Source organism: Mercenaria mercenaria, chromosome 14, assembly GCF_021730395.1.
Source record: "Mercenaria mercenaria strain notata chromosome 14, MADL_Memer_1, whole genome shotgun sequence".
Lineage (NCBI taxonomy): Eukaryota > Metazoa > Mollusca > Bivalvia > Venerida > Veneridae > Mercenaria > Mercenaria mercenaria.
The window spans coordinates 71,085,965-71,158,053 of NC_069374.1; the positions used below are offsets into that span (position 1 = coordinate 71,085,965).

Sequence of the window (72,089 nt, forward strand, 5' to 3'; positions counted from 1 at the left end):
TACAAGCTTTCCTATGATTTGATCTAGTGACCTAGGTTTTTGCCCCACGTGACCCACATTCGAAATCATCCAATATTTTATACATCAATATAAACATTTTGACCAAATTTCATGAAAATATGGTCATAAACGTGGCCTCTAATATGTTATCAAGCTTTTCCTTTGATTTGACTGGATGACCTAGTTTTTGACCCAACATGACCCAGATTCAAACCTGACCTAGAAGTCATCAAGACAAACATTGTGATCAAATTTCATGAAGATCCAGTTTAAAATGCAGTCCCTATTGCATACACACGTTTTTCTTTGATTTGACCTTGCGACCTAGGTTTTGACCACAGAATACCCATATTCAAACTTGACCTAGAGTTTATCAAGGCAGCCATTCTGCCTAAAGTTTATGAATATCCAGTTTAAAATGTACCCTATTGCGTTCATAAGGTTTTCTTTTATTTGACCACGTGACCTAGTTTTTGACCCCAGATGACCTATATTCGAACTCGACCTAAATTTGATCAAGGCAATCATTCTGACTAAATTTAAAAATACAGCCTCTATCACATACATAATGTTTTTCTTTGATTTGTCCTAGCGACCTAGTTTTTGACCTCAGATAATAAATATTGAAACTTAACCTTAATGTCATCAGGACTATCATTCTGACCAAATTTAATGAAGATCAATTGAAAAGTACAGCCTCTATCGCATACACAAGGTTTTTCTTTGATTTAACCAAGTGACCTATTTTTTGACCCTAGATGACCCATATTCTAACATGACCTACATTTTATCAAGGCAATCATTCTGACTAAAGTTTATGAATATCCAGTGTAAAATGCAGCCCATATTGCGTACACAACGTTTTTCTTTAATTTGGCCGGGTGACCTAGTTTTTGACCCTAGATGTCCCATATTCAAACTCGACCTAGATTTTATCCAGAACTTGGCCTAGATTTCATCAAGGTAATCATTCTACAAAATTTCATGAAGATCAGTTGGAAAATACAGCCTTTGTCGCATACACAAGCTAAATGTTGACAGAAGACCGACAGACACAGACAGACGACGGATGCCGGACATCGAGTGATCACAAAAACTCACCTGAGCATACTAAAAAAGCGGAAAGTCGCCCAAAACGACATAAATGAAAATGTTGAAGGCTTGGTTTGATTGAGCCTGTTCGTGGACGGTAATGGAAATGCAAGCCACGCCCTCCAGCACCGGGTTGAGCAGAGCGCAACATCTGATACTGTTCATATCCGAGTTATATTCCCTAATATCAGGAATAGTCATGAGACGTCTTTTACGTTTTAATCATTATATATTATAACATAGCAGTGGAAAATTTGACTGTTAAGCTGTCAAAAGAGTTCAACTGAGATTTATATAAAATAATTCATATCTACAAATGTGTATCTGTTACAGATCATACATACTATTAGGTTATTTAACATTGTTCTGTACAATACGGAGATATATTTGGACGAGTACCCAGCTGAGAAAACCATATTGGACGAGCCGCTATGCGAGTTCAATATGGTTTTCTTAGCTGGGTACGAGTCCAAATATATCTCGTATTGTACAGTACAATGTTAAATTACCTTTTTATTCTATATCTATTTTATCTTATCATAATAACAGCCATTTGGCGATTTGGGTGGTAATAATACTTGGTTGAGATATTATGCCCACAAACATTGTCAGCAAGTTTGGTGAAGATCGGATGAAAACTGTTCGACTTAAAAGAGCGGACAAGGCTGAATTCCCCGTTTTTTTTTTTGAGTAATTAAAGGACTATAATCAAAGAGTGCCTGGTACAATGTGGCTGGTTATCGAAATTGGCCGAGATGTAATGCCCGCAAACATTGTCAGCAAGTTTGGTGAAGATCCGACGAAAAGTGAATTATAGTGCAGACATGTTTTGGATGCTGACCGCCCGTCCGTTGTCATTCATAATCTTCTCCAATTTGTTTCTTAACCGTTAAATGAAAACTGCTGAGTTAGCTATTCAGACAGTTAGGGCTGATACCAATTTCTAGGTTTCGTCCGGAACGGCTTCTTTAAGCGACTTTTCAAATATTCTAACATCTGATGATCCTTTTTATTGTATTTTTGAGTTTTTGATTATTAACGAACATATTAATATCTAAATCAGATAGCATTGTTATCCCTTGAATCGTTTTTGTGTGTTGTAAAAAAACCCCAAAAAAACCCTCAAATTAAATCCAGATTTCAAGACGCATAAACAAACTTTGTACATAGAGCGCCTACTTCATCCGATTAACATTCGGAACATTTTCACGCGTTTCGGGCTTATCGTATGTATTACAGGATTTTTCGTACGCGCGTGCGTCCAAATACAGAAAATACAGGAGTTTTGTACGCACGCGCATCCAAATACCGTAAAATATTGTACGGTCACGTGATGCAAATGAAAGTTCGCGATTGGATAGATAAAATAGGTATAGAATAAATGTAAACATCTGTATATTACTTGAAGAAAATTTTCTTTATTTTATTATGAAAAGAAAAAACAACTCGGCAAGTAATCCCATATTTACTGCCAGAATTTTTAAGTAACAAATATTAGATCCAGTAATAGAATATAATGAAACAAAACAAAAAAGCGAAACGCATTTTTCTTAAAAATATCTTAAATTTGCTATTTGATGATAACTTTACAAATATAATACTGCAAAACTGATATTTGTTTTCAACTAAACCCTAGCCAAACGACCCGTTTCGCACTATCCCTACATTGCTTCTCATCCCAGATTTCATTTGATATCTAAGCAATTTTGAAAATTGACATAGCGAACACATATTACCCTTAATTACATATCAAAAACACAACAAAATTACATTATGCTTTTTATTATACGAAAAACCGCATAAATTGTTATTGCGTTTAAATTAAAATATTGAAAGTGTACTCACGGATAGTCCGCAGTGGAACAATAAACGGCAAAGGTAACTGTCATGAAAACGGTATTCGACCGTTATTTTTAATTGCTGAAGAACCAAATGGAATCTGAGATGAGAGCAAATGTAATGATAGCGGTAAATGAGTCGCTTTGATACTATACAATGGTAAAAATGCATTATTTATGCAGTATCGTTTTGCCTGCTGCGAAGATATCGTATGTTCTGTTAAATGTCATATATCGTTTCTCCGGCAGATCGTTGGTTTCCCATGAAACAGAAATATAATGGCAAACACAGCGACATAACCCTGCTGGAAAATTTCTGAATTGATAAAAGGGGAACTATTTGAATAAACAATGATTCAACAGTCAAAGTACAATATAAAAATAAACTATAAGACCGCTTTGTTTCAAAAATGCTCAAATGGTTATTTAACGTGTGGATTCATAGTCTGACTTTCTTGAAATGTTCGCATCAAAATCAGACAAAAGACTTAACTATGCATGCTCACCCATAAACTGGAAGCATCAGCATTACATTTCTATTAAAACATTAAAACATATTAAGCAATACACAGATTATTCATCTTTCTTCTTCTTGCAATAAAAATATTAGGTAAAATAACATTCCTAATATTGCATCCACTCTACTTTCTTTCAGATTCGGTTAAACATAGTTACATAATTACACTGATTATGAAACATCATATTGTATTGTATTGTAAGATATTAAAGACAGTGGTCCCGCAATAGCATAAAATGCATTGTGGAGATATAATTTGATTTTACGTTCTCTAAAAACTAAAAGTCCTAATATGGGTAAATGTTTTCTTTCGTCTGGGAAGAAAATGCATTTATGTTGAAAATTAAAGATAGAACAATAAGATTTTCTAATAACACTGAGGTACAGTATAAGAGTAGAAATCAAACACTCATTAACATTGGACATCAGCATGCGAGAAAGTGACTGATTCTGTTGTGAATTTCAAACATTGACTCTCAACGTTATTTATGTCTACAGAATACCACTGAGTCTTTGACGAACATGTCTGAGATTGTTTTTAGTCTTATTTGTTTTCATTTTGTCACAATATGCCAGTGTCAATTACATGGTAAACTGCTGAGTATTGTCTAAAAGATTTTTGCCAGGTGATTTGTTAACTCAGCAGGCTGTTTGACAAAGCTTCAGAAATGTGATATTGTCTTTCAGAAATGCGTATCATTGTTTCTACTCTTCCTTACAGATCAAAACTGTTTAAAGGGGTGGAGTTAATGTAAATATTGAAACAATATACATGGTTTTAAGGCTAATATTGAAACTTATTAAATGATTAGGATCCACATATTGACACAGATATTAGAAAACAATAGGTAAAAGGAATATTCTCTTTGCCAATTTATACAGTTGTTTATCTTTATGTTATAACGACATTTAAATACGGGGTTTTTGAATTAAGGTACGTATATTAGTAAAGCCATAAGACATGACTTGGTTAAACAACATATTTATTATGATGAAAAAAGACGTTCTACAGTGATTTTTTTTTTATTTCTGTGTGTCCTTGTTTTGTTGACATGATTACAGCAAGTTTAAAGTCAATTAAATAAAAATACTAATAAAAGACATAATTAGACAAAAAACAAGGACAAATATCAAACAAGACTCGTTACAGTAACTGCTAAATAACTCAAAAGGGGAATTCAATTTTCCTGATTCAACTACCGCAAAAAAAGGGGGGTGGGGGAAGAATAAAAAACAACAGCAAACAAAAAAAAAAAAAAAAAAAAAAAAAACAAAGACGGAAAATCGGTGGAACTTGTTAGAGTTTGTTTCTTAAAGCTGCAACAAGGAACCTGCCAACTGCGTTTTTTTTCTAGTGAAAACTCTAAACAGAACATTTATTAAGATCAATCAACAAATCTGTCCGCTTCGTTATTGTTTTCGAAGAAGAACATGGCCAAACGTTATTACTTTTATTTGATTTTGGTTTGACAAGCATTCGGGATTATCCATTTCTATAGAAACCGAACTAATTTTCTGTTATTTATGTTGTTATAAATAATATAAGAGATTGAATTAGCATGGCATCAAGCATACTACAGTGTTGTATAATACAGTGAGGTGCTTTAAATAATTGTCCGTCGCGCCGTTGTCAAATTATCATAACCGTGAAAACAATATGCACCATTAATGGATTTTGATATATTCCGTAACAACAATAAATAAACGGATTTTACCACAATTTTGCAGTTAAAGAGAAACTAGATAAAGTAACAGAATAAGATATAAGACTATCATTTACTTTAAAAGCCACCGAAACAGAGAAATAAGGAAAATAATGGAATTACCGGTGATTCAGAAACCTTGGTTAGCTGTAACAAATGTATCGACAGACGAGATTATTGACCCGTTTGAGCTTTATAACATAAAATCGCAGCAAAGGAGATCGTCACAAAAAACATTAGCCTTACCCGAGAATCGAACTCACGACCCCGCGATCGGTAGATGGACGCTCTACCTATTGAGCTAAGCGGGCGGGTTCCATCATTATCTAACTGAAATATAGACAGATACTGAGATTGCGTGTATATTAATGTCGATATTTACTGCATTTTAAAAAAAAATGTATTCCTCAAATTTGTCTTTTTTCGAATTCACTTACCTTTTTTTTGGAGCTATTGTTGTTTTGCTCTTTCTAATCTCATATTTATTACGGTGCAGGATACTGTCATGTCCATTTATATGGTTTCAATTACATTGTAGGTCACCCATATGATCAGATAGAGCGTCAATTAGTTTTCTAGTATCGTTACATGTCAGTTATTTTGCATTAATGGCTTTAAAATCAGACGATTTGTTAACACTGTATTTTCTCAACTTGTTCTCCCCTTAAGAGTATTTTCCTGACAGATCGTGAAATAAGCGATGGCCTGGGAGCGCAATCTATCTCAAAAATGTCAAATACCTAAATGGCTATGTGTAAACCTACATTTTAATCTAAGTATCACTTTCGTCAGATTCTTTGCTAACTGTAGAAAATGATATTTGTTTTTATTTATCTTTAGCTTAAATATATTTATTCCCAGTAATACATGTACAAATTAAATACTTACACCATAGTTTGAACAAGATAAGTCGGAAAGCATAAGAATGAAAGACACATAGGCTTGTAGAATTCTTCTCCTTGTACAATTTGTCTTGGCCTTTACTATGACATACTTTGAACAGACTTTTGTGTTTCGCAGAAATGTTTGCCTCAGATAGACGGAGTGTTGTGTAAAAAACACAGGTCGTCTCTATCTAAAAAGTCAATATCACAAAATGGGTCAAATCAAGATATTTTCAAGATATAAAGGCAACAACTTTGACAAGCATTGAGCTGTCTGTTGGCAGAATCATTATCCTTAATGAAAAATAGTATTGTCAGAGAACCAATAGTCATTTCTCTAAAGTCAAGGACACTATACGGTCAAAACCCATGTCAGGTCTTGCAGGTGATGCTACTTTACTAGTATGGAGATTTTTCCTAAATTGACTGAATAGGTTTAGTCACTGAGGCGATGTTTCACCCAAAATATCGATGACCTTTATGCACCAACACCCCACTATGAAATTTTACAGCTGTAAAAGACATGTATCATTTTCAAAATTATAGTCAGGATTATTTCAAATTTACAGCTGTAAATTTTATTTAACAACATTGATTTTACAGCTGTATATTTCAATTTACAGCTGCAAAACGACTGTAGAACAGTTCGAAATATGCAAATGCGATACATCTGTAAAAATATTATATCGGTAGAAATGTTACAGGTGTTGAAAAAGATAGCATTATTTAAAGGGACAAAAATATTGATACAAAAGATTATAGGAATTGTAATTCTGTAGAAAGTGTAGCGATTACAGTAACTATAAAAATGGCAAAACAAATTATCTGGTAATTACGAACAATATGAAATATGTTTAAGAATAGAATACAAAGTAGAAATAATGCATCAGATATTCTTTATAAAACTTTCTTTGTCATGAAAAAATATGACAATCTTGAAATTATTTCTTTTTAACTTATCCGCAGCTTTAAAAATATTGTAAATAGTTAAAGTAAGTACGTATACATGTTCCACTACAACTAAATTAGATAATCAAACATTTGTACTTATACCAATAAGGTAAAAATTTCAGTATTTTAGAAAATGTGGTATCTGCGTGAATTTCAGTTTCATCCCGCCAAAATGCATTTAAGTTGGCTGACAATTCTCATGTGTCCCTCCAAAAGAGTTTCACCTGTAATTTTGAGACAAAACCATTGCACATCTGTAACTTTCAATCTGTAATTTTGACAGCTGTATTTTGAGACCTGCATGCTTTTCACCTGTAAATTTCAACTGTTTTGTTCTGGTCATTTTTCTCTTACAGGTCTTTTACAGCTCTAATTTCAAAGTACATATTTTTACAGACGTTTTACAGCTGCTGTAAAGCAGGTCCTATTTTCGTACAGGACTGTATTTTATTTATGCTATTATTTGGAATTACAGTATCATGAAGGATATAAAATAGAGAAAAGTGGAAGCTTCACAGGTCGCCCAACACGACAAAAACGAAAATGTTGCAGGCTCGGTTTGATTGAGCTTGTTCATGGACGGTAGTGGAAATGCATGCTACCGTCCACGCCCTCTAACCCCGGGTTGAGCAGAACTTAACATTCACATATGCTTAAAGTACAAATTTCAATTTTGAGACATTCGCAGATGTATTCGAACGCCGGTGAACATGGAACCTTCAATGATACACGTGTTGAGGCGTTTAATTCCATGAAGAGGATCTATTTATAGGTATCCAAACTTGGTGGTAACGAGACTCAAACCAAAGTAATCATCGAGCTGGAAATTACATCCTGAAACTACAAGCATTGACAAATCCTTATAATCTGCTTTGTTTTATGACGTTGTATGAGCAAGATATAAAGTGCACAGACTGCAAATTCTGAATGTCACCTACCAATAAGGTTGAATTGTGCTAAAACGATGATTAACCTGTCTTTATAATATAAAAAATCAAATCATGAAATATTTGTTTAAGTTTCTAGATTTAATGAGATCAATTAATATCGTTGAAGAGAGAGAGAGAGAGAGAGAGAGAGAGAGAGAGAGAGAGAGAGAGGGAGAGAGAGAGAGAGAGAGATTATATTCATGTTACATTGTTTAAACAATTGAGACGCGGACAATATTTGTATAACATCAAGAAAAAGTTAACAGTTTTATCAAGCATTCCATTGACCGAAAAATGTCAAACGGACAGTAAATGATGATGATGATGACGATTTGTGGAAAATGTATTTACCGTCGTGATAATCCCAAACGAGTTATCACAATTTCCGAACATTTTCATAATTATTCAAGAATATCGTGTATCGTAAACGTTTAAAGGACAGCGTGTCTTTAAATACCTTGGATAATTTGAACGCAATTCATTTCTACTTTGATCAGCCGTGCACTTGTATTGTCTAGTGGAACTGAATTTAATCGTTATACTCTGTAGCATAAGTCATCTTGATAATTGATGTACAAGATCATTTAAAGACATTTGCAGTCATATCAGGAACAATGGCTAACCCGCTTAGCTCAGGGGAGAGAGCAAAGTCCTACGAATGGTAGGGTCTTTATTTTCTTTCCTCGTGCGGGATGTATAATTCAATCAAATTTTAAAGTTGTTCCACATTACCACCAACATCATGTACCATTAGACCCGTAACACTTTCACCAAAATTTCAGACATTGTGGGGCCTCCGTGGTCGAGTGGTGAAGGTCGCTGACTTCAAATTACTTGCCTTTCACCGATATGAATTCAAGCTTTACTCGAGGCATTGAATTTTTCATGTGAGAAGCCATCGAGCTGGCTTACGGAAAGTTGGTGGTTCTACCCAGGTGTCTGTCCATGATTAAATAAACCCCCTAAAACAAACACATTCACGTAGTTTGTCCCCTCATTATGTAAATGTGCTGATCATTGTGATTCTCTTTCATTTTGTCTCTTTAATCACATTATGGATTCGTTTCAAATAAAACAAACAACAGTAAATTTATCATTACTTTCATAATATGATACAAGAACCATACTTCTGGTACCATTTTCATTGATTGTACCTGATTTTCCTTAGAATATCAGGTTAAAGTGGTGATGTACTTTTACCTTATCTTAATAATTTCTACATACATTTGACTTAAACTTGAAACAGTTGTTCCACATCATCAACCACAAGATACATTAATTTGACAGAAATATTCCAATTTACTCAGGCATTTCAGTTTATCTTTATAACATTCAACTTATCTCTGTTATTACTCAGTTTACTGAGATTTTACTCAAACTGTGGTCCACCATCACCTTTGACGTCTGAGACATTGATCACGCCAGTAATAGCTGTAATGTCCGAAATTATGCCAGGTTTGCACTATCTGACATTGAGATTGTCAAGCACGCTGTCTCCTCTGCCATCGCTTGTTTTGATAATAGTTAAGACTGTATCCAAAACTATTAGTAAATCTGAATTCTTCATATTACATGACCACAATAGTGCTTCGTCATGCTATATTGGTGATGTCCTTGTCAGAACCTAGATTTGGAATGATATTACTATACAAGCTATTTTGAATCATCTAAGAGAAGGCTGCCATAACTAAGAGCTCTGTACCAAAATTGTTACCAGTTTGATTCTTAACTGTACACTTCTTAATTATTAGGTCTACACTCGGTTCTTATCATTGCTTCTCATTTTGAATAATAAAGTCGATGAGACAAGTCTTTATTATTTACGGTCGTTTCTAAAAAAACGTTTTGCGCTATGTCTGTAATATTTTTGCACGCGTTAATTAAAGAAAAATGATTTCACTGAGCAAACTCTTGCATATCTGACATTTTGTATTATACCAGGGAAGAAGTTATGACTGCACCTAATCTGTGATCAAGAGATAAGAAGCATGAACAAATTACAATCAACATGTCTTTACAAGTAATGACCGATCTTGGCTTTGTAAAATTATAAACAAGGTAGAGACTCTCAATCAAGAGCATAGTAAAACTGAATCTGAAACGTGTCTCAAAAATATTTAACACTAACTGATCGACTCATCATTCTTCTTTCTTTTCGACCTAACCTTTAGCCAGCGCAATAAAATAGCCAGTGCACATGTATATATGTTTGAAATATTAGTCTGCTAGAATTATAATAATAATTAGGGAAAATACATTCCCGGTATGAAACACCAAGAGACTATAATTTCAATATTTAAAAATCATTCAGTAACGTGGGCATTAAATTTCATCGCCAAAATCGCTATTACATGGACCATGAACTTTAAGATTTAAACGTTAATTTTGCCTATTTATCGGGATTTCATTTCGAGAATTGACACCACTACGTAATCGTCGGAAATGAGTCCTCCATAAATATTTATGATATTATAATACATTAGTTCAATATGATATATGTCTACCAAAGTACTTGAAAGAAGATATTTTCCAATTTTAGAAACGTAACTATGTACAGAGTGAGGCGCTCCAGTCCCTGGCGACCACGCCGAGGCCATACGTCATTTGGTCAGTGCCAGATATGTTTTCACACGGACCGCCTATATCAAGTCTTAAACGGAGGGAGGATGATGAAAAGGTATCATTTCATATAAAGCCGTATAATGTACTTTCTTATTTAGATGGGAAAAGATAAATTTTACATATGAAAAATAGATGAGTGCACGAAACGATAATACCAACGTGTAACGTTTGCGTTACTACGAGCACTGCAAGACTCGCATGCCCTTTCGAAATAAGGCTTTTGTCATAGATAGCACCCTGTGTTATCGATAATGAATCAGTGTGAAAAGAAAAAGGTTATTTGTGGTCGAATTTTTAAGGTACCTGACTTAGAAGCACTTACTTCTTATCACTATGGTTTTGAAACCTTAGAGAGGAATCGTCAATATTTGTACAACTATAGAGCTGAGGCAAGACTTATATAGTTTGGGTAATTAGAAACAATATTACAGTGTGTTGAATGCATTCATTCGCGTCTTCCTAATTACGTTTAACAATAGTCGTTCTCTCGGTACAGACTGAAGCTGTACAGAAGCAAGACAATAATGAATACATTTACAACTGATCAAGATTCTTCATGTTTGCTTCCAATACGCCATGTTTAATTGTTTCTTCAACTGTATCTTCTTTTTTCTTCAGTATGACAAGGAACGACAACTGGACACATTAGGAGAAGCTGTTTACGATTACCATCCTCCAAGAGAGTACAATGGTAAAATGAATATTCAATTATTTTCATTTATATAGACAGAATCAAAATGAATATTCGGCCCTTTTCTAGAGATTTAGCTAACCTCCTAAATGAAATTGGTTAAAGATTTCGTTCAAAATAATATGAGCCGTGCCATGGGAAAACCAACATAGTGGGTATGCGACCAGCATGGATCCAGACCAGCCTGCGCATCCGCGCAGTCTGGTCAGGATCAATGCTGTTCGCTAACGGTTTCTCCAATTCCAATAGGCTTTAAAAGCGAACAGCATGGAGCCTGACCAGACGGCGCGGATGCGCAGCTGGTCTGGATCCATGCTGGTCACATACCCACTATGTTGGTTTTCTCATGGCACGGCTCATATATGGATACAATATTTTTTTTGTCATTTTGCAGTCATCGTTCAAGTTTTTTTCCAACCAATTATAATATATATGTATATTAATTTCATGTCGCATTAACATTCATAATTTCAATCATTACTTTCTAGAGTTTTTTTTTCTGATGAAAAGGACAACAGCAAGTCTGTTGATGCTGAAGGTTCAGTAAATGAAGACAAACGATCGTTTGACACACTTGGAAACATGCAAATACACGGGAATAAACGCGCTCTAGATACACCGGGTAATATGCAACTACACGGATACAAAAAGGGCTTTGATTCTTTAGGTGGTGTAAATTTACATGGGGGTTACAAGAAATTTATATCTTTACTAGGAGGAGCTAACCTTCACGGCTACAAAAGGGCAATGGACAATCTTGGTGGCAATTTTGTACATGCTTACAAGAGATATTTGTCCTCTCTTGGAGCAAGCAATATTCACGGCGGATACAAACGTAATATGGACAAGCGTTACCTATCTTCTTTAGGAGGCGGAAATATCTACAAACGCAAATTTGATAGTCTCTGTGGAGTTAATCTACATGGTGGATACAAAAGATTCTTGAGCTCACTAGGCGGTACTAATATCCACAATGGAGGAAACAGCAAACGAACATTTTCCTCGCTGGGTGGGGCTAATGTTCATGACGGATTTAAACGTGCACTAAGTTCTCTCGGTGGAGAACAAATCTATGGATATAAAAGAGCCGGTAGTGACATTGAAGATGACTTCGAGAAGCGTAAACTAGACTCACTTGGGGGATTCAGTGTACATCGTTTTAAGCGAAGTGAGGGAGATGTTGAAAAAGACGACAAAGCTAATGAAGGGTCTCTTAAAGAATAAGTTTAGAAGAAGAAATGAAATTCAAATCACAGTTGAATGCAGTTATACATGTTTAAAAGATCTATTTTCACTTACATGTACATTTTTGTGATAACAAGTTTTAGAATGAATAATGTATAAAAGCTTGTACTGGAAATCCATTTGAAAAATGTATCTCTATCCATTTGTTAACCGTTTGTTAAGAGGCAAGTGTTTCCGAAATGATAAATTCCGTAAATAACAGGACATGGAAATATTAACTTCTTTGAAAATATGTTTAGATTCCACTAGAATACAACATTATACAAATGTTGAGAATCACGTTTGACATGTAGACTTACATTAGATAATTCTATCAGTTGCATACATGTCATTTTAAACGAATCAAATGACATCATATAACAGCAAGAAAACTAAATCAGATAGAAACAATGAATTGATATTTAATGCATGTAAGATATATAAACTGGGACGCGCTTCAGGTAGTTCTGCACTTTTGGATCAAAATGTTTTCTACAATGTAGAACTTGATCAAAACCTGATTGTTCAAAACTTCAAAAAATACTTAGACAATTCAGCAAATAAAATCGATAGGGGCTTGTGCTTGATTGTATGCTAGTCTGGTTTGAATATTTTGGACCTCACGCAACTTTTGTATCATAGAAGTTTCCATGTGCACCGCCGTATGAATACATCTGCGGATGTCTCTCGATGTCTCTCAATTGTTTTTGTACTTGCAGCATATGTAAAGGTTGAGTTATGCTCAATCTGGGGCTACAGGGCGTGGACAGTAGCATGTATTTCCACTACCGTTCATCAACAGGCTCAATCATACCGAGCCTGCAACATTTTCATTTTTGTCGTGTTGATTGATCTGTGGAGTTTCCACATAAAATTATTCTGTTCATAATGGGATTCTACGGAAAATCACAAGTTTCAGAACATTGTCGCGAATCACTGTCGCCATCACTTCCGGTTTACCAAACGTGCAGAACTACCTTAACACAAAGGTGTTCATGTCATTTTAGTGCGATTTGAAATTTTTTATTCAATCTGAATCTCATATCATTCCTTAGTGTCTGTTATGAAAATGGAATTAAATTATAAAGTAAAAACTTGAAAAAATATTTATTTTGTATATTAAACATTATGTAATAATTTTACATAAACGCTTTTTTCAAATATCCGAGACATTTCATTTAAAACAATGTATAGATAAACCTTTAAACCAGTATTTGTGATATTTCTTTCTTGTTTACAAGATAAATTTATAGTTTGATATATCTTGTATTATAAATAATAAAATGTCTGAAATAAATTATTTCAAAATATCTTTGTTTATTCCTCGATAAACAAACCTTACACGAACGTCTTTCACACTTCAGTACGTACTTTGTATTTTTTTGCACGTGGAATATGTGTCTTTTCAATAAACTGCTTATTGTTCTTCATCGAATACTATTATTTTTGTATGTTGAATAATGTACAAGCCATTGCAAGAACAAAAATAAAAGCGTAAGATAAAGAGTCTCTGGAATACTTTGTTGTACTGATGTCCTATTTTGTGTATGAATAGGAAGTGCCAATAATGCCTATATCTGACATGCTTACAGACTTTAAAAGGTGAGACAATGGCCATATATACTACTACTGGCTAAATAAGAATGAATTATTACCATAGCACCTAAGCACATTTTAACACATTTCTCTCTGAACATACTCTACATTTAAACAAGGATGAAAATCAAACAGAGAAAGCCACGTTCTATAAACGAACCTTGACTAACCTACGCTTTTAAATACAATTACATAAGTATGAAGTTGTCACACAATTAAAAAAATAATCAATGTGCATCCCATATTATAACATAGTTACCAAATATTGCTTTCAAATGGAATCAAAATTTGAAATAAATATTACTGTGTATTTTAATTACACCCATTAAAAATTAATAAATATTACAACATTACAATATTATGGCAAGCTATATCTTAATGTTGTAATACCTGTAACACGAATATCAAATGAAAATTGGTGGAAAAAGTAATAGTCAACGATATGTGAATATGTGCATGACAATCATGTACAATAATGGAAAACAACAACAGAAAAATGTTGAAAACTGCTCCAAAATATAACAATCAATGTGTTGATAATGTTCAAACAATGACAAGCGGATGCATATCAGAGTACCTATTAACAACAGTAATAACACACAGAAAAAGAAGTGTAAGCACAAGTTTTCAAGCTCATCAGCTCAACATTGTTCATAAGTGTGTGAGTATGTTTCCTGATTTAGACAGATCTCTCCGAAAAATCCTTCTGGAATAGACGGGTAAATGAGTAGAACCACAAATCCGTTAAAAATGAACTCACTGGAAAACGGCTTCAATTTTATTTAAAAATAAGTGATGGTTGAATGTAAAGTTTTGTCATTTTTTGCTTGCTTCTGTAATATAATACTTTTACGATAAAGCCAGTGAAGGGAATTCCATATAATTAGACAGAATGATAGATAAAATAAATGAAAAGTGCAATAACTGTAACTTTTTCTTGAATATAAATAACATTACCTATCTGACTGAACATTAAAGATGCAGCGATTCAAAAAGACACGTGGAGTATTATGTATAACTATCATAACTCTTTCAAGCAAGGCTTCCATGAACAGGCTCAATCAAACCGAGCCTGCAACATTTTCGTTTTTGTTGTGTTGAGCGACCTGTGGAGTTCCCACTTCTTCTATTTTAGTGTAGGCATAGACAACATTCAGTGATACATTTGTAGCTCGGTCCTTCATTCCTTTCTATTCTTAATTGTCTGAGATTTTTGCATCTTTTGCATCATTTCTGTTATCTCGATTATAACATGACTAGAAAACATAGACCAATAGTCTTTCTTCGTTACAGAAAATCCGAGATATCCACTTACAATAACTTAATATTGCAATAATGTCAATGATCGTGATATTGTTTTTGTGAAGAAAATTGAAAACAAATATTTCTAGCGTCACTAATATAAAGGACAAATGATGATATTTTAATAATCTTTTAGTTTAGGTATCCAAATACTTTCTCTGTTTCGCACAAATAATCATTATAAAAGTAGCTCGAATGTGGCTGTTGTGCATAGCTAGAAGTGATTTTGCATATTCCTGTAAAATCTACGAGAGTCGACCCTCTCTGCAAACCGGGTAGATGATTTCCTAACATTACTACCAGGACACCTTGAAAGACCAGGGACATTATAAAACTGTCGAAATGTTTAAATCTATCAATAATGTGCAAAACTACAGGGGCACGTGATAAACAAATAGTGTAGGTAAACTTGATAAAGAACGTATAACACAAACACATTTACTAGCTAGCCTAGAGTGTGTAAAATGAATCAGTAAATCTTTCGGAAAGCAATACTCATTCTGCCTGTAACTTTTACTAAATCTTTAACCAGGTCTTATTTATCGATTAAGTGTTTTGTTTAGCATGCACCATTGATTAGGTCAATATGTATGATTGAAAAATAATTAATCTGTTTTTCGTTTTATTTACGACACAAGATAATAGGTTTTTATACTATTTTTTTTTCTTTGATGTGAAATGAAAACAGGAACGATGAATAAGTATATGCAATCAAAGGGCATTATCTTGTTGATAGCTATACTGTTAAAGTGTATGATAAAAGTACTTGTTCATCTTGTAGTATCTGAAACAAGTTTGTAAAGGGAGATTGATCAGTATGTTATTGTAAAGAGAGATTGATCAGTATGTTAGTGTACAGTCAAACACATTTACTTGATTGCTTAATTCAAAACAATTTAGATGCTTTAATACTTACTTCAATTATCGCTTACAAATTTCACTGTTTACGGTACCTCGCCAGAGCCTGGTTACCGCATAAACAGTTACCCTCGAGCCAGGTTTTTCAGTCTGCACCTTTAACCAGATAAATATTCTTATAAGGTATATGATTTTTATCCGGTTTTACGTAAAAAGAAATAATTTCTACAGGAAACTACTTCACAGATGTAATTCATTTTACGCTTTTACAGTACAACAGTCATCTTACATCCCGGTTTTCCAGCTCCAGTAAAATCACCTGATTTGACTGGTATACAAGAAACCAACTTCTTTAAACTTCTTGCATTGTAATAAATCAGTGTCCACTTTAACTTTACAGAATTGTTTTAAGTAGAATCCTTGATAACAAACATAAAGTCACGTTTAATTGATTAATAGTACATTAGTAGTACATAAGAGTTCATTTTTTCAGTTTCTTATCGTTCGACAAATCAGGTGTAGCGAAATGTAAGGTAAAAAGCCTTTAGTCACTATATGAACTTATAATGACCACAATCTGTTATAAATGTGCCTTCTGCTGAGACTGGGTATATTTCTACTTCCATATCATAATTTAACAAAGAAATCACTGCAGATAAAGTTGTCACTTGTAAGAGCCATGAAATGAAAACGATCTTGAAAAAAACTATGATTTAGAATGCAATTGTAAAGCTATAAATGTAGCTGACTTTTCGCACTCGCACATCAAATTTGGATTCAGAGTAAGGAAAACCTTTCAAATATTGCCAGGTTATATCTACAGTAATATTTAATTTAGAAAGCCATGTTAGAACTTCGTGCTGCTAGTGAATTCCGAACAACAGTCTAATCATTTCATAAACAGTATTTTGGTCGAATTTTTGTCCTTCTGATGGAAAAATGAGATCCCATTGAATTGTTCTGATAAAGTATTTGATAGAACCGCAACCTCAGAAAGAGACCAAGAGTTTCTAGTATTTCCGTTGATTTAGATTTCACTCCTCAGTACAAATAAAGTGTAAAATTTAAACATTTAGAACATTGAAATTAACATGGTGGAATACAATTTATTTTATTTTGTAGGGTTTAATGTCACACCGACACAATTATAGGTCATATGGCGTCTTTCCAGTTTTCATGGCGGAGGAAAACACCAGGTGCACCTCAGTGCATTATTTCATCACGAACCGGCATTCTGCAATACAAAGCTATATTCTGTAGTATAAACATTAAGAAGTATGACAATGAAAAGCATAATGAATAATTTATGGAAATTTTGCTTACCGCCGTCCATCTACAGTTAACTTTCGCATGCTTCGTCTGTGTCTTACATACCGAATAATTCTCATCTGACTGATATTCAATAGCGGCTAATTTTTTGTAAAAAGCTACAAAGCATGTAATTGAAATTTTTAAAGGCCTTAACTGGTTTCACCTTGAGCATTTCAATAATTCTTTTGGATGAGTAAGTTGGTCGAAGGTAAGGCTTTCCTCGAAAAGTTCTTAAAAGCTAAAAGGCAATTCCGTCACAGTAATAGTTACCAACTCACATATTTAGTTATCATCAGTCTGACAATTATGCTAACGTGAACTTTCTTCTGCATAATTTTATATAAACATTTCCACAAATTTAAAATATAAATGTACGTAGTTAAAAGATTTGTTTAACATATTCAAAGTTAAGAGCGACCGGTTTCACTTCAACATATTGGTAACATAATCTCTCTAGGGAAACACATTTGTAGTTATTGTCTGATTTATAAGTCAGAAAACTTGTAATTCAGCAAATAAGTGCAAACACTTTCTGAAGACATACTACATGCTACTTTAATTCAGTTTAACACATTTTTGCCAAAGCACATTCTAAGTATCATTCTTCCCGGTACTTACTTTTAAATTACGTTTATTCTAGATTCTGAATTATCTGTACTGATAAAATAATATACTGTTAATGTTAATATTAAATTTTTATAAGTGTAACATAGGATAGTAAATATATTCTCACTTTGATATCATAGGTACAGTCGCCATGATCGTTTTTCAGCAAACAAAAGAGTGTTTCTTTAATTTAATTTGTTTATATGGATACGTTCCCTTGATTTTCTGGGAATGTCATAATGATTTGATCTTTGCAACTGACTCTTTCGTTTCGATTTCTTTACGTTTGTAACTATATCCCTCCGTCTGTTTCCAAAACTGGCATGTGTTTTGGACCCTTTGTCCGCTGATGACATACCGATATGATTGTTTGTATTATTTTAAACTGTTTACTGATTGTTATTCTGCAAAACAAGCAGCAGGATTTGAAATATTTTTGTTTTGGATTAGCGTTTCGTTTAAGCTTGAGGGAAATACATTGCACATATGCGTAAAAATATTTAACGTTTGGCATTTTAATAAATTCATGACATTTCATTTTTTGTGACCATAAAACATGTTTTTTCTTACAGTTTCAAATCGGATATACTTTTTTATGTATCTGTAGATGTAGATAAGCTTTTTAAAGGTTTTATTTACTATCATAACATCAGTCTTCAAATGCCGTGGGATGGTTTGGACTAAGTTCTGTGTTTCGGTCAGAGTCCATTCAATATTTCTGTATAAAAGAGTTTTATTTTAGCAGGGAAACGTGAAGAGTGTTGTTCATTTTATAACCTCGCATGAACAACCTCAATCAGACTATCTGATATATAGGGCCATTTAGTGTTAAAATGTCAATGCTCCGAGGTAACCAAGAATTGACCAATGGAAGACTTTGATCCCGTTTTGATAGAGAGGTATATTGTTATCATTTCTTTGAAATCATTCGTGCGTACTGAATTGCGACAACTTGGTAACATAATGTTGCAGGGAACCTACCTTATATCGTGTATTAGATGATAAACAGTCAGTACTGCTGTCTATCTTAAGGATATTTTCTACAATAGATATGTTTTAATAAAGATATAGCCAAACATTAGCAGCATTTGTAAGGACCTAATTGTTATTAAGCGAATTTTGAAAATTAAACACTCTAGACATATATGGTCCGAGATCCCAAATACTTTTATTGCAACAATTGAGGCCAAAAGAAGATTATACTTTTTTTTGGAAAGAATACTTCATATCTTCAACAAAACCCCTTTCTTAAGTGTCAAAGCTGTGTTTAATTCACATATGTTTCTTTATGGGGGTGGTTATACTCGCTTCTAGAAATATAAGGGAGTAGGTAAAGTTTACATATAACATTTTTTTCACCGTTTGGTTAAATTTACTATCTGATTGTTAGTAAATGTGAATATGTCAAACAATATCAGCAATAAGGAGTTCATTAAAATGATACTTAAAGTCAAATTAACAATAAATGGCATATTTAAAATTTAATTCTATTGTTCAAAAATAGTTTGTTATCATACATCACTGATCTTTATCTATTTAATGTGCATATATCAGACAAAGTTGGGAATTCAGATCTTACTGCAAAAGGTCAGTGTCAGCCCTGATAATTGAAGGTTAAAATTCATTTTCGTGAAAAATAGCGTGTTTCTTTTTTCTTCTTTGTCAAATATGTCTTAAATATTATAAGTCACTGATGTATATTCATTCAAAAGCATATGTTTCAAACAAAGTCAACAGTGCATGTGTAATCCTAATCCCAAATTAGTCAATGACAAAGCTAATATCAAAGGTAAAAGGTCAGATTTGTGTTACGTGAAAAATCGCTTCTTTTTTAAAATATAATTTCATTGTTTACAAATATTTTTATCATTAACTGCTGAAATGTTCACCTTTTATAAATAACTATTTTATGATTTTTGATTTTCAGTTTATCTAAGATCCCTCTTAAATAATAATTGTTGAAAAACTGGCTCTATACTGTATTACTACCTTCACATCTATTTTTTCTCTAATAATGCTGCTTGATTGCTGAATGTTGCATAAACATTGTAGGATTTCTGTTGCTTGCCATCAGTGGTAGCTTCACTGTTAACACCTACAATAAAACGGCAATGATATGGCGAACGCAATGCATTTTTCAACAATGCAAGTATTTTACATTGATGCTAAAATCATTTACTCTCCTATATGTTTGATACTGCATTCATTTCAGGAAGTAATTCTAAAAAAATCTTAAATAATGATTTTGTCACTTAACCGCAGCAGCAATGCTCAAGTAATAAAACTACTGAATTCCAATATAATCACATGGTATCATTTTGTCTCAGTGAAACAAAGTAAACGTTCATTACATCTAATTTAAAATCGCTTCGAAATTGTCGGATCTTATTCAAGCATGAATAGTACTAAATCTTGACACTGATAACAATAGGTCGGTTATATTACTAGAAATAATGACAAAACCTTAAACTAATTCCAACATCAAGTTTTATCGATGGTATATAATCTTAGTTCCTTATATAATACATGAAGAAAAGTCATTCATCCAACACCGTTGATTCATGTGCCGAAGTTGGCAGTTTCTAGTTCTTGCGAAGAACAGGTTTGAGTAAGTAATATTAAGTTATCGTGCCCAATTTAATTTTGGCTGCCGGAATCCTGAGGCGGTGCCCGATTGTTGTTTTATCGTGCTTATATGTGTGCGTTTGAGTGCTTGTGCGTCTGTGTGTCTTAGACTGTGCCCTACAGTGTTGTTATATCTTACTTGTCTGTTTATCTATGTTAGTTAGTTGTGTGTGGGTGTGTGTGTTTGTCTTTGGTACATGAATATCTGCCCTACTGTGGTTTACGTTGTAGTGTAACTTTGATTATGGAACGTAGCATTCCTTTGTATATTCATCCTTTTTCTACTTTCCCCTTCAATCCCCTGCCCCCACCCCCTTTCTATCCCTTACCCCTTCCTCCTCCTCTATCTATATTTCACATAAAATTAAAATATACTTGTTGGATTTTTGAAACAATCCGTCTGTAATATTTTTCCGTTACAGCTTCTTTTTGTTGTTGGCCTATTTTGCAAATGTGTGACTCTGAGGCTGTGTTTGTGGAGATCTGTGCTTCCGAAAAATCTACCCTTACCTTTTATTTTTTGTTCTAGTACAGAATCCAGGAACACTATATTTAGGTTAACTTCCCGCTGTTTACTGAAATACTGTTGAAAAACAGTGTTAAACCGAAAACAAACAAAATAAAATCAAAAGAAGACTCGCATAAACAAGGTATTTACACATTCTGTCAATTTTACACATGTAAAAATGTAACTAAAAAACTAAAAAAAATGAGACTGATGATTGAATGAGGCAATTCCAATCGTGTTTCTGGAGTATTTTTCGACGTCCACTATCTCCGACGGGTTAGGAAAAAAGTGACAAGAAACACTTCGTAACAGTGGCACTGTCCAACAACCCGCGGGTAATAGCAGAATAACAAGTAACAAACTGTAGGGGAACGTGTTTACTAAATTGTTGTAATTCAGCGAAGCGTAGTGCAGTTTTTTATGATACAACTCATTACATTAAACTTGATTTTCAAAAAGTCTGCTGAATATAAATTTACAAACTAATTTAAGTTTTTGGTTTACACATACAATTACACAGGCTTATTACATCCACAATACATTTACTAAAACATTTGAATAATAGGTTATAAAATACTTCTACTGTATAATTGAAATAGCTAGATTTTTTTAAACACACCGTTATAAAATTCCTTTGCAAAGTTAATCAAAATGGTAGCTCCATGCATCTTGCGTATTAAGGTAGTTTTGCACGTTCAGATCATTTTCTTTCTACAATGAAGAATTTGATTATCAAAAACATGTAGAATAAAGAGTAAATACGCTTGAAGCAGCCAAAGCCTCCCGTCCTTTGTAAACAAATAATCAAAATTCAATTATACTTTGTCAGTAACATACAAAAACAGTAAAATAGGAAAAACGAGAAAAGCAATGTCTTCTATCAGAGACTGAGCAAGATTTCAACATTGCCATTTGCTTAATGACAAAGGAAATGTTTATGACATCCTGCAGTGTAGAGTTGCGTCATGAATAAATAGTGTTGATACTTATTATTTAGTTACTGAATATTTTTGTAATACTGTTATTTGTGCTCTATCATGTTTATTTTTATTAAAAAAATGCTTTTATGTATTTTGGTACATTTTGCAGAAGTACAGTCAAGTAGTCTTGAGCAGTTTTTAAATCCCACCAGGACTGAACTGTTTTGCTTTTTGTCTTCTGACCTGTTTCTTCGGACCCTTAAGGGTGTTTCTCTTGATGCTCTGTCTTCTGCAAAGGCATTGAGTACAAACGTTTTTGGTTCTTAAGGTTTGCTTTTTATTTAATTTTACAGCAGCATTTTTGTGTTTTACATGTCATGCCTTTTGGTTTTCATTGCGTGTGTAAGAGATTCTCAGGGGATTACTTTTATTTACAATGTCCCGTGCCTTTGAATGAGTGAGTGAGTTGGGTTTTACGACGATTCGACACAAAATGGTCATATATCGCGGAGCGTGTCTTTGGAACATGGTGGGGGGAAAAAGTGAGGTTGGGTGCGCACCATGAACCGGTTTAAGCGCCCCAGAGGAGTTTTTGCCACTGACCGTTCCAAGGCGGTGCCCCACTATATTCCTTTATTTGTTCGTTTTGTCCTCTTGTTTCTGCTTTGTAAGTGTGTGCGTGTGTGTTGGTAGTGTGCATATCTGCGTACTATGAGTTTCGTTTTGGAGAGGCTACGTTTTTGGAACATGGCATTCCCTGTTTGATATTTATCCTTGTTTTTATTAGAAATAAGAAATTTCTATGTGTTTAAGCGCACCAAGTGAACATGATAAGTTTGAAAAAAATGTTTTCAATAACCATCAACATTTAATTGCTAATGAAGACAAACAGTATAAAACAACGAAAGACACTGTAATATATATAGTATTACATACAAGTGTGTTTTTAAACCTAGAAGATATAAAATAAATTGCATTTTGATGTTTTCATTCGTGGAACACTTACGAAACATGAAGAGACGACAATTGAGATGCCATTTAAGGAATATAAACCGGACTATAGTAAAGTTTTTCATTATTTTGTTAAAAAAATATCTCATCGTGTATCTGAATTAGCACAACAATATAATGCGTAAAGAAATGGCTGAAACTAGCATAGCAGTAAGGCACGGCAAGTTAACTGACCAATATGGTTGGCAAATCATTTTGAAGGCAATTATTATGTTTAATACAATAATGCATATTTCATCTGATGTCATTGGTAGTCGGGAAGTTATTTACATGAGTTGAACGACTTGATACATATTGTAATGCAAGGGAACAGACTAAATGTGTTTCATGCAATGCGGTGTTAGCTAATACAGAGAAAATATGAAGGATGAATAAGCGTAACACCAGACTACAATATCAAAGTTACCTTGACTTTAAAACTAATCTTCCAAGTCGTGCCCTCAGCATATTATCTAAAGTAAAGGAAAAGATTGATGCCTGTTTGATGAAAATCTTGCCAGCGGTTTAGAATATGTGGAGCAGACACTGACCGAGGGTGTTATGAAGGTTGCGAATATTTTGAATGTACAAAAATGCACATCATGTAATGAAATAGAAAAGGTTGAAAACCACAGGTCGCCCACATGACATCAATGAAAATGTTTCAGGCTCGGTTTGATCGAGGTAGTGGAAACGCAAGCTACCATCCACGCCCTCTAGCTACGGGATAAGCATAACTCAACATTTACACATGTTACAAGTACAGAAATAAAATTTAGAGACACCCTCAGGTATATTTATTCGGCAGTGTCTATGGAACCTTCAACATGTAAGTCTCATTTAGATACATGTTTAAAGATTTATCGCATACCTACATTTCCCTGAAAGACTGATATTCATCTGAACTAATTTATTCATTATCTGGATCAGAATCCACACTAGTAGAATCATATACAATCTAAGAAATCAGCTCTCTCTACTAAAAGTTAAGCGATAAAAGTCATCACTTACCAACTATATCATTTGAACCGGAGACTAAAGCTATCAACAAAAATACCACGATTGCACGCTAATGTTCTGATACTTTTTCCACAGCCACAGTGTCGAATTACGTGACAGCACGCATTGTTTAAACTATATACTAGAAAGTAATGGCTCTGACCGTGAAACATGTCTGATTTTAATTACGTAAATATGATCTTGAAGATGTTGCGAAATAAACTTCAAGTCGAACGTTATGATGAGGCAGACGTATATGTATGTTGCAACGTACGCATACGTCAGTTGATACGGGTGTTTTGGTATTTGTGCAAAGCATACATGTAAATTGTGTTTTGTTTTTATATTGGATATTTCGTGTTTTAAATCACAGAAATGATATATTAGTAAATGGAAAGCAGCAAATCTTGATTGATTTTCGTAGCACAGATGTTTTCAATGAGATAATACTACAGGTGGTTACTTATTACAGTCTATATTTATCTTAAATACCTGGTCATACATTTGTTTTATATAAGTTATTGTGGTATTGCGATATATGCGGGATAGTTTTCATAGACATTGTACACGTTACATTATCAAGTAAAAGACTGCACACCTTACTACAGTGTACTAAAGTGCATAACTTTGTTGTTATGATAATTTTGTATTTCGTTTAAAAATTTGAAGACCGACGCCATAACTTCAAAACTAGCCTAACATGTCTTAACTTTACACAATTTTGACACATAGTGTCTTTGCTATGTATTACTAAATCTGAAATTATTACAATGCATTATATTTCTGCTGTGATCATTAGTTTAAGGTTGGAGTATGCAGTTTGACACTAGTTACCGACGTTTTCATAACGTCAACTTTCTTTATAGAAGTTTTCGTTATCGATTTATGTTTATTAACATCTTATGTGATTAAGGAGTAGGTTATCTTAATATTTGTATGTGCGCATGTCCAACCGGAAGCTAACTGGAGGTTTTACGACAACAATAACGACAAACTTAATGTGTTTGTATATTTATTTTTCTAAAAAGAAAATATTAGCCTGTGTCTGATCTGATGTTTAGTGGTTTAATAATGCGGAAATAATGAATAAAATACCACTACCACAGAAACGCTAAAACACATTGTTGGCTTAAGATGAAATCATAGACGTCATGACATTACATGTCAGTTACAGCACAAAGCTAATTAATTAATTTATCTTAAAGATTCTTAATTTAAAGCATTTGTTAATATTTTGAACTATTTTTAAACAGCAATTATTTGTCAAAATATTTTCGTGAGTCTTTCCCCCTGAAAAACGATCAGTATTTTGCGGCTTTTGTCTAGATTTTTTTTAATGTTACGAGGATTGTAAGAAAATGAAAAGAGAATAGTACTGCAAACAAAATGATATTTTAATAAAAAATGTCAAATGAGAACTACTGCTGTAAGTATTTTAAGCTTTAAAATGTCTTAAAAAGGCATATAACACGAAACATATTACTTACTTTAGAAATAAAATATTTTGAAGCTATATTAAACGAGACAGGTGTTTTTTTTCAAAGAAATAACGATAGAAAACAAGATATAAAATATTTTAAACATCTCTGTTGCCATGGTAACTTCTTACGTGAAGATAAATAGGGTACAATGGAAAGTGTTGAATATTCTGCTGATAATATTACCCTCATATTCCATGTTGATTATAAACAGAATGGCACGGAAGCGGTCAAAAACCCGTTATCATTCATAGTTGTTTAAAAATAAGAGAAAATGCGTAACCATTGAAACACGAGCCCCGCGACATATACGTTTTAAGATTTTTTTTTTTGAAAGCTAGCGCACATGAGAATAAAATAATCAACTACGCAGACTTCTATGGATAACAGTGAAACCGTAATACACTGAAAAACTGTTAAATATCCATAGTTTCCTTCTTTTTTCAATACGAAATACCTTTGGAGGGTCATGCACTTCAAGCCTGGATAAAACTTGTACTCTGAGGGACAGAGATAAAAGAACTTGAGATTGTAGCAGCTAAAACATTAACTTACACGAAATACAATAAATTGTTACTGTTTCATTAATTTGAATTTACCCTGGTAACAAGGTGACCTACCTTCTTAAAACTCAGTATACCATAATATAAAGAAGAAAATCATTCATTTTCAAAAGGATATCACTCTTTGTTAACGAATAAATACATTTAACTGAAGAATTTAGATGTTGGATTTCGTTTGTTATTTATTTCACTTAAAGGGAATTCCTATAGTTTTTTTTATGCGCATCTTTCTGCGCAGCCTACACTTTCTATGGAACACTGAAGTGAAGTCAACATTTGTTGAAACATGTAACAGACAATCTTAAGGAATGAAATATCATTTTTGATAAGTTTTATCAGTATTCAAATGTTGATACTGGTTTATGTTATATCAACAAGTGTCATGCCTGTCAGGTATCTTGCCATTTTTGTGGTTGTGTTTTCACATCGCATTTTAGTACAAAGACAGTGTTGTTCATATAATGTTAGATAATTGACTTAGTACTGATAAGACAATATCACCTTTCAGATTTTTTAGTATTCGAATATAGAAAGAATTAAGAATTTTTAAAACTTTTTTTAACTTCTAGCAGATATACATGTGATCAATTTTGTCAGGTTCGCTCCATTTTCGTCCTAACAGGTGTTGTATTCAAGCGGTCTTAACATAAAATTTAGCCTGGTGATCCATATATGTTTAGCTATTTTTACGCTCAAAATACAATTATTTGTACACAAGAAAAACAGGAAAAAATCTATGAAACAGTTTTATCAAAATTTAAAAATATATTCTTCACTTACTGTGCTGTCTTAATGTATATTTTGGTTGGTATTTATAAAAATGCAGAAAATTATGAAAATGTTGGAAAATCGCTGTCAGTTTCAGCAACAGTGGGTGTGTTCAAAACAATTTTTCTCAAAAACAAGCCTGGTGACCCATAGGTTTTATTTGTTCATTGTTTTCAGCACAAATTGTCCTTTCATATATGTGAATTTGAAAAAAAAATTCTATGAAAGGAAAAAAACTATAGGAATTCTCTTTAAAATGATGAAAAAAAATTATTTAAAGGTACTTTATGCCCTATCAAGTTATTGAGATCAATGCAAATGGCTGATTGAATTATCTTGTAATACTTATGGTTTTTAAAAAGCCTCTAGTTTTGTACTTTGTGGGTTTATTCTGTTTTAATAATAAAGTTGCTAGCGGACATGTTACTGATTATAATGGTACTAGTTAATATACAGAAATGCACACTTGGGAACAAAGTTGTAGAACCTGTCTACGTTTTCATCAAACAACCCTTGTTTAGACAGTGTACTCCATATGGCTTTTGTGGGCAATAATTGGCATCAGTTCCGTGTACCGAAACACTAGCATAGCAAGCCAGCAATGAGTTGATTTATAGTTGTATCTCGTTTAAGATGCGAGCTCAGTTATTAATTCTGATATATTACAGCTTGCGTTCATAAATTGCATTACCAAAGGAAATTTAAGATCACGATATGGCACAACTGATGAAAACCAAATATGTCGTATGTGTTTTTTCTGTATACATTTTTTCAAGATGAAATAAAACACAATATTGTGACTTATAGACCATCATATTGTACAATCTTTATCATAAAAATCAAATTACGACTTCCAGAATTACTAAAATGTACGTCAGAGTCAAAGTTATTAAGACGGTGGACAAGGACCATAAATGCTCCTGGAAAACAATTAGTCTTAATACAAAAATGCACTAGCCGGTCTTGTTTGTAAATGGCTTTTGTAGCAATTATCATGACAGATACTGTTCAAGGTTTATATTTAACCTGAATAGTAACAAGTTCGTGACAAGTGACATTCGCAAGAATCATTTAAGATCCATGCCAATATAACGTCAAACTAACAGATAGGTAGATTATACTATCTGATAGTGCATGAAATTGATTTGTTTATTCGAACATATCAAACATTATATACGACTTAGTTAATTTAGATTGAGTGGTAGAGCAGTGATATGGAGGCTATGAACAATGGTTAAAGCGCATGTGCAACTGTTAAATTTTGCCTGGTCTTTGTAAGAAGGAATGTTTTAAAGTGAATAAGTGAAAACGAACACAAAAGTACTAACAGGTTATAAGGTATACTGATACATTCAGTTAAGGTAATAACTTTGATTCCAGTAACAGTTTTAATGTTCTCTTATTTGTAATTGAGTCGTTTTTACATGTTCTCCGGTTACAAAATGACTGACAATTTTGCCAAAGACGACGGCCCTTCCTAGTTAACAAATTAACCATTGTTCAATAACAAATTGTGACAGCATTGTGCATCTAACAACCACAAAACAAGTAAGTACGAGAAAATCAGGGACTTTTATGAGCGACTGGGCAAAATTTCAGTACTGCCGTTATGTTTACTATATCTTAAAATGTAGAGTTACATGATGAATATTTTTAGCTTTTATCATTATGGCATCATAACTTTTTTTTTATTTCTTTATAGTTTCAGAATAAGTGTTAAGTGACATTTGTAGTATTGTTTCATGCATTTCTCATTATCATTTGTTGAAAACAAAGGATCGCCTTTCGATGAATTCTGTACAGCATAGTCAACAAATCATTATTGTAAAGAACGTTGATGCACAAGTCGTGTTAAGCTGGAAAACAGTTTTGAAATTGTCCAGAGAAGTTTGATATTCTGCGTTTAATTTCGAATAAAATGTCTGCATCAGTGAGGAAAAATCTCGCCTAAAACTATATAAAACATCTTGTAACTACAGGTACATCTATTAATTTTGCCTGTCATCAGAATTAGTCAGATATAGAAAATGATATATTTTGGAAGATTATTTGAAATTATAAGTAGCGGTTTATCATATTAATAGCGGTGTGATAAAATATTAAACATAATCAAGTACATTATCTAATTATATGATCACATTAGATGAATTATATAATTACGAAAGAAAAGAAAGACATTACAGGATTCCAAGTACGAGGAGGCATTTTATGGCATCAGGCTGCACTAACTGACTGGTGTTATGATAGTTAATAATTATGCGATGTCACAAAAGATGTCGCACTCTCTTCTTTGACCATAGAATGTTATGGGGAAAATGCCGTTACTTTTCCGTTACATGATACGAATCGGAGACAAAAACCATTATTAAAAAGTACACGATTAAACGCTAATTGAACAGCATGCGTTTATCTGATCAAACTATTGCACGCAATGCAAACATTCGATCTGATAGTCCTATGTTAAACATTTTGCTGTTCCTATCAATATTTTGATGAGCTTTATGTTTTCACATAGATTTATCTAAATTTAATAGATGCATGATAACCTAAAATGAAAAAGTCGTTCAGTGCCCGTACTTCTGTCAGATTGTTTGTTTCGTCTTGTTAAATAACTGAAAAGATATGCAGAGTTAAGCAGTAAATAACAGTTCCAGATTTGGTTTGCAAATCCGGAATTTTCGCAAGCTACCTTTTCCCTTTGACTTTTCTTTGACTTTTTGACATCTAACAATAGTTCAGGTCTCCTAGAGAAATAACTGGCCGTTTTTGTTTTACATAACTCAAGAAACGAAGTCTTGGGATGATTTCAAAGTCGGTCCTCCATGGGAGTATTTTTACTCCAGTGGGTTTTTTGCTATTCCATGGGACTCCCCCCCCCCCCCCCACCCCGCAAGAGGTTTTCTCCTACTTTATCAATTATGGGAGGAAAACCCCGTGTTTCTTTTCTAAAATTTTGAAATCAAAATATTTCAGCTCGTTCGTTACGGGAAAATAAGGCCGTTGCATTGCAACCCGGTTGTACCTTAACAATTCTTTTTGAGGCCCCTTGTCTGCTATATCTTTCTGCTGCAGTTTCTATTTATGATTGGTGTACTCTGCGATGTATGACTATGGCTGTGTCTGTTGTGCTAAACGCTTCCAAAGAGTTCACTCTTACCTTTAATTTCTGAAAGGCAGTTCTCACAACTTTGCTACTGTTTGATTAAATTTTTAATCTGAATAAGAAAGTAGTACTTCTAAAACATAGTACTTTTTATCCAGTGTAAACGTTATAAAAGTGTTGTTTTTTTTTCGAAAAGGTAAATCTGACGTCATTCTTATAATTTATGACGTTCTATATATAACTGCCTTTAATCAAGTAGCATTTCTTAAATCAGTGCATGAAATTGTTATTCTTACCACACAGTTCTCATAGTTCTTAGCTCTTTTCTTCCCTTAGTTTTTGTTTTATATTTTCAGCAATAACCAACTCAAATCACAGCGTCAGATGATAGTCCACGACGTCGCAATGTTATGAAGTTGTTATAGCATGAGCTTTTCTTTTCAAACACTCTGTACTAAGAAATGTTGAAGTCAATGACATTATAGTCTGGTTGGTTCAACTTTTATGGATAATATGAGAATAATACTATAAACGGCAACCAAAGATTTAAGTTAAGCCCATCCTTAGGTGTATCTTAATGCACGTCTGCAGACATTTAATAATCCCTTGAGTACGTACTTCAGTGTAGTTGTCACGAACTAACATGTAAACTTACGGATGAATGTTTATCATTCTGACGCGCATGCTCTGCATGGTCTTTAGTTCATTACCAGTGGCTTACAGCTATTAAATATCGAAGCAACGGTATATCGGAACACTCGCGTTGTCCCTCCAATCTGTATAAATATAGCTCCGTAACGCGAAGTATTGGCTTTTCATTAAGGACAATGGTTTAACGACAACGGAGCAAAATATTTTACAGGAAGACTTTTAGCAGGCAACTAGCACTTATGTGCCACTGAAACAAGCATTGAAGTAGAATATTATTTCATAAATTTTAAAACATACTTTATTTTTCTTATTTTACTAATAATCCGGAGAGATGAGGCTTACATTCATCATTATTTCAGCTCTTCTAATACTAATAAACGGAATACTCTGCAGCGAAAGTTTGGTAAGAAAAGTATGTATGTCTTTCTATGTGTCTTTTTATTTAAAATATTTTTGTATCATACACAAATAATGGAGATTAGTTATTAATATTTTTATAGTTATATATTGTAACAAATGCTACTCAGAAAAATATTCCTTTGTGTGGCAAATAAGTAATAGAATTCACGAATAACCATTTAATTTGAGGAAAAAAAAACGTTGAAAAGAAATATTATAATCTAGCATTTAAATTATGAAATAGGTAGTTGAAAAATAATACTAAATCGATAAAATAATATTAGTTCTGGAAAATCATTGAATTTATTTTATTATTATTTATATCATTATTTTCACTGTCATTTGTCGTGTTGTTTTGTAGAATGAATACAATTTTTTTCTATCAATAGATCATTGCGTTTTATTTATGTTAAGTATATACAATAATGTAGTGTCCAAATTATAACCAAATTTGCATTGTCATTAAAAAATATCTGAATATATCAATATATCTATTTACGTTCTGCATGTTCGGATAAAAAACATTTCTACAATGTAGAATTCGATAACATCTTGATTTTTCTAAACTTACCCAGGAAATAAGGTTAATAAGAAAGATAAGGTCGTGTGCTTGATTCTTTTGATTTGAAAAATTTGGAACTCAAACGCGTTTTCATAATTGGTGTCTAGAGAAAAATAAAAAATTACATGGCATTTTCGAGAACAGAATTTTTCTTACAAAATGAATGTAGAATTTAATGAAACTTCCCACAGTTACAAATTATTAACAGGCCGCCTTTAATTAAAAACAAATACGTTTTCGTATACCGAAATCAGGTTTTATTCTTCCGGTTGACCAAATGTGCAGAACTACCTTAATTTTGAACAGAATGGCATTAATGAAAGTATTTTAATTATTTTATTATAATTTATTTAAAGTATTTTATATTTTGTTACTGACCAAAACGCATTGTTGCCATTTTAGTCAGCTTCACATGAAACAGAACACGACGTTGATCATTTTATTAATATAATATGTTCATCTAAAAGAAAACATTATATAGTTTGCTTTCTTGCGTGACCGTCCGTCTTTATCAACCTAATTTTATAATTCTTAATATTGTGCAGTTTTGCAAATGACTATTTATATCTTAAATGTACATTTCCTATTAGACTGCTTTGTCTTTATAGACTAGAATCAAAACAACGGAAACTACTGTCTAGGTATTTCCATAGTTATTTTTCCCACTTAAATCGACTTAAATCTTTCTAGGTGAATTTCTATTATGTTTAAAAAGAAGGCATTGCATCATTTTTATCAGCTGTAAAACAAACGGAAAATAAAAGCTTGATTTAATGAGATAAATAGAATAAACAGCAGAATACACATCAATGATACAATTAACTATTCAAACGTAGAGACATTGTTTACTGGTTGGTGATGTGGTCACTTCGCCAATTATGTATTTTACGGTGTCAACATGCCGAGGCTAGTTGGGCTCATGACACTGGTGTTATTTCTTTATAATAAAAATTAAACGGAAATTCACGTAAATAAAGGCAGTTTTGTATAGTTTCTTCTTTTTTTATTCATTTGTGATCTTTCAGATGGTGAAACTAAAAGTTTAATTATCATTTGTAGAAATATAATAACATCTTTATTAAATGATCACCGCCTGCATATGCCAACGCTCATCTGTAAGTGCTTGACATAAGAGAGTACACAATAAAAGAGTAATGGTTATTGTCATTCTAACTCGCCCAATGATGGTGAAATTGTAAACAGTTTGAAGGTTTTATTTGTTCAAAATAGTTGTATCTGACAAAAAAAAAACAATAACCAAAATAATGTCTAATTTAAAAAGTGAAATTATTCTGACAAAGTGCAAAAAGAAAAGAGTTATGATTATTGACTTATTTGTTGATATATTGACAGTAAATCTTTGTACAGGTTTAAAAGCTATAGCTGTCAGATCATTCTTTTTAAAAAGTGGTACTAACAAATATGAATAAATAAAATATCGAAGTAAAATAAAGAGCTGTGTTTGAGAAAAAGAGGACCTGAAGCAAACAGTAGTTTAATCAAACAGTAAAACCATTCTTATTACAGAATTAAGGACAACACATGCTGGCTGTAAAGAAAAAAATACAACCAAAGAATATATGCTATTAGAGTAGAAAAGTGGCAACTCCACAGGTCGCCAAACACGACAAAAACGAAAATGTTGCAGGCTCATTTCGATTGAGCCTGTCAATGGACGGTAGTGAAAATGCATGCTATCGTCCACGCCCTCTAGCCCTGGGTTGAACAGAACCCAACATTTACACATACACATACCAGCTCGTACCAGTTCATCTCTTTTTGATTAACTACCATAACGCCACTTTGTTCAAAATCAGTCCAAGCAAAATTCTGTTACTGTATATGAGGAACTCGTTATTAAACCACTCAGTTCTAATTGTCTCACAGTCATATGAGTACAATTAATATAACACAAACAATCAAAGAATCTTTTGATTGAAACACCTCAAGGACTCGCCATTTAAATGCATCGTGTTAATGTAAATAACACTCATCGAGTTGCTGCTACTACAGATGTTACAATAACGATATCACCATTAACTGATTGCGATTGGTCCTATTTCATTCTTGTTATCATCTCTAATACTGTTTCAAATATCATAATTCCAATTTCTGCCGGATGTTATCAAGTGTGCACATCGCAACGATTACAGAGTTCATTTCCATAAACGTCTCATCTTCATTGTCTTTTATAGTTATTGTTGCACTTTATATTGCCGTTTAAAAGCCTGAAATAATTGTTATAATATTTTTGCACTAAAGCGACGAAATCGTTGATTTGGTAACTGCAAAAGATAGCGTCGTGGTTTTAGTGAGCGGTTGTAGAAGTTTCTTTATTTTTTATCCTTGTTATAGTTTTCCTTTTATTTCATTTCATTTATAAGTTCTATGTTTCATCTCTTATACAAGTGTCCATTTATGTATATATTTATAGATTTTCATTTAATTCCTTAGACGATTTGCGCCGGAATTGTTATGCCACGTCTTCAATCTGAACGGCATACATTGATGGAAAAATACCCGTATAAAATATGTATGCTGGTAGGCAAAGCTGTTCATAATTCTAATTACTAACTAATACAGATTGCGTACGTATCGATTTAGATTGCAAATTACTTGCTGTTCACCTATAAGTACTTAGGTTAACTTTGTAGAATTTTCACGTTTTCCTATAATTATATTTCCTTGTAAAATGCACGTTTTTTGTCAAACTTTAAGGAAATAATGGTAAAGATGGAATTGACAGTTTCATAGTTTTAATTCAGTGACCGATAAATCGGAAGTGTATATGACAGCTATGATGATATTGGAAGTCTGCTGTAATTGTAGGACGAAATAAATGAAAAATATGTAAATCATGTTTCCGACTTTCATTGTTGGGGATGATACAATTACTGATATGATAAAGGATATGTATCAAGTCGATAGATTATGACATAGATTCTGTCAATAGCGGCTAGCGTTAAGCTGTATGATAAAGTAGAAATATGTAATAGAATATATGAATAATATTTCAGAAAACATACATGAGGATTAAGAGTCATGTAAAAGAAAATCAGACGTCAGATTACTACTTTTTAGATATTAAGTGTAAAACATAGCAAATAGACTACATTCGATGAATTGAAGAATAAATAAATGTTCATGATATTCATGATATCCCATTCGTTTTAATATCATTTATTCTCGATTAGTCTATGACATTCTAGGAAAAATAGATTCATCTTTCTTATGTTTATTTTTACAAATGCGGATGAAAATAACTATATTCTGACTAGAGTTCAATATTATTATAATATTAAAAAAACGGAAACGGATTCTCAAAAACTATCTAATGTATTAATCGGCAATAAACTTACTGATGTGAATATGGACGCGTTGAATGTACAGATTGTTTATATAAAAAAGTAGAGGATTTATAATGTCTCACAAATGGTGCCGAAGGAGATGTCTTGGCTAGAAACCTTATTCAAAGAACAGATGTATAATATATAAGACACAACAATAAACTTATTTCAAAAAGAAGATGTATCCTCAATTTTATTGAAATAAAATTTTAAAAAGTGGAAAACCACAGGGCGCCCAACATGACATTAACGAAAATTTTGCAAGCTCGGTTCATGGACGGTAGTGGAAATGCAAGTTACCGTCCACGCCCTCTAGCCCCGGGTTGGGCAGAACTCAATAGATACTGTTCATACCTGAGTGATATTTGCTAAATATCAGGAATATATAGTCATACGACGTCTTTTATAGAATATAGCAGAACAGAAATTTTACAATAGAGTTGAGCATTATGCTCCTCGTCCATAAAACATGATAAAGTATATCATTATAGGTGTATTTTATAACTTACCCTACAACGTTCCTTCACAATAACCGGGTCTACAATTATCTGATAATATGTCATAATAATACGTATAATTTGATTAGTTCGAAGAAAAAAAATATAAGCCCTTTTACACACATATATTTTAAAAAAACGCATGTATTCGTTTTTATCAACTATGTTGCTATTTCATGGGGTATGGTTAGCCGGATGTATACAGTCTTCATTCCAAAGACAGTCTTGTCACTTCAACTCTGTTCCATCCAGTTCAAAATGGTCAAGCTTATCTGTACTAAAGTGGAGAATGTGTATGCTCGATTGGGGTATGGTTAGCCGGATACAGTCTTCATTCTAAAGACAGTCTTGTCACTTCAACTCTGTTCCATCTAGTTCAAAACGGTCAAGCTTATCTGTACTAAAGTGGAAAATGTGTATGCTCGATTGGGGTATGGTTAGCCGGATACAGTCTTCATTCTAAAAACAGTCTTGTCACTTCAACTCTGTTCCATCCAGTTCAAAATGGTCAAGCTTACCTGTACTAAAGTGGAAAATGTGTATGCTCGAGTAGATATATCAATTTATAATTGATTAAAATTGCTATTGCTATTGCCTGTATGAATATAATTGCCCCCAAGATGATATTGGAGATTTTGGCTTCATGGCGTCGAGAAAAGACTGTTAGAAATGTTTGGACACTTATATAACTACAAAATTAATGTAACATTACTTTAATTGACGGTGTCATTCATATGCTTCTCAAATCTACTCACGCATTGCTCAGTATGTAGGGCACAAACGATATACGGATCCCGGGGTTAGTGAATCGATTCCCGGGAAAAATGTAAGTTTTCAGTGCTGATTTAATAAAAGACATTGTGTCTGAAGACATTCTATTCTTATTCTCTGTGTGATGTGGAGACTGGCATTTACTTGCGGAGAACAGGTATTCGTACAGAATACAGGTGCACTGATTAGACTAATTGCCGTTCGTTTCAAATTTGAAATATTATTTAATATACCCACAAACAAAATAAACTAACAAACAAAAAAAAAACCCTCACAAACAGATGGCTTGTAAAAGTCAATATACATGTAAACTCTTAAGTTTGTTATCATTAGCAAAATCCGACTAAAACCGATTTTAATTAGCACATATAAAATATTAAATCTATTCGTGAAAATGGACGTATATTTCTTTCGTCCAACAGCAATTCTTTTCTATTATTCAAGTATAGGCATATGATAGTATGAAAAAGTAATAATGTTTTGTTTTGTTTCAAATCTAGTAAACTAAATCCTAACTTCCTATTTTCATATTCGATAACTTGTCTCCCCTTTACATAAATGTATTTTTAAAAAAGAGGGTCGTAAATGCCACTTTAATAATTAGTGCCCAGCTTTCTACATTTCGTCAGAACATGATGAAGGAGACAAATAAAGTTAACTTATATATTTATTCTAGAACAGAGAATTATTAATTTCCGTGCTTTTATAGTTTGGTAGTGCTGTCATCATTCCTGATTGCGGTACGACGATCAACTCAGACTTGAAATTCTCAAGTACTTATCAAAGGATTTTACAAATTATGACAAAATTTGTGCACAAACACATATTACTAAGGTATGCTGTCAAAAGAGAGGTGAATGTCAGGACGTCCGTATATTTTCCCTTTCTGTGAGGGAGGTATAATTAGGTATGTTTATGCGCTCGTTTGCCCTTTAATATAACAAGCGTATATCACTCTACCCTGCAGTTAGTCTATTAAACTGTCACATGAATTAAAAACTAAGAGTCTCAATATCAATTTTTGCACAGAACTGAAGATAACTCATGTGCAGTAAAATAAGTTCTCTGTGCCTCCGTAACATGGTATGGCATGCTCTGACATGAAACAAATGCTAAAATATATTTATGAATTTTAATTAAAACTAACGGTATAACCATATCCTGAACAAAACAAAGCGATTATGAAAACACTTGAATGATACGAAACTAAACAAAGCTAAACACATTTTCTAAAATATGTTTGTTATCTGATAATAATGTATTGCCATATTTACAAATATAATACTGCAAAATAGATAAATCTTTGCAAGTAGACCGTAGCAAAAAGAACCGTTTCGCACTATCTCTACATTTCTTCTCATCCTACATTTCATTTGAGTTCTAAGCAATTTCAAAAATTGAAATAACAAGTATATATTACTTTAATTTCATACTAAAAACACAACAAAATGCAATTATGCTTTTTATTTAATTAAGTATCGCGTTAAATGTTATTATGTTTAAATAAAAATATCGAAAGTGTGCCCACTGATAGTTCGCAGTGGGGCAATAAACGGCAAAGATAATTGTCATGAAAAGGGTATTCGACCGTTATTTTAAATTGCTGAAGAATCTAATGGAATCTGGAATGGGAGCAAATGTAATTATAACGGTAAATGCGTCTCTTTAATACATTGTATTGGTAAAAATGCATTACTTGTGCAGTATCGTTTTGCCTTAATATGTGCCTGCTGTGAACATAGCATGTATTTTGTCAAATATCATATATCGTTTCTCCCTTACAATTAAAAAAAAATGTGGAAAAAATCGTACTCGTATGGTTCCCTTGAAAACAAAAATATAACGGCAATTACAGCAATATAACCATGCTGGAAAATCTTTGAAGTGATAAAAGCGGAAATATTTGAATAAACAATGATTGCAACTGCCAATATACAATAAAAATACTATAACATCGTTTTGTTTGAATAGTTGTCTAAGAATTATTTTACTTATGGATTCATGGTCTGACCTTCTTGAAATATTCGCATCAAAACCAGAAAATAAAAGACTTAACTACGCATGCTCAGCCAAAAAATGGAAGTACCTACATTACATTTTCTACTTAAGCATTGTAAAGAAATACGCATCTTTTTCTTGCAATCAAAATATTAAGGCATACTAAGCTCTTATGTTGCTCTAATTCTACTTTCGTTCAGATTCGATTAAGCATAGTTACGTAATTGCACTAATAATGGAACATTATGTTGTAATGGAAGATATAGAAGTAAAAACAGTTGATATCAGTGATATGATTATATTTTAGTTTATCTAACGACTGAAGTAAAAGTCAAAATATGAGTAAATGTTTATTATCGTCTTTTGAAAAATAAAGACGGGACAATAAGATTTTCTAATTACATTGAAGTACAATATAAGAGTAGAAATGAAACATTCATTAACATTTGACATTAGCTTGCCAGAAAGCGACTGATCCTGCAGCAATAAACAAACATTGTCTCTCCGTGTTATTTATGTCTATAAAAGAACATGTCTGAGAATGTTGTTTGTCTTATTTGTTTTCTTATTGTCACAAGATACCAGTGTTAATTACATGGTAAACTGCTGAGTTTTGTCTAGAAGATTTTTGCCAGGTGATTTTTTAACTCAGCAGGCTGTTTTACCAGGTGCATTGATAAATCCTCAGAAATGTGATATCTTTCAGAAATGTGTATCGTTGTTTACAATCTATTTTCCTTTTCTAAAAAATCAAACCTATTTAAAGGTGAAGTTAATATAAACATTAAAACAAGTAACATGGTTTAAAGGCTAATATTGAAGCTAGTTAAATGATGATGATCCAGATATTGACAACGATATTAGAAAGTAGAGGGTAAATGCAATATTTTGGACTCCATTTTTATATAGTTCGACAATGAAGTAGTTCCTATCGTAACTTTAGATCTCACATTTTACAATTAATTACCAAAAATATGACATTTGGTCTCATACTTCCTGTTCAATATAGCAGGTAAATAAATGAAAAAATAAAACGAAAAAAAAAAAAACACACACACATTTGAGAATGAAACCTTTTGAACGTGTGGACTAAATATATTTATTCTGTTTATGTGTGAATTCTCATTTGACACAAAGACTTTTATGCTAACGAAGTTTCTACTTTAAGTTATAAGATGTCAGTCGAATGCATGTCATAGATTTCAAACTATTTATCAAATTAAGTAGAAAAAGGTCCGTACATTATGATATGCTAATTTGAAGAATTCTTATCATCACCTAAATGCGGAAGTATATTGAATACTTATTTTTCAGAAATTCTTTTGTCAAATATTAATTTATAAATGACACACATTGTATTGAGAAACCATACAATGGACCGTTAAAAAGTAGTGTCTTTATGAAACTGGCAATTTAGAAAGGAAAGACAAGAAATTGTAGCAATTGCTTGTTTATTAGACCGCTTGAAAAACTTAATATTAATAAATACTTGCAATTACATCTCCGCAAGAAGTTTAGTATATGGTCATTTAATAGATACTTTTGCAGACAAGTTTACCTGCTGGGGCGTTTTTAGGTGGTCGTTGGTAAACGGAATGTGTTGTCATAGACGTTTGAGAGGGTTTTAAAGCTGTCGCTTCGTAAAACAATTCGCTAAAGACAGGTGGTCGCACGTACGATCTAGATATACACCATAATGATTATTGGCACTTCTAATTAAGTAACAACTCGTTCTTTTTGCAGTACAGTCGTCGTGTTGCTATTGATAATGTACGCCTGAGTTTTATGTTGTCTATTGCAGTCTTAAAATTCCAATTTCAAAACTGCCTGTCGTCTGTTTCACTAACTTCATATTTCCTTTCCAATTGTTTGTTATTGTGTAAATGTATCCCTTTTAGTTAACATGGTTAAATGATCTATCGCATCCTTGTTATTTATAGCATTAATTATCAAAATAAAACATTGAAATTTGTAATTTTTTATGCGACCTTCCAAATTGATATTGTATCTTACAGCGGACATAACAGTTGTTATTATCAAAGTATTCAAAATATATAAGATACGATAATCAACTAATGTATTATTCAAAATAAGCGAACCGTTAGAAAATTTCGCAATACGATATTTAAATATCAAGACTGAAATAACTTTCGCCGAGTGAACAGTATATATACTTGGCCATCTACGAAAAACTTAACGTAAAATAAAATGTTTGTATGAAATTAATGTATTAATTGTTATGCTCAGGATGTTATATATCTACATTTTGCCAAATTATACAGTTGTTTTATAACGGTATTTAAATACGGCGTTTGTGAAGAAAATATTTATGTTATTAAATCCATACAAAGTGATTTGATTTAACAACATATTTATTATGATGTTACGAAAGTTTAGTTTGTTTTTGTTTTTTTCTTTTAGTTTCTGAGTGTTCTTGTTTTGTTTGACGTGATTACAGCAAGTTCATGACCAGTTGAATAAAAATACCAATAAGAAAAATAATTAGACAAGACTCCTTACTGCTAATTAACTCAAAAGTGGAATTCCGTTTTCTTGATTCAACTACCGCCCTAAAAATGAAAAGAAAAAAAGGAATGAAAAATAAAAAAAAAAACATACAAAAACAATCTGGAGGAATTTGGTAGAGTTTGTTTCTTAAGGCTGCAAAAAACTTGCTTATTGCATTAGGTTTCTAAAGAGAATTTTAAACCGAATATTTATTAAGATCACATCAACAAATCTGTCCGCTTCGTTATTGTTTCTCGCATACGAACATGGTGAAACGTTTTTACTTTGTCTTATTTAGATGAATTCGATCTTGCTTTGTCAGGCATTCTGGATTATAAACACATTCTTCTTTTCTATACATTACCATCCTAACTATCTTTCTGTTATTTATTCTGTTATAAATAATATACGATATTGAATTTGCATGGCATTTAGCATACCACAGTGTTGTATGATAAGTGAGGTGCTTTAAATTACTATCCGCCGCGTCGTTCCTATAAATGCAATACCCGCCATTAATGGATTTTGATGTATTTAATAACAACAATAAATAGACAGATTTTACCACAATCTTGCAATTAAAGAGAAACAAGATATTGTAACAGAACATGACATAAGACTATCATTTACATTAAGAGCCGCTGATACAGAGAAATAAAGAAAAAATAGAACTACTGGTGTTTCAGAAACCTTGGTTAGCTGCAACAATTGTATAGAGACTGACCCGATTGAGCTTTATAACACAATATACACAACAAAAGAAATCGTCACGGAGAAAATACGCCTCACACGAGGATCGAACTCACAACCCCGCGATCCATAGATGTGCTCCCTATTGAGCTAAGCGGTCGGGCTCCATCATTATCTAGCTGAAGTATAGAAAGTTACTGAAATTGCATGAACATACATGTCGATATTTACTGCATTTTAAAAGTATTTCTAATTTACTGGCCGTTGTTCAAATTTGTTTATAAGATCCTCCATCAAAACACTCTTTTTTTCTAACTCTCTTACCTTCCTTTAAAGCTATTGTTGTTTTTCCCCTTCTAATCTCTGTTTTTTTATGGCGCTGGACACTGGCATGTCCATTTATATGTTTCAGTGACATTGTAGGTCACCCATATGATCAGATAGAGCGTCAATTAGCGTTCTAGTATCGTAACATGTCAGTTATTTTGCATTAATGCCTCTTAAATCAGACAATTTGTTAACACTGTATTTTCTCAACTTGTTCTCCCCTTAGAGTATTTTCCTGACAGATCGTGAAATTAGCGATGTCCCGGGAGCGCAACCTATCTCATAAATGTCAAATATCTAAAAAGCAATGTGTAAACCTACATTGTAATCTGAAGTAGCACTTTCGTCAGAGTCTTTGCTAATTGTAGACAATGATATTTTTACATGACATGGGGCCTCCGTGACCAAGTGGTTAAGGTCGATGACTTCAAATCACTTGCCCGTCATCGATGTGGGTCCGAGACCCACTCGGGGCATTGAATTCTTCATGTGAGGAAGCCATCCAGCTGGCTTACGAAAGGTCGGTGGCTCTACCCAGGTGACCTCTCGTGATGAAATAATGCACGAAGGGGCACCTGGGGTCTTCCTCCGCCATCAAAGCTGGCAAGTCGCCATATGTCTTATAATTGTGTCGGTGCGACGGTAAACCCTACAAAAAAATATACATTACATAGAAAACTAAATTCTTTTAAGACGTTATTATGTCTGTGCTATAACTCTGACATACATGGAACATTTGGCAGCAACATCTGCCTCAGAGAAGGAGTTTTGCGTACATTCCGTGGCCCATATTTAAATGTCAAAGTAACATAGAAAGAACATAGGCCGTTTTAGAGCTTGTCTGGGACGTATCAGTTACATGAATGGAGCCATCATATTGTTTTTCAAAAACAAGATGTACCTCAATGAGGCAGTGTCGCTAGCAAACTCTATCACGTTTTTTAATGACAAGGAGTAATCTACTTTTCCCTACCAAAACTGCTTACCTCAATTAGACTTATTGTCGCGTAGATAATCTACGCCAAGGTCACACCGAGGAGTCAAAAGTCATTCTATAGCTTGTCTTGGGTCAAAATCCATGTAAGGTCTTAAAGGTGCTGTCACTGTGATTAGTATGGAGCTTTTCTTAAATTGGCTGAAATGGTTTAGTCACTGAGGCGATGTTTTGAAAACAACAGATTCGAATTTGATGACCTTTATGCTCAAAACACCCAGTTTTTCATTTACGCTATGATTTGTAATTACGGAATGAAAGATATAGAAATGTATCTGTGGTTATCCGAGTTTGGTTGCAACCAACGAGGCTCTACCGAAAGTAATCATCGAGCCGGATATTGCAACCTGCAACTAAAACGTGACATTTTTTTTTGTAATCTGATTTGTTTGATGCCTTTATATTTAAGTGCACAGACTGCATGTTCTGAATGACATCACCTGTAGGCTTGAATAGTGCTAAAATGATAGTTATCTTGTCTGTATAATATAGAAAAGGCAAGAATGAAAAAAATAAGTTAATTTTATACTTAATGAGACCATTTAACACGTTTCTTTCATTGACAAGAGACATTCATATTCAGTTTTCATGTTTTAAACAACTGAGACGCCGACAAAATCTGTATAACATCTAGAAAACATGAACACTTCTATCAAACATTCCATTGACCGAAAAAGTCAAACGAACCATATATGTTGCTGACGATGACGATTACCGTTACGGAAGACGTTTTGTCATTACCGTCGTGACAATCACAACCGAGTAATCGCAATTTCCGAACTGTTTCTTAATTATTCAAGGATAGCGTGTAGCGTACGCGTTTTAAGGACAGTACGTCTTTAAATACCTCGGATAATTTGAACGCAAATTAGTTCAACTTTGATAGTCCGTCTAGTGGAACTGAATTTAATCGTTATACTCTGTAGAATAAGTTGATATCAATATCTTGATGAATGATGTACAGAATCAGTCAAAGCCATTTGCAGTCATGTCAGAAACAATAGACAACCCGCTTAGTTCAAGAGGGAGAGCGAAGATCTATGGATCGTGATTTTCTATCCTCGTGCGGGCTGTATATGTTTGAATCAAATTTTAAACAGCTGTTCTACACTCGTACCATTAGACCCATAACTCTTTCACAAAAAATCCGTAGCCAAGTGGTTAAGGTCGCTGATTGCAAATCACTTGCCTCTCACCAATATGGGTTCAAGCCTCACTCGAGGCATTGCATTTTGCATGTGAGGAATTCATCGAGCTGGCTTATGGAAGATCGGTGGCTCTAAATGTGCCTGCCCGTAACTAAATCAAACCATTTCACGCAGTTTTTTCGCTCATTATGTAACTGTGCCGGTCATTTTGATACTCTTTCATTTTGTAATTAATTAAAGAATGGAGTCGTTTCAAATAAGAAAACAACAGTAAATTTTCCTTTTCATCACCTACATCATATGATACAAGGCCCATAATCCTGGCACCCTTTTTATTAATTGTACCTTTACCTTTCTTTTAATTAGAATATAAGGTGTCAGTGGGGATGCTTTTTTAACCTTATCTTAGTAATTTATATATAAATTTTATTTAAACGTGAAACAGTTGTTCAACATCATCACCCACATATTATTACACAAGATACATTAATTTGACAGAAATATTTCACGATCATTTATGTCCCTTTTCACTCAGGAATGTCAGTTTAACTTTATAAACATCCAGTTTATCTCTGTTATTACTCAGATTACTGCGACTTTACTCAAACTTGTAAGATTATAAACAATGTACACGTTCATTATAGAAATCTAGCAGGGTTAGGGTTAAAGTAAAATTTTAAACGGAAATTGTGCCTATTCGTCTGGATTTCATTGCTTGGATTGACGAAGCTACGTGATCTTGAAAGAATTTATGATTTTATTATACATAAATTGAATCTAATATATATTTACCAAAGTATTTGAAAGGATACATTGTCTTTTTTAGAAACGTAACAACTATGTACAGAGTGAGGCGCTACAGTCCCTGGCGACCACGCCCAGGCCATACGTCATTTGGTCAATGCCAGATATGGTTTCACACGGACCGCCTGTTTCAAGTCTTATACGGAGAGAGGATGATGAAAAGGTATCATTTCATATAAAACCGTATAATGTACTTTTAAAGTTTTCAATATGCTAAAATTCTTTTTTGATGGGAAAAGATACATTTAACGTAGGAAAATTATAGGAGTGCAAGAAACGATGATACCAGCGTTACTAAGAGCACTGCAAGACTCGCATGGCCTTTCGAAATAAAGACTTTGTCACAGATAGCACCGTGTATTATCAATAATGAATCAGTATAAAAAAGAAAAAAGATACTTTGTGGTCGGGTGGTTAAGGTCGCATGCCCCTTATCGCTGTGGTTTTGAAACCTTGGAGAGGCATCGTCGATATTTGTACAAATATAGAGCTGAGGCAAGACTTATTTAATTTGGTAATTAGAAACAATAATACAATATGCTGAACGCATTCATTCACGTCTTTCTAAATACGCTTCACAATAGTCTTTCTGACGGTATAGATTAAAGCTTTAAAGAAGAAAAGAAAAATAATGAAAATATTTACAATTGATCAAGATGCTTAATGTTTGATACTAATACATCACGTTAAATTGTTTCTTCAACTGTATCGTCTTTATTGTCTTCAGTATGACAAGGGACGACAACTGGACACATTAGGAGGTGATTTTCTTTACGATTACCGCTTTCCAAGAGAATACGATGGTAAAATGAATATTTATTTCCATAGACAGAATCAGACTGAGTACTCGGCCCTTTGCTAAAGATTTAGCTAACCTCTTTAATGAAATTGGTTAAAAGGTTTCGTTCAAAATATACGGATACAATATTTTATTTGTCATTTTGCAGTCATTTCTTAAGTATTATCTAACCATATATGATATATATGTATTTTACTTTTATGTGTTGTCAGCAGTTATAATTTCAATCATTTGTTTCTAGAGTTCTTTTCTGATGAAGAAGACGACAGCAAGTCTGTTAATGCTGAAGGTTCAGTAAACGAAGACAAGCGATCGTTTGACACACTAGGAAACATGCAAATTCATGGATATAAACGCGCTCTAGATACACTGGGAAATATGCAATTGCACGGATACAAGAGGGGCTTTGATTCTTTAGGCGGTGTAAATCTACATGGTGGTTACAAGCGATTTGTATCATCACTAGGAGGGGCTAATCTGCACGGCTACAAAAGGGCAATGGACAGTCTTGGCGGCAACTTTGTCCATGCTTACAAGAGATATTTGTCCTCACTTGGAGGAAGCAATATTCACGGCGGATACAAACGTAATATGGACAAGCGTTACCTATCTTCTTTAGGAGGCGGAAATATCTACAAACGCAAATTTGATAGTCTCGGTGGAGTTAATCTACATGGTGGATACAAAAGATTCTTGAGCTCACTAGGCGGTACTAATATCCACAATGGTGGTAACAGCAAACGATCATTTTCCTCGCTGGGTGGGGCTAATGTTCATGATGGATTTAAACGTGCACTAAGTTCTCTCGGTGGAGCACAAATCTATGGCTATAAAAGAGCCGGTAGTGACATTGAAAATGACTTCGAGAAGCGTGAACTAGACTCACTTGGGGGATTCAGTGTACATCGTTTTAAGCGAAGTGAGGGAGATGTCGAAACAGATGACAAAGCTAATGAAGAGACGCTTAAAGAATAAGTTTTGAAGAAGAAATGAAATTCGAATCACAATTGAATGCAGTTTTATATGTTTAAAAGATACATTTTCACTTACATGTACAATTTTGTGATAACAAGTTTTAGAATAAATAATGTATAAAAGGACATTAGATAATTCTATCAGTTACATAAATGTCATTTTAAGCGTATCAAATTACATCATATAACAGTAAGAAAACTAAAACAGAAAGAAACAATAAATGATATTTAATACATGTAAGGTATATAAAATGGGATGCGCTTAAGGTAGTTCTGCACTTTCGGATCAAAATATTTTCTACATTTACTTCAAAACATACTTAGACAATTCAGCACATAAAAACGACTGGGTCATGCGCTTGATTGTTTGTAGTTTGATTTGAATAATTTGGATCTCACGCAAGTTTTCATAATGGGAGTCTATGAAAAAATCACAATTTTCAAAACATTGTCGCGAATAGAAATTTTTCTACAATGTAGATTTTAATGAAACTTCTCACAGTGGTAAATGAACATATGGTCTTTAATGTGTTTAAATAAGATGTATAGGTGCGTGTGCTTATTTCTGACATATTTGACAATGTTTAAAGTGAACCGCACATTCCAAGCTATTTGTAAGACATCATTTTGAATATTTTAATATGTCAGACGTTTTAATACCATATTGTAACTTTACAAAGATAATGACAGTGACATTGTAATAGATATACTCATTGGTTGCCATTAATTCATAAAATGATTTTCATTCACTTACGCCGAATCCAGGCTTGATTCTACGTTTTCCGGATAAATAACGTTACGCCATCACTTCCGGATTATCAACCGTGCAGAACTACCTTAACACAAAAGGTGACAACCTTTGCAATTTAAGAAACAAATTCTACCATAATATCTGTGTTTCAGCTTCCTGGAAGATGTTCATGTCATGTTAGTGCGTTTTGAACATTTTTATTCAATCTGAATCTCATATCATTCCTCTGTGTCTGTTATGAAAATTGAATTAAATTAAAACTTGCAAAAATACTTGAAGAAGTTTGAATATTAATAAATATTAAACATTATGTAATAATCTTACTTAAACGCTTTTTTCAAATACCCGAAACATTATATTTGAAACAAGGTATAGATAAACGTTTAAACCAGTATTTGTGATGTTTCTTTCTTGTTTACACGATCAAAGTTATATTTTGATATATCTTGTATTATAGATAATAAAATGTCTGAATTAAATTATTTCAAAATATCTTTCTTTATTCATCCCGTTGCGTTTTTCGATAACAAACCTTACACACTTCAGCATATACTTTATTTTAGCACGTGTAATATGTGTCATTCCAATTAACTGCTTATAGTTCTTAACGAAATACGATTGTTTATGAATCCTAAACAATGCACAAGGTATTGCAAGAACAGAAATGAAAAAGTAAGATAGGCATCCCTTGAATACTTTGTTATACTGATGTCCTGTTTTGTGTATTAATCAGAAATGCCAACAATGCTTATATCTGGCATGCTAATAGCCTCTAGAAGTCGAGGCAATGACCATATATACTACTACTGGATACATTGAAATAAATTACTACCATAATACCTACATACATTTTAACATATTTCTCTTTGAACATACTTTCAAATAGAATTAAAACTTTAAATCAATTGTTCTGTGTATTTGCATTACAATCATCAAACATTAATAATTATTACAACATTACGATTTCATTCTAACTTCATTCATTTGCGGAAAAAGTAATAATCAACGATATGTGAATATGTGAAAGACAATCAAAGGCATGTACAATAATGGAAAACAAAAAGTGGTAAATGTTGACAAACTTTTTCAAAATAAAACAATTTATATGTTCAAACAATTGCAAGCAAAAGCATATGAGAGTACCTACTGACTACAATAATAACACACAGAAAAAGAGGATAAGCACCAGTTTTCAAGCTCATCAGCTCGACATCGTTCATAAGTGTGTGAGTATGGAGGACGAAACATAAATGAAAAATAATAGAGTTAAAGCTAGAATCTTCCAACAGGAAACAAACATATTTATAGAATGCAACAGCCCATGCAGCAAGTCATTTGTCTTACAAGGAATATATATAAAAAGACAATACTTTAATTCTTTGGAACAGTTAGAAACATTCTACCATATCGAGTTATAAGTTTAGTTGTCAGACTCGTATTGATATCGAAAAATAAATAAGAACAATAAATTACACTGACCAGTACAGTTCTAATTCTGGTATAAAACTTAAAATTGTATACAAACGGTCTGACTATTTGGTATCCTGACTTTTAAGCAATGCAAAACATTTCATTTCATGCCTTGCAAACATAACAAAGAAACATCATTGAATTTAGAATAAATTATTTAATATTCGCAAATGAATTTTCCATTCTCATGACTCGGCAAGACATAGGGAATTATAACTGTCAAACTAAGTAATTACATTTGGAAAGACACCATTACTATAAATCTGCCCTAAATAATGATAAAATCATCTGCTCTTTTGTACTTCTTTTGAATAATTCTTGACTGAAAGGGAATTTGATGTATTTTAACAATGAACAGGAAGGAAGAACATAAGAATCATAACTCTGTCAAGACTGGTTACTTTCCGATAAAGCCAATGAAGATAATTCCAATAACTAATGAATTGAAATATATGAAAGTACTAGAACTGTAACATTTTAATATAAAAAACAGTACCTACCTGACTGAACATAAAAGATACAACGATTCAAAAAGACATAGTGCAAATTATTTATAACCATTATGACTTTTTCAAGCTTGAGGATTTTAGTGTGGACACGGACAGCATTTAGTGATACATTTTAGCTCGCTCCTTCGTTCCTTTCTGTCCTTCACTGTTTTAGACCTTTGCCGCTTTTGTATCATTTCTATTATCTCGATTATAACATGGCTAGAAAACCTAAACCAAAAGTTTTTCTTCGTTACAGAAAATCCGAGACATCCACTTACTACAACTTACTACTGCAATAATAGCGTCACTAAGCTAAGGACAAATGATGATATTTTAATAATGTTTTAATTTGATTATCCAAATGCATTCTGTTTGCCTGTTTTAAGGACAGATAATCATTATAAAAGTAGCTCGAATGTGGCTGTTGTATATAGCCAGATGTGATTTTGCATGGTACTGTAAAACTTAAAAGAGCCGACCCTCTGCAAGCCGGGTAGATGATTTCCTTACATTACGACCAGGACATCTTGAGAGACCAAGGGTATTTTATTCGAAGACAATTAAACTGCTGAAATGTTTAGGCTATTAGTAATGTGCAAACCTACAGGGGCATGTACAGTGATGAACAAATCGTCTGTGTAGGTAAGCTTAATACAGAACGTATAACACAAAACATTTACCAGCCTAGATGTAAGAGTTTAATTTTGAATCCGTGAAATGAATCAGTAAATCTTTCTGAAAGCAATATTCATCCTGCCTGTTACTAAATTTGTACCAGGTCTAATTTATCGGTTAAGTGTTTTGTTTAGCTTGTACCATTGATAAGGTCAATAATTATGTATGGTTGGAAAATATTTAATCTGTTTTTCGTTTCATTTACGACACAAGATAATAGGTTTTTGTTCTATTTTTTTCTTTGATATGAAATTAAAACAGGAACAATGATTCATCTGAAGCGACAAGTATAGGTAATCGAAGGGCATTGACTTGTTAATTGGTATACTCTTAAAGTGTATGATAAAAAAAAATGTTCATCTTGTATTATCTGAAACAAGTTTGTAAAGAGAGATTGATCAGTATGTTTTGTGTACATTCAATCACATTTCCTTGATTGCTTAATTCAAAACAATTTAGATGTGTTTAATATTTACTTCAAAAATCGCTTACAAATTGTTTTGAATAATTTAAAAATGATCACATGAAATACGAATTGACCGAGCATTTAACATACAAATTTCGCTATCTTACGTACACATGTCAAAATCTCTGGCACAAACAATAATCCAAGATCCTTGAGCTGCAGATTGGAATATCGGCTTCATGGTTACTTTTCTGGCGGTAAGAGGTTCTGCCAAGTTACCGCTTAAATAGTTGCACTCAAGGTGGACAACCCTTTACAGAAACGTTTTTGCAGGCCATATTCAACAGATAAAAGTTGAAAAAAAAACTTTCTTATATCACTTTTTTTTTCTTATAGAAGCGTATCAAACAAAACAATGAACATTACGTCTGTACAAGGAAGTTCGTCATGACGTTACAAAGACAAAGGCAATGTTATAGTGCCGGTTTTATATTAGCTTCTGTATTAAAGCGTTAGGATTCTTTTCTAAAGTAACGTTTTAAGGACCGTAAAATCTATTATAAGGAATGTAGATGAACTATCGTTCTTGCATAGCAAACATTTTCCAGTGCTTTTCCCGGTGCTAGGGAAGCTATTCTTACATCCAAGGGTGTAAGATAACTCAAGTGCTGTAATTTATGAATGAATGTGTAAATTCATAAGCTACTATAAATAAATAGTGCTACTTAATAAAATAAAAATGTTCGTGTTACTTTTTTATTATTATTTGAGGAATAGCAATAAAAAGCAGATGGAAATATCTGGCTCCCGGATAACTGTTTACAGAACCTCGGAAGAGTCTCGTTACCGCCTAAACAGTTACCCTAGAACCGAACCAGGAATTTCAATCTACACCTTCGACCAGAGAAAGATTCTTATAAGATATATGATTTGTATGCGGTTTCACGTAAAAAAACAACAACAAATAATTACTGCATGAATCTACTCCAAAGATGTAGTTCGTCTTACGTTATTACAGAATGAGAGTCATCTTACATCCCGGTTTTCCAGAACCAGTAACATCACTTGAAACCCAAGTTCGGTATGCAAGAAACCACCTTCTTCAAAGCTAACTGCATTTGTTATCGATTCAATGTGAATAACTGTACACATTTCTTATGTAGAAATGTCCACTGTTCTTGCGTTATTCAAAACATTCTCTTCGTATATCTACTAACTACAATTACCAACAAATCGATCATTAATGATTTCGTTCTGAGTGTTTCGTTGCATTTCAATCCATTGCGTTGTAATAAATCAGTGTCAGCTGTAACTTTGCAGAACTGTTTTAAATAGAATCATTGATAACAAGCATGTCACGTTTAATTGATTAGTAATACATCAGAGTTCATTTTTTAGTTTCTTATCGTACGACTAATCAGGTGCAGCAAAAGGTTAGGTAAAAAGCCTTTAGGCAGTATATTAACTTATGACCACAATCTGTTACAAATATGCCTCCTGCTGAGCCGGGGTATATTTTTACTCCAGTATCATAATTTTACAAAGAAATCACTACAGATAAATTTGTCGCTTGTAAGAGACATGAAATGCAAACGATCTTGAAAAATAACCATACTTTAGAATGGCTAGACTATGAATTACTATGAATTATAAAGCTATAAGTGTACAGTCAAACCTGTGTTAAAGACCACCTCTGAAAAGAGACCACCTGGCTCTAAAGACCAGATGTTTTGTTTCCCATTTTAACATTTACAATGTATTTTAACCTGTGAATAAAGACCACCTCACATATTGGCTCTCCCAAGGGTGGTCTTTATAGACAGGTTTGACTGTAATTGACTTTTCGCTCTCGCTCGTCACTTTAGATTCAGAGCAAAGAAAACCTTTCAAATATTGCCAGGCTGCTGACAATATCAAAGTTCATGCCATGTTAGAACTTCGTGTTGCTAGTGTATTCAAGAAAGTATTCATTCTTAAGGTGTGATGGTCTCCGACATTAAATTCAATAAAAAGAGCAGAATCGTACCTGATGCACAGTATACTGATTTCTCGTATTCTCAGTGGCCTAAGGGGCTATTTTATTCCCGAAAGCATATTAATCATTTCATAAACAGTATTTGGGTGTATGTTTGTCTTTCAGATGGAGCAATGAGATGTTGCAGTTATTCTCCCATTTAATTGTTTTAATAATGTATTTGATACAGCCACACCCTCAGAAAGAGACCAAGAGTTTTTCGCATTCCCGTTGATTTAAATTTCATTCATCAGTACAAACAGCTTGTCAAATTTAAACATCTAAAACAATCAAATTTCCATGGTGCAATACAAAGCTGTATTCTCTAGTAAATGCATTAAAAAGTATGACAATAAATAGCATAATTAATAATGTATGGCAAGTTTGCTTACCCCCCCCCCCCCCCCCCCACCTCCACACACACACTCCATCCGCAGTTTACCATTGCAAACTTCATCCGAATAAAAAAGATAAAGGGTAAGGGTAGATTCTCATCTGACCGATATTCAATAGCAACAGAACTACAAAGAACATGTACACATTTTATCTAATGCTGCGTTTACACTTAGCCACGATGTCCATGACTTGAGAGAAGTGTGGTGAGCGTGGGGGCTCGTGGGATCGAATCGTGGTGATCTTGGTGGGACTTGATGGAATCATGATGATCGTAAGGATCGTGACAAGATGTTTGACAGTCAAAAAATTTGCCACGATTATCCCGATTTATCTAAGATCTTAAGAGAGCGTGACAGAACGTGGAAATCGTTGTAGAGCGTAATGCAGCTTAACAGACCTTAACGTAGCGCATCAGAGTTTGATGCTCCATCGTATGGGGATCTTGGTGAACTTGGAAACACGATTCTAAATTCCACTAGATCTGAAGGCATCCTTACATAGTTGACATTGGAGCCAACATCTTCACGCCTTAGTCATGTGTTGAAAAGTTGAGGGTATTGTCCTAGTTGGTGCCTTCGGTTTCCACTTAATTATGGTCTCACCCAGCAGGTCTTAGGCTTTCTACTTCTTCTTCTCCTTCCTCTCCCTTCTATCCTGCCCTGTTCCGTCCCTTAATGTTGTTGCCGACGAGTAACTGTTATAGGCATACACGAAAATTGCAAATTCAGCATATTGTTCAGCTCTTTGATGCATAGCTCGTTCCTCTTTGAAATCTCTGCAGAGAATGAATAGGATGACCCATGGTTCCTATTTATACTTCAATCGTGCTGAAAACGTGACAATCTTAATTAAATCGTGGCCATAAATCGGAGGAGAGCTTAACAAAACCTGATAACGTGAGGGATCTAAACAGAACGTGAGAAAACGTGATAGCATATCGTGGATATCGTAAGAGAACTTCAGAGAACGTGATGAAAATCGTGACAGATCTCGACCAGAATCGTGATGGTTTCGTAATAAAACGCTGCAGGTAGTAACAAAACGTACTGCGAGCGTAAGAAAGCGTAGTAATACATAATTCGTGCAGTAAATCGTGGAGCTCCGAGCATTCTTTAAATCGTGGACATCGTGGCTAAGTGTAAACGCAGCATAACATAGAAAATACTAAAGGTCAGAACCCTAGGGTGCAAAAAGATTATCTATTTGCACTACTTCATTTATCTTATGTTATTTTGTCTCAAATAAATCTTATCTTTAACTGACACAAACTAGGATTTAAAAATGTCATTATTCCGTTGTGTTTGTCCTTCTATTTTCTATATACAATGTCTATGAATGGCAATAAACAGTTATAATATCATTAATATGAAGATGCAAAAGTTTCCATACTCTCGAAAAATATAAATTAAATGATATATATTTCATTTTGTAAAAATATTTGATGAACGCAACTGATGGTTTCTTTCACACTTAAATTAAAGAATAATAAACATCAGCGCGAATTTGATGCTGTAGCATCGTATGCAGATAATAGCTTGTACCACGTGGACATGCTTGTTTGATCTGAGGATGACATATAATCACTCGATCGTTTATCTGAGAGTTTTCATCAACTAATAAATCTAGGCTTTTCAGTAACTTTACTAAGTCTTGGTAAACAATTTCATTTTTATTAATTTCACGACTTTCTCAAACAGAAATGGCTAAGGTAAATATTTTACTAGTATTTAATGAAATAAATAAGTGGAAAACCACGGGTCGCCCAACGCGACATAAATGAAAATGTTACAGGCTCGGTTTGATACATTTAATGCATAAAACGGCCACCCACATAGTCCGTAATAATACTGGTCTTTTAAATTTGGTCTGTAGGAGCAAATTCAAGTAGGTACTTGTTTTCAACGGTACGGATATTTTCTCTCCATCTCTCATTAACCAGCACTGTTTGATTGTAGGCTATCTCGAATACATCATCAGTTAGTTCATCAAAATCCAAACACAAATAATGATATAATAAAACTAGATGACAAAATTTCAAAACAAGACCCAAAAAGTCCAGATCATACGTTTTGTTGTGAATGTTCTTGCATACGTAACGTCTCAAGCGTTTTTGTCACATGACGGAATTTCAACGATTATATTTTCGTACACAGTGGTAACAACATTTACTTACGTTACCATGCAACGCATAACTAGAATTATTACATAACCGTATTTACTCTCCCTTAAGTTACACTGGAAACGGGAACGTTAATATTATTAATTTTATTCAGACTAACGAATTCATAATATTTATATAATATTAATAATGATGTTGTAAATACGTATGTAATGAAAAGATAATTAGCTTTACATCGTGCATATTTCTCTATACATAGCTAATAACCTATTATTAGGTATTCTAGAGTAGTCAGGACACATTTACTATTTCCCCGATAACTTTGAAAAGATAATTTGAAACTAATCTTTTACGATGCTAGTATTTTGTTTAAACGCCCTCGGGTCTATTAAAGTAAACCATGTAATATTTTTAAAGGCGTTTAAAATTCTGAAATGCATACAGAAATAAGACAGTTGATTGTGTCTTTGCTGGCAAATAATCTTTTATGTATATTAAAGAGGGACTAATGGTCCATAAATATGTTGTAAACAGAATTGATTTTAAAACACATTTAGAAATTTCCGGTACGTGGGACATTTTAATCGCTGTCATCTGCGTGATGGAAAGTTAAAAATCGTAACAACGTTATTGACATTTCCGTACCGTTGCCATTTATATGCAGGTCTAGCGTGTATTACGTATATTTCAGTTACATTTGATTTTAAATTCTTAGGAATTTGGTAACGATATTAACGATTCCGTGAGCAATTCAAGCACTATCGCTTTGTCTCCTAAGCCTACGCTGAATCGTTAATGCATTTGTTTAGCTTAAATACTACTACTTTTAACGAGAAAAATTAGAGTCACGGCGTTTAAATGAGTATTAAATTAGACTGATGTTATAAGAAAATAAGTCTAGCGTAAATCTAATACAAAATGGAATCATTCCAAAGTCACATTTTGTTTATATTCATGGTAGCCGCTTCATGCCATCCGGCAATCGAGAAGCAGCATTTTGAAACAAAAAGCAAACATTGTGCAATATCATCTTTGATATAAAACTTTAGAGAGGATCGTCAGTTCGTCGCTTGCCTCTTGTACTAATTTATGTCTTGAGGTTGTTTTATTGTAGTAAGATCTGTCTCGAACAGAGCCTTGGATTTGTCTCGAACAGAGCTTTCTCCTTCATCCTATAGATATGTCTTCTTGAACCAATGTATTGGTCTCGAATACAGCTATGACCATAGATTCGTTTCAGATAAAGTTATTTCCTGGATCACATGGATCCGTGTCAAATAGAAGCATCCCTGATCCCTTGAATTTGATTCGGATAATGCTATTTCTCTTGGACCCTCCAGAAAAATTCTTACAAAGAATAGAGCTATTCACTGGAATCACTACTAAACCCTAGCGCCACCACCAAACAGTGGTGATAAGGAATAGAGATGTCGACATTACCGTGGTGTAGCTATCATCGGTTTCAAAATGTAAACAGGTGAGTAAAATTTACATTTTATTTTATATTTTCTTTTACAGAACTTATATAAAAAATCGGAAAATGTAGTGCTGTGTAAGAACACTTTCACTACAGGCTGACTGTAACTTCGTTAAAATATTACGATGGGGTCAAGAGCTTTTCTCCTGACATTTGTATATACTCCAGCTACAGTTCGATCCATAGACACACTATAAAAAAACATCATGCATGCCAATGGCCTAAATTTGTATGATACTATCACAGACAAAATTAAGAAATAATGAAATCTCGCTTAGAAGAAATATGTCTGTATTTTTAAAAGTAGTGGCACTATCGCATCAGAGCTGATGCTATTCAGTAACGGTGGCGCTGTGGCGGCGGACGGTTACCGTTACAATATCCGACTAGGAATGAAAAGTTTAATTCATGAGAAATGACGTTGCTTCCATGGATTGTCGTTTATCTTTTTATTCAAATGTCTTTAATGTTATTATAGCATTAAGAATAACAATTAGTGAACGATTAATTATTTTTATCACACTATAAAACTTTTATATACTGAAAGTATTGAAATAATAAGTTCTTGATGTGCAGATGGAGAGATTCAAGCGAAACAGGAAAGGTAGACCTCTCCTAGCAACTTCAAAGAAGAACAATATCTTGCCAAGCATTTGTCTCCAAAAGGATTTTTTCCAATAAATATTAGTTTACTATGGAAGGCAAGCTCTACAGCAAGAAAACAGACTACATAAATATAAAGGGCTGAATGTGTAAAAAACCTGTTCTCCGCAAGTAACTGCCAACTTCCCCACATGAATCAGAGGTGGAGGACGAATGATTTCAGACACATTGTCTTTTATCAAACCGTCACGGAGAACATACGGCCCGCCCGAGGATCGAACTCACGACCCCGAGATCCGTAGATCGGCGCTGAGATTTTAGTTAAAAGGTAGATCATATAATGGCGACGTTCCAGCTTCCACGGCGGAGATTGACCCAGGTGCCGATCCGAGCATTTTTCAGATGCGCGTGGGCAACAGGATAGAATAAATGCCTTCCTTAAGCTAGAGCGTGATGGCTTCCTCACATGAAACAACATCCAAAGTGGAGTTTCTTAAACACACAGGTGACCTTTTTAGATTCGACCACGACAGTGTAAATTAAGAAAAGAAATGAAATAAAAACAAAAATATCAAACTTGGAGAATCCGGGTATCGATCCCGGTACCTCTCACATGCTAAGCGAGCGCTCTACCACTTGAGCTAATTCCCCGATGCACTGTTAAACGCACCAATAGTTCGTTTGTTACAATTACTAGTTTACTACAGGTAAACGTTATTTTCTTTTTCTAAGATTGACTTTGGAAGTTGGTAGCGTGGCCGAGCGGCTAAGGCGTTGGTTTAAGGCACCATTCTCTTCGGAGGTGTGGGTTCCAATTCCACCGCTGCCATACATACGTTTTAGTTACTCGTTCGAAATGATGTGTATTGTGGTGTTATTGGTGGACGATCAGAGCTGTAATGTGTTATATGTGTGCTTTTTGAGAGTTACTGAAAAATATCTCTTATAAATAGATCCTGTTTCTTCTGTTCGGTTGCGTAAAAATGAATGCTGTAAACACATTTTATCTGTTAAAATGTCGTCGAAGAGCATGAAACAGCCGTCATACCTGTTAATGTGTGGAGGCTGCTGATCTTGATAATAAAGTCATACGATTTAAAGAGTTAAGGAAGTATTTTTTTCTACATCCGCAACATTTACTTAAAAGAACAACAACACAGATTCGTTTATCTTAAATGATTATTCTGAAAAAAGTGCAGCTGGCCAGTGTGAGGGTCGAACCCACGACATTCGCGGTATAAGCACGACGCTTTAACCGACTGTGCTAACCGGCCACGTTCTGTATTATGCGATTGAGAAGTTTTTTTGTATATCATTCTATAGTTGTATAAACCATTCCTATCTTCGTATTTTTCATTATAGTATTGGAAAGAGGTAGCGTTGACGAGAGGTCTAAGGCGCTGGTTTTAGGCACCAGTGGTTTGAATCTCACCAGTGCCAAACATACATTTTTGTTAAATTATTTTCGGGGATGATGTGTGTTGTGGTGTTATTGATGGACGGTCAGAGCGCTAATGTGTTAAATGTGTGCTAGCTCAGAGTAACTGAAAAATCTCTAAAAATAGATCCTGTCTTTTTTCTTATTCGGATGTGCAAAAAATGAATGATGTAAACACATTTTATCTGTTAAAATGTCGTTGAAGAGTATAAAACAGCCGTTATACCTGTTATATGTGAAGGCTGCTGATCTTGATAATAAAAACATTCTCTGTTTTGCCTGTTTTAAGACACATTACCATTATAAAAGTAGCTCGAGTGTGGCTGTTGTACATAGCTAGAAGTAATTTTGAGTATTTCTGTAAACTCTACGAGAGACGACCCTCTGCAAGCCGGGTAGATGATTTCCTAACATTACAACCAGGATACCTTGAAAGACCAAGAGCATTTTATACGATGAGAATAGAACTGCTGAAATGTTTTAGTCTATCAATAATGTGCAAACCTATAGGGGCATGTACAGTAATAAACAAATAGTCTGTGTAGGTAAACTTGATAAAGAGCGTACAACACAAAAGCTTTTACCAGCCTAGATTAGACTAGCTCCTAGACTATGATATATCTTTTTTACATTTTTATGATTGAATGTAGTGAACTGAGCCAGTCTAATCTCTATGTCCAATATCATGATAATTTCAACATCCGCCCTGCGTGAAAATCTCTAAAATAGACTGGCTTTTGTCACTATGAAATTGATTTGTCAAAAAAAGGGAAAAATATAGTTATTATCAGTCTAGTGGCTAGTCTATGCCTAGATGTAAGAATTTAATTTGGAGTGCGTAAAATGAATCAGTAAACCTTTCGGAAAGCAATACTCATTCTGCCTGTTACTAAATTTGTACCAGGTCTTATTATTGGTTAAGTGTTTTGTTTAGCATGTGCCATTGATTAGGTCAATATGTTTGATTGAAAAATAATTAATCTGTTTTTCGTTTCATTTACGACACAAGATAATAGGTTTTTATACTAATTTCTTCTTTGATGTGAAATAAAAACAGGAACGATGAATCATCTGAAGCGACAAGTATAGGCAATCAAAGGGCACCGACCTATAGGTATACTATTGAAGTGTATGATAAAAATTATGTTTTCATCTTGTATTATCTGAAACAAGTTTGTAAAGAGAGATTGATCAGTATGTTTGTGTACAGACAAACACAATTCCTTAATTGCTTAATTCAAAACAAATTAAATATTTTTAATACTTACTTCAATTATCGCTTACAAATTGTTTTGAATAGTTTAAAACTGATAATATAAAATACGAATTGACACGTTTATAGCTCGCTAAAGCCAGTCCCTATGTCGCCGTACATTTCACATACGAATTTCGCTATCTTACGTACACATGTCAAAATCTCTGCCTCGATAAGGTGTAAACAATAACCCAAGATCCTTGAGCTGCAGATTGGAATACCCTGCTCAATGGTAACCTTTCTAGTGGTAAAAGGTTCTGCCAAGTTACCGCGGCGTAAACAGTTGCACTCAAGGCGGATTTTCCAAATCTGCACGTACAACCCTTTACAGAAACTTTTATGCAGGCCGTATTCAACAGATAAAAGTTGAAAACAAATTACTTTCTTATTTCACTTTTTTTCTCACAGAATCGTATCAAGCAAAGTACATGAACATTACATCTGTACAAGGAAGTTTGTCATGACGTTACAAAGAAAAAGGCTATGTTATAGTGCCGGTGTTGTATTAGCTTCTGCATTGAAGTGTTATGATTCTTTCTTAATGTAATGTTTTAAGAACCGTTAAATCTATTAGAAGGAATGAAGAAGAACTATCGTTCTTGCATACCAGACAGGATTTTCCCGTGTTTTTGTCGATGCTAGAAAAACTCATCTTACATCCCGGGGTGTAAGATGACTCTGGTGCTGTAATTTATGAATGATTATATATTACTAAATTCATACGCTATTAAAATAAAATAGCGTTTAAAAGTAAAACGTTCGCGTTAATATTTTTGTTGTATTTTAGGAATAGGGTATGCAAGAAAAAGAATCTATCACTTGTTGAAGGTGCAGATGGAAATATCTCGTATAACTGTTAAAGGTACCTCGGCAGAGTCTCGTTACCGCCTAAACAGTTACCTTCGAGCCAGGTGTTTCAATCTGCACCTTCCACCAGAGAAAAATTCTTATAAGGTATGTAATTTGTATCCGGTTTCACGTAAAAGCAAATAATTACTGCACGAACTTACTCCACAGATGTAGTTCGTTTTACGTTATATTACAGTACAACAGTCTTCTTAATACCAGTAAAATAACCTGAAACCCAAGATTGGTATGCCAGAAACCACCTTCTTTACAGCTAACTGCTTTTGTGATCAATTCCAGGTGTACAACTGTGTGCATTTCTTATGTATATATTTCCACTGTGTTTGCGTTAATCAAAACATTCTCTTTGTATATCTACAAAACGATCATTAATGATTTCGTTCTGAGTGTTTCGTTGCATTTCAATCCATAGCGTTGTAAGTCAGTGTCAACAGTAAGTTTACAGAATTGTTTTAAGTAGAACCATTGATAGCAAACACAAAGTCACGTTTAATTGATTAGTAGTACATCAGAGTTCGTTTTTAGTTTCATCTCGTACGATTAATCAGATGCAGCGAAATGTTGGGTTAAAAGCCTTTAGACACTATATTAACTTAAAATGACCATAATCTGTTGCAAATACGTCTCCTGCTGAGACTGGGTATACTTTACTCCGAAATCATAATTTTACAAAGAAATCATTACAGATAAATTTGTCACTTGTAAGAGGCATGAAATGAAACGATCTTGAAAAATAACCATACTTTAGAATGTCTAGACTATGAATTACTATGAATTATAAAGCTAAAAGTGTAATTTACTTTTCGCAATCGCTCGTCACATTTAGATTCAGAGCAAAGAAAATCTTTCAAATATCGACTGTAGACGTCTTTTTACAAACATATCTTCAGTTACAGCAAGCCATGTTAGAACTTCGTGTTGCTAGTGTATCCAAGAAAGTATTCATTCTTAAGATGTGATGGTCTCTGACATTAAATTCAATAAAATAAAGAGCAGAATCGTAGCTGATGCACAGTATACTGTTTTCTCGTATTCCCAGTGGTTATTCCCGATAGCATATTAACCATTTTATAAACATGATAAACAGTATTAGGGTGTTGTTGTTCTTTGTCTTCAAGATCGAGCAATGAGCAATGGAGCAGTTATTCTCCCATTTAATTGTTTTCGATAAAGTATTTGATACAATCACACCCTCAGAAAGAGACCAAAAGTTTCTCGTATTCCCGTTGATTTAGATTTGATTCCTCAGTACAAACAACTTGTAAAATTTAATCATTTACAACATTTAGATTACCATGGTGCAATACAGAGCTATATTCTGTAGTAGATGCATCAAGACGTATAACAAAAATAGTATAATGAATAATTTATGTCAATTTTACTTACCCCTCTATATCTACAGTTTACCTTCACATGCTTCATCTGTGTCTCGGATACCGAATAGTTCTCATCTGACCGATAATCAGTAGCGGCTAGATTTTTTCTATACAGAACTACAAAGAACATGTACACGTTATACCTAATATAGAAAATGCTAAAAGTCAGAACCCTAAGGTGCAAAAGATTATCAATACACGCACTATTTCATTCATCTCATGCTATTTTTTTCTCAAATAAATCTTATCTTTAACTGACACAGACCAGGATTTTAAATTGTCATTGTTCCGTCGTATTTGTCCTTCTATCAATTGTTATAAAATCATTAATATGAGTTTGATAAACTCAAATGATGTTTTCTTTCACACTTATTTTATAGAATAATAAGCTTCAGCGCGAAATTGGTGCAGATGATAGCTTGTACCACGTGGACATGCTTTATTTTGATCTGAAAAAGACACATAATCATTCGATTGTTTATCTGAGTGTTTACTCGACTTATGAATCTAGGTTTTTCAGTAACTTAACAAAGACTAGGTTAATTAATTTCACGACTTTTGCAACTTAAGAAATTGCTTAGTTAGATATTGACTTTAATTATACATTTAGCGCATAAAACGACCATCTACATAATCTGTAATGGTACCTGTCTTTAAATTTGGTCTGTAGGAGCAAATTCAAGGGGGTACTTGTTTTTAACGATGCGGATATTTTCCCTCCATTCCTTCACTTACCAGCACTGGTTGATTGTAGGCTATCTCGAATATATCAGTTAGTTCAAAATCTAAAATGAAATAATGAAATAATAAAAGAAAAAGACAAAGTTTCGAAACAAGAACCAACACATCTAGATCGTATGTTTTGTTGTGAATTTTCTTGCATACGTACCGTCTCAAACGTTTTTTTTTTTTTTTTTTTTTTTGTCAGATGACGCGATTTCAACGATTATATTTTCTTACATAGTGGTAACAACATTTACTTACGTTATCATGCAATGCATAGCTAGAATCATTACATACACGCATTCACTCTCCTTTAAGTTACACTGGAAACGGGAACGTCAGTATTATTAATTTTATTCAGGCTAATAAATTTGTAATATTTATATCATATCAATAATTATGTATAAATACGTATATAATAAAAAGAATATTAGCTTACATCGTGAATATTTCTCGTTACAAAGCTAATACCCTGTAAGTATTCTAGAGCAGTCTGGGCTCAAAATACAGACAGACCAAGTTTAAATATATTTTCCAGTCCCACGATAACTTTGAAAAGATAATTTGAAAATAGTCTCTTACGATGCTAGTATTTTGTTTAAACGACCTGGGGTCTATTAAAATAAAACATGTAAATGCATACAGAAATAAGACAGTTGATTGTGTCTTTGCTGGCAATTAATCTTTTATGTATATTAGAGAGGGACTAATGGTCCATAAATATGTTTGATTTCAAAACACATTTAGAAATTTCCGATACGTGGGCCATTTTAATCGCTGTCATCTGCGTGACGGATAGTTAAGAATCGTAACAACGTTATTGACAATCCGTACCGTTATCATTTATATGCAGGTCTAGCGTGTATTACGTATATATCAGTTGTATTTAATTTAAAATTCTTAGGAATTTGGAAACGATTTTAATGATTCCATGAGCAATTCTTGCACTTTCGGTATGTCTCCTGGGCCTAAATTGAATCGTTTATGCATTTGTTCAGCTTGAATACTTAGTTTTAACGAGAGAAATTAGAGTCACGGAGTTAAGATAAGTATCAAATTAGACAGACGTTCTAAATAGAAACCGATAAGAAAAAAGTATTCCGTAAATCGAATATCAAATGGAATTATTCCAAAGTCACATTTTGTTTATATTTATGGAAGCCGTGTCATGCCATCCAGCAATCGCGATGCAGCATTTTGAAATAAAAAGCAAACATTATGCAATAGCATCTTTGGTGTAAAATTTAGGGAGGATCGTCAGTTCGTCGCTTGCCTCTTATAGGGATTTATCTCTTGAGGTTGTTTTATTGTAGTAAGATTTGTCTTAAATAGAGCATTGCAATTGTCTCGAATAGAGCTTTCTCCTAAATTCTACGGAAATGTCTCTGGTCTCAAATACAGCTGTCGACAGGATCCCATGAATTTGTTTCCGATAAAGCTATTCCCTAGATCCCATGGATCCGTGTCAAGTAGAAGCATCCCTGATCCCTTGGATTTGTCACGGATAATACTATTTCTCCTAGAACCCCTTAAATTCTCACAAAAATAGTGCTATTTATTGGAATATTTAAGCTCACGGCTACTAAACCATAGAGCCACCACCAAAAAATGATGATAAAAAGGAGCTTTCGTCATTTCCATGGTGCAGCTATCACCGGTTTCAAAATGTAAATAGGTGGGTAAAATTATAATTCATTCCATGTTTTCATTTTCAAAATTAATAAAATTTCGCTTAGAACAAATATGTCTGTATTTTTTAAAAGTAGTGGCGCTTTTGCAGTAGTGATTGCGCTATTCAGCAGTGGAGGAGCTGTGTGGCGACGGATGGTTAACGTTAGGATGTTTGACTAGGAATAAGTAGTTTCATTGGGAAATGACGTTGCTTCAATGGATTATCATTTATCTTTATCTTCTGATGTCTTAAAAGTTATTATAGAATTAAGAGAAACTTACGTGTGAACAATTAGTGAACGATTAAATCTTTTTATCATACTATAAATCTTTTATATAATGAAAGTTTTGAAATAATATTCTTGATGTGCAGATGGAGAGTTTCAAGCGAAAAAGGAAAGGTGGACCTCTCCTAGCAACTTCAAAGAAGAAAAATATCTTGCCAAGCCATGTTTTTCAAAAGGATTATTTCCAGTAAACACTAGTATACCATAGAAGGCAAGTTCTACAGCAAGAGAACAGACTAAATGAAATATCGTCATGCAAAAGGGTTAAATGTGTTCACCATTTAAAAGATATGTCATAAAACTGAGCTCATCGTCCAGAGTCATTCACTATCAAATTAAGACACATCTTAAGATATGAGACGATTCTAATGATGATTATTAATATGGAGAACTACTTGAAAGTGTTAGCGAAATGCAGGAATGTGACACTAAATGGTATTTATTAAGTGCACATATAGACTCTGTCATTAATTAGGCGGATAAGTCAACTTATTTCTTATTTTTCAACAAAGTTAAATGTGAGGTGGAAACCATTGCCGAAGTATTTAAATGCAAGCAAATAAGTTTCTGGCATTCTGAGGTAAGTCGCGCCCTAAAAAATTCCAGATGATAATGTTGCATTGAATCAATGCAGATGGCGTTCGACGGGTTAGATATGTAAAATGATACATTTCTCGAAAAAAGGCCACAAAAATGTTATTTGGTGAACATTATTATTTGGATATGGTTACCTATGCACTGTTAATGTTTGTTTCTAGTTGTTATTTTTCTATAGGGAATTTGCGAGTTATTTGTTTTGTAGGATATTTGTATATTTGTTAGGCATTTCAATGATTTCAATGATTCTTATGTTTGTCTATGTAAGTATAATACGCATTTTGATCATTTGCATACGCGATAATGCTCAAATAATGTATCTATGCATCGAAATATAGTTTGAAAACAGACATGCATCAAAATGTACAAACGTGCGTATCGGGAGAAAAGCTCGTGACACCACAAATGACATAACATTTTAACGAAATCACTGTCACCCAGTAGTAAAAAATTTCTTACATGGAACAGCATTTTCCGATTTTTAAACCAAGTTCTATCAATATAGATGTAAGACAGAAAAAAGTTCTATCAATATAGATGTAAGACAGAATATAAACATTTACAATTTAAAACCGGTGATAGCTGCAACACGGAAATGTCTACAGCTTATTTCCCATTTAAGCACTTCTTGGTGGTGGTGCTAGAGTTTAGTAGCCGTGACGTTGTCTCAGATAAAGTTATTTCAAATATACAGCTATATCCGAAACCCCTAGACTTTATTATTTGACTACCGTTACTCAATTCGCTCCTATCATCTAATATTATCTCCATCCGTCACATAACTTTGCATTACGTGGTCGTATGTTTTATTGTTATATAGATCTATGTCCCTTTACTTTGAATATGTTGTTATTGTTTCCATTTATACGAAGCAAACAATCTCATAAAATTTCAAACAAATTGACAAGCACAAACACAAATTCTTCGTTAGCTATAAAGATATAAAAAAGTCTGAAATATTGGAGCGTATGTAAAATAAATGTGTGTTCTTAATTCTAGTAAATGACAAAAACTGCGCGACACTGTTGAGCGTGTTTTACTTAAAAAGTGCCAAAAAGACATAGATCATGTAACAAAGTTCTGAAATCTAATTAGAATTAACAACTGTTATTTAAAGAGTATGTCGTGATGACAAAAACAATTTGTTAGCATCGAATATTCGGCTAACTAGAACTTCTCTTGAAGACGTTTACAAGATTATAATAGAGTGTGGTATATCATGTACGGTAACTCAACGTCATAAATAGTTTCACTTGTTGATGCAAAATATGAAAGAATGAACGATAAACAAAGTGTCCCATAACAGTCATATCTTCATAGATTCATCAAAATGATCAGTCTTTGCACTTTGAAATTTAGGCATATGTCTCATAGACCTTCATAAACAATTAAAAGTATTTGTTTAACTAACTGATATTCATATACAAAAACAAGATATTCTTGATTATTTCCAGATTTTGCGATTAGTGATATCTACAGTCATTTCATTAATCAAAGCAGAAATTTTAATTGACGAAAAGATACAGGGATGATATGATCGTTCCACAGAAAACATTCATGTCATGGTGAAATTCATTAATAGAAAATTAATCACATGTTAGACACAAATCGGCGGCAAGAGTAAAAAATGATTAACTTCTTAAATACCTGCGACATGAATTATTTCCATACTACCAAACATTTGACATAAATGTCATTTGATAGAAATAATTAATTGCTAACTTGGTACAACACTTTGTCTGTTTAATATAACTTGATTCGCTGACAGAAGAAACATGTAAAATCAGATTCAAACAGCTGTGCTATGATTGAACTAATGGCCGGTAAAAGAACTGAACCTTCATCCTTAAATGCCTTTGTTCCACATCAGTGAAGCTGTCATGTACATCCGGCTGACAATATCAATAAAGGAACATAATGTTTCAAAGACAAGAATAAGAATGAAGGAAACGTTTTAAATATAATACACTCCCTAAAAGATAATTAGAAATTTTGCCCACCCACTTGGCTCAGTAGGGATAGCGGCGGGGTCATTAGTTCGATCTTCGCCATTTCTCAGGCGAGGTGTATATTCTCCGTATCAATTTGACAAAAGACCATTCGTCCCCCACCTCTGATTCCTGTGGGGAAGCTGACAGTTACTTGCAAAGAACATGAATGTACTTGTATGGAATCCAGGAATACTGCTTAAATTAACTGCCTGCCGTTACATAACTAAGATACTGTTGTAAAACGGCGTTATGCCCAAAACAAACAAACATGTGAATAGGACTTAAGGTATTTTATTCTACCTAATAAGTATGCTACATCTTCTTTTGCTACATCTTTTTTGACTTCTTTAAAAAGGTATAGATATTAAACTTTAGTAGTTTCATCAGAAAACATTTTCCTGATTATCCTTGATTCTTGGGAAACCAGTTGGGATTTTAATGTTGTTTTACTCTTTTAAATCATGTAACTTCAATTTTTGGTCTCGCAAAAGTATCCGTATTGTTCACCAACAAATTGAACACAGTTTGGACGTCACTCGGTTATTCCCTTTTTGTTTGTTCATACAATACATATTTCTGTACATATGTATCAAAGTTCATACCCGTTCAAACAATCAAATTCAGTCTGTTTGTCATTCTTTTTTCATCTCTTTCTTTCGATAGTTATTTATTATCACAAAAACATACGTATATTCAATGATATATATAACACCAAGGACATTAAGAGCGAATTAATGGTTGTAAAAGATATTTGCCACTGGGAGTAAATATCAGTGTCAAATTTGTGCGTAACATTCATTTTTATTGTCCAAACATACACAATGGTTACGGATATATAATATTGAAATATTGATAATGCGATAAGTCACTAATATGCTGACAATAATAATTGTGAGTACATTGTTCCATAAATCAGGATAATGAAATAATATCTAGTGTTATGATGCATTACTGTCCAAATACATTAACTATTTTGTTTCATATATAAATAGTGAATTAAATTTTCAAATATGAACTTCCTGGTCCATACAAATACTGTTACGGCATATGATTAAATAAAATATTCATGCTAAAATAATCACATTTGTTGAAAGTACAGATCGAATTCTTACATTAGAGCTCAAAGAGGATGGTCATTTTCTAGCTATATTACTATTTTTGTCTTGGAAACTTCCTATTTCGTACATTCTCATGAGAAAAAATCGAAACGATCTTTTCTTGTTTTTGTTGTCATTTATGTTTTCTACTTGCGAAAACATGACTATGTACTTTTGCCGCCAATCTAATTCTTTAAAGGGATACAGAGGTGTTGTTTATGACCCATATGGGAACAATCAACACGTAATTTACAAGTATGGATTCTAGTTAAATATCAACAAGTAATTTGTCATTTGATCAATGTATATTTCAAAAATGCGAGATAATACAAATCTGTTCTCTTAAGAATAATTGGCAGGTTTTCATGTTATAGAAATTCAGCAGTACTTGATTAGAAGATTAGGACTGCAAAATAATTACTGCCCCAGACAGCACATACTGCAGGCTACCTACGTTGGCCCAATGCCATTTTGCTAATTGGCACAACGTTTAGGCTGGCCATTTTTTCACTTTTGGGGTTGAACAAATCCAACACAACACAAAGTTTCTGGTGTAGCATAAGCAGTATGCAAGGAAATGAAACATAGAAAGAAGTCCTCAAAAATATCAAAACACATTTTTGAGACATTGTATCTGGAATTCTGAAGTAACGTCTACATCTAATTTTTATTGTGGCCGTTACTGTGGACCATATTCTATATTGTTCTTCTACTGGTAAACTACAGCATAAATGTGTTATTTAGAGATCAGTAAAAAGAGATTTTAAGATCTCTAGCACTTACTTGTAGCCTACCGTTAGTAATTTACCATATTTGTCATGAAGTGTTGGGGTGTCAAAATTCAGAACATAGGTGTCAGAATTCAGAACAGAATTTCTAACCAAATTTATACATACGTATTTCTAAAACAGACTCGTCGACATTGGAGTTTAAAGGTTTAAATACCAAACATGTATATCTCAAAGTCAGAAACAAGAAAACAAGCATTCATAGGGCATTCTTGAAACAAAAATGTATTCACAATGTTACTGCAGATGGGCGGGGTACTCGATAATAACAATATTTGCTCGAAATTCATAAACAGTTACGACAATTATTTATGCTTCTTGAACTGCTTTATTATGCAATGTTTGCACGTGAATAAAGAAATGATACTAATATTTTGTTTAATTGATCTTTTTAGATAAATTTGCAATACTTTATAAAAATAAAGTTTAAAGGAAGCTGCCCTTTAAAATCACCTAATTTTCAGAGTTTGGCTTGGTTTTTTTTTTGAGGACTTTTTTTTATTTATTGTATATTTAACTGAAGATTATAAATCAGCAAGAAATTTTCATGTTGGAATTAGTTTGAGGTTCGGACATTTTGCTTAGTAATATAACCGACCTAGTTGGCCAAACGGTTGTTACACAGTTGGCCCAACGACTGGTACCTACACTTATTATGGACCCACCGTTGGACAAACACTATTTTTTCGTCTGTCATTGTTGGTCCAACGTTGGGCCAACCCTATTTCTTTGTTAGCCAATGAAGGATGCCAACGTTATCCCAACGATAACGAATTCGGAAAAAAAACTAAAACTAATATTGTTTAGTACATATTTGAGCCGTGCCATGGGAAAACCAACATAGTGGCTTTGCGACCAGCATGGATCCAGACCAGCCTGCGCATCCGCGCATTCTGGTCAGGATCCATGCTGTTCACTAACAGTTTCTCTAATAGCAATAGGCTTTGAAAGCGAACAGCATGGATCCTTACCAGACTACGCGGATGCGCAGGCTGGTCTGGATCCATGCTGGTCGCAAAGTCACTATGTTGGTTTTCCCACGGCACGGCTCATTTCATTTTCAAATAATTGGAATTTAGATCCATATTAAACACTAAAAAAGCTACTTACTATTTATTTAAATTTAGTCCTCAAGTTACCGTAAGAAATATAACTGAATATTGCATCAGTCATTGATTCCAGCCATTTCTGAAAAAAAGAAATCTGTCGTCTTTTCTGTTTTCAACCTATCCAAATGAGTTTATGTCTGTATTTTAACTCATTATATATCCAAGTTATGTCTGATTATTTTCCATTCTGTCTGAAGTTGCAACTGTCTACCCTTTCCCTTCTCTTTTGCGTTAAATTGCTGGACTGCGTGATTTTTTTTTTTTTTGTTTTTGTACAGGAAAAAGAGTGTCGACATTTTGTTGTGTAAACTATCTACATTCTTGGATATATATATAGATATGAGTAAAATGTATAAAATTTACTTTTGTCTGTATTGAAACGAGAAAAATAAATATAAAAAAATAATGAGAGTAAAGGTTATTTATTTACATAAGTTCATACTCATCAGAGGTCATTTAAATATATTCAACATATGATCAACTCACACGGATACTACATGCATACGGGTTTCACAAAAAATAATTCTCTATAACATACCACTCTTTCAAAATATTTTATCAAAAGATGTCTTTAACTTCACATGTCTACACAGCTAGACATCCGGCCATTAGTGTGAAATTAACCCTGTTTTGTGGTATTTCTTACATTACTCGGGTTAAAGAGAGTTCATGTTCTGTAATAGGGAATCGATCCTACAATGGTAACATGCGATATATACCGAATGAGATATACTACTGAATTAAAAAAGTGGTCTTCTGGCACGTGCACAGTACGGTGCCCCTAAAGTGACATGTTACACACTTTTTTTTCCAATTAGGTAATGTGAGACTTTTTTTTATTTCGATGTTTTTTTTAAACGAGATAACTGTATTTCTGTAGATAACTTATTTCGTTTAAACGAAATCATTTCGTTTTAAACGAAATAAAAAAGTCTCACATTACCCATAATTGGAAAAAAAGTGTGTAACATGTCATTTTAGGGGCACCGTAGCACAGAGCGTCTGACTTCGGGTTATTTGGAAGGATACGCTTTTTCCATGTGCGTAATGAGCGTCCACAACTTTTCCGAACCGCAATGTCTTGCACATCAGTACAAATATGTGTAGTATTGTATTTTATTCCAAAATCTACCTTTAAATTGATACAAACGCATATTTCTGGGCAAGCTAATGGATTATAACGATTCCCGATTGAGGCACTGCCTTATTTCATATTATTTAACATCATTTGTTTTCAACATATGACCAAGTCACATGGATACAGCATGCACACAGGTTATAAAAAGAAATTCTCTGTAAGATACCACAACTCTTTCAAAAATGTTTTATCAAAAATGTCAAAAACTTCTACTTACAGTTTGTAGTGCTCTTGGGAGCTTTCAGAACAGACCAGGTTTTTGTTAGATCTAGATCTATCACATGTATTAAGTTTTCTTTAACTTCACGTGTCTACGCAGCTAGAAATCTGGCCTTTAGTGTGAAATTAAGCCGTTTTCTGGGATTTCTAACATAACTCGAGTTCATGTTCTGGAATATCTAACAAGTTTTTTGTAAACATTATATTACTGTACAGAACAGAAATATGTTACATCAGTTTTTCCTTCAATATCTTCTTCACTAATTAGATTGTTTAGTTAGTAGATTTAAAAAAAATGTTCAGAATATCATTACACTGGCAGATAAGTATTAAGTTTATATAATATTCCGAACTACGAATGATTGCAGATAATTATTTAATCAAATACTACATAGCATTCAGCAACCAAAGCAGAAATATAGTATACAAGAGCTGTGAAAATTGCTATAAAGTCTCAGTACAGGTAGAGTGCAGAGTGAAACTTAAATGTATTTTTTTTAATTTTCGTGATCTATGCGAAATGACATGTAAACTTTGAACGTGCTGATATATCAAAGGATAGTCGTTCTAGCCATTAATAATGC

General features: G+C 33.4%; 1 protein-coding gene and 2 non-coding genes across 3 annotated transcripts; 1 reads left to right on the forward strand and 2 right to left on the reverse strand.

The window, feature by feature from the left end:
* The first annotated feature begins 8,528 nt into the window (after positions 1–8,528).
* LOC123527645 (feeding circuit activating peptides-like) lies at positions 8,529–47,780 on the forward strand. The gene is made up of 9 exons (XM_053522705.1): positions 8,529–8,575; positions 9,272–9,446; positions 10,454–10,591; positions 11,155–11,219; positions 11,716–12,435; positions 16,701–16,740; positions 44,797–44,937; positions 45,502–45,577; positions 45,815–47,780. The coding sequence occupies exons 1-9, from the start codon at positions 8,529–8,531 to the stop codon at positions 46,546–46,548; spliced, it is 2,136 nt and encodes a 711-aa protein (XP_053378680.1). The 3' UTR covers positions 46,549–47,780.
* A 9,747-nt stretch (positions 47,781–57,527) lies between these two features.
* On the reverse strand, positions 57,528–57,600 carry Trnaa-agc (transfer RNA alanine (anticodon AGC)). The gene has a single exon. It is a non-coding gene; the product is annotated as a tRNA-Ala (tRNA).
* A 549-nt stretch (positions 57,601–58,149) lies between these two features.
* Positions 58,150–58,223, reverse strand: Trnai-uau (transfer RNA isoleucine (anticodon UAU)). The gene has a single exon. It is a non-coding gene; the product is annotated as a tRNA-Ile (tRNA).
* Between the last annotated feature and the right edge of the window lie 13,866 nt (positions 58,224–72,089).

Coding starts and splice junctions, on each gene's coding strand:
- LOC123527645 (XM_053522705.1), top strand. CDS start 8,529: ATGGCTAACCCGCTTAGCTCAGGGGAGAGAGCAAAGTCCTACGAATG. Junction 9,447..10,453: donor TTTTGATAATAGTTAAGACT/GTATCCAAAACT, acceptor TTCCAATTTTAG/AAACGTAACTATGTACAGAG. Junction 16,741..44,796: donor CAGGTGTAGCGAAATGTAAG/GTAAAAAGCCTT, acceptor TGTCTTTTTTAG/AAACGTAACAACTATGTACA.